The 66,083-nt window shown below is 36.0% G+C and overlaps 4 protein-coding genes across 5 annotated transcripts; 2 read left to right on the top strand and 2 right to left on the bottom strand.

The window, feature by feature from the left end:
• Positions 1-8,341: 8,341 nt before the first annotated feature.
• On the top strand, positions 8,342-10,816 carry LOC109009449 (heat stress transcription factor A-2-like). The gene is made up of 3 exons (XM_018989905.2): positions 8,342-9,118; positions 9,430-10,301; positions 10,387-10,816. The coding sequence occupies exons 1-2, from the start codon at positions 8,540-8,542 to the stop codon at positions 10,291-10,293; spliced, it is 1,443 nt and encodes a 480-aa protein (XP_018845450.2). The 5' UTR covers positions 8,342-8,539; the 3' UTR covers positions 10,294-10,301; positions 10,387-10,816.
• A 714-nt stretch (positions 10,817-11,530) lies between these two features.
• On the bottom strand, positions 11,531-19,208 carry LOC109009438 (BTB/POZ domain and ankyrin repeat-containing protein NPR1). The gene is made up of 4 exons (XM_018989895.2): positions 18,275-19,208; positions 13,937-14,684; positions 12,726-12,926; positions 11,531-12,091 (listed from the first exon to the last, which is right to left on the bottom strand). Exons 1-4 carry the CDS (start codon positions 18,827-18,829, stop codon positions 11,820-11,822), a joined length of 1,776 nt encoding a protein of 591 aa, XP_018845440.1. The 5' UTR covers positions 18,830-19,208; the 3' UTR covers positions 11,531-11,819.
• Positions 19,209-23,651: 4,443 nt separating this feature from the next.
• Positions 23,652-27,495, bottom strand: LOC109009420. Of its 2 annotated transcripts, none has more exons than XM_018989878.1 (6): positions 27,254-27,495; positions 26,609-26,846; positions 26,425-26,477; positions 25,167-25,359; positions 25,013-25,062; positions 23,652-24,258 (listed from the first exon to the last, which is right to left on the bottom strand). In XM_018989878.1, the coding sequence occupies exons 1-6, from the start codon at positions 27,294-27,296 to the stop codon at positions 23,933-23,935; spliced, it is 903 nt and encodes a 300-aa protein (XP_018845423.1). In that variant the 5' UTR covers positions 27,297-27,495; the 3' UTR covers positions 23,652-23,932. The 2 variants fall into 2 exon arrangements, with proteins under 2 accessions (XP_018845423.1, XP_018845430.1); XM_018989885.1 differs by having other exon boundaries at positions 25,170-25,359.
• A 31,972-nt stretch (positions 27,496-59,467) lies between these two features.
• LOC109009409 (IQ domain-containing protein IQM1-like) lies at positions 59,468-63,069 on the top strand. The gene is made up of 9 exons (XM_018989870.2): positions 59,468-59,641; positions 59,803-60,270; positions 60,368-60,482; positions 60,614-60,679; positions 60,990-61,078; positions 61,361-61,448; positions 61,593-61,823; positions 61,947-62,048; positions 62,323-63,069. Exons 2-9 carry the CDS (start codon positions 59,852-59,854, stop codon positions 62,731-62,733), a joined length of 1,521 nt encoding a protein of 506 aa, XP_018845415.2. The 5' UTR covers positions 59,468-59,641; positions 59,803-59,851; the 3' UTR covers positions 62,734-63,069.
• Positions 63,070-66,083: the final 3,014 nt, after the last annotated feature.

The following is a 66,083-nucleotide window of genomic DNA, read 5'->3' as shown; positions in this document are numbered from 1 at the left end:
TTGAAATTAGTAATATCGTGTTGACTCATTTCTAATTAATTATTAAACGGGTGATATTACACGACTCATTATTTAAATTGATTGTGTTAAGATTCGAATGTATGATCCATTTAGCTTAACGAGTCGTATTCAAATTGACCTATATCTATGATTTGACACGACACAAATATGACTTGCAAACAAGGATTGCCACCCTTACCTGTTGCCCTTTTTTGTTCTTCCAATATTGTTTCTATTAATTGTAGTTTCATTATTTTTAGAAGCTTCCAATGAGAATATTTTAGGAAAAGTGGGGTAAAACTAAAAATAAATGGTAGTATGAAATGGAAATTGAGGGTTTTGATACTTTGATGTACACATTGAAAAAAAAACAACAACCTAGTATTTTGAAATGTAAATTGTATACCTTGAAAGTTAGTGTTAGAGACTAAATTGACTTGATCAAGCTCTTTGAAAACTTATCACTAATAATAAGGGAAGAGATAAGGCAAAGAAGAGATAAATCAAAAGAAGTTGGCTCAGACTCCTAAAAGGAAAATGCTTCACAAGACAAGTTGGATTCTATCACTTCAAGGAAGAAAACAAATCTCTATAAAAAGAGAAGATCTTTACAAATTAAGGAGGGACTCTCCACAAGCTCTCTACGTATAAACTCCACCACACTTAACGACTCCACCAGGTCTCTCTCAAGTGAGGCATCGTCTTCAACCTCCTAAAATCCAAGATCTTTCCATTGTATTGAGTGATATGTGAGGCCATGAGAAATTGTAAAATCATCTATCATAATGGATTTCACCCTCAAACAACTCGTGGATGTAGACTTTTATACTAAATCACGTAAACTTATATGTCTCTATTTATTATTATTCACTTGTTATGTATTATTTCATGGATGAATGTAAAGAGCACAACATGAAAGCCTGAAGCACTATTGTGGGCCAGGGATAATTCCTTCTTCCCTTTCGTCCCATTGTGCAATTTTAGGCATTAACAATTAGCGTCGTCTATAGGATCAACGAAATCTTCTGCATCGAAATTGGGAGAAACATATTCATCGTCTTAAAAAAAAAGATAAGATCTCCTCAACTTTTCTATTTCCTACTATTTATTCTAACATTAAAATAGAGGAAGAACACGGGAAGCATACTGCACATGCAACATGTAGCATGCACGTAAGGGATGCACGACGTGCACCCGTTCCTTCAATAGGTAGGACCTGCAGCCACCACCCTTATAGCGCCGACAATGTTTGAAGCCTGCAACCCCACATAGCGGAGATACCTCGACAGTAGAGCCCTCCACTGGCCGCTCACCTCAACAATGCGCTGTGTATGCCTTGCACAGTGTGGGCAAAGATCGACGAGTGGATGAAGCCCCCACACCAGCATTTGTGAGCTGGCAAGGCCACCACCAACCACTACCCACACCGTCGGTGATTTCTATCACCTTTAGGGTGCTTCCTCGATGCCAGAAATCAATCACATCGGCCACATAGCTGTGAACAGAGGTTGCACGTTACTATGCACCTCGAAGGTCCAGCCACCGACCACCACCTAGCTCGCGGACACCATATGTTGCGGGCGAGCTAGGTTCCCAACCTCAATGGAGTTCCTCACCACCGTCCGTCTCCATTCTTACCGTTTGTCGACTGTCGCTCGAATCATTTTTTGTCACCGTCGTGAAGGCCCACGAAACACAAAAGCTCCCCCATTGTAGAGCTCCACACCACCTCCATTACATGCGGCAACACCCTTCCATCATCTCAAAGTCCCCTCTAGCTTTGAAGCTCACCCGACCACCGAACCAGAGACAAAGACTGCCATCTGTAGTTCTTGCCGCAAGGGGGCACCCGTGAAGATGACAAACAGTGTGTAAGTTCACTGCCCGTGCCCACCGCTCCTCGCTATCTCGAGCAATGATCTCGCCAAGCAATGCACTGCCTATGGCAAGCAACAACTCCAAAGAAGGCAACTGATTATGGCGAGCAAAGATGGTGGGCAACTGATCGTGCATGGAGAGGAAAAATCAATAAACGAACAAACAACCACTGCATGACGGGCAGCTAATTGTGGCGAGAAAGGATGGAGAACAACCCCCATTATGCACAAATCACTCAACAGTAAAAAACCTAAGTGAAGGAATGAACACAGCAACCAAATTACTCTGCTTTATTTCTTTTCAAACTTGCTATTTTATTTTTACTAATGAAATTGACTTTTGGAAGATTTTTCCCACAAAGTTCCTCGAGGTTTCAAGGGAAAACTAGTGGTCGTACGCCCTGAGTATATACTTCGCTTGGAATCACCTGCGTGGCACGAAACACTGATTACGAAGACCCTTTCAAGCACCGCTCGAGCATATTAATTTGTTATCATCAAAATAGACTATTCAGTAACACGGGCATCTCGTGTCCTCATTGTTGCTAAAACATAGCTGCCAAAGGGCATCACCCATGTGTCACCAGCCTTTCCCATACTCAAGCAAAATGGCTCAGGTTTGTAAATCTCAAACTTGTGATTTGGATTATTTAATCTGACCTGTTTGTTTTGTTTTTTTTTTTTTTTTGGTGCGATTGAGCTCTATCTCCCACCGTAACAAAGCGGTTGACCTCAACTTTAATGTCAATGCGGTCAAGGCATCCTCCTACTACACTTTCACTACTAGAGTTACACGGTCGCGGCATCATCCCGCTACACTTGCATCGCTAGAGTTACGTGGTCTAGGTATCCTCCTGCTACATTCTCATCGCCAGAGTGACGCGGTTAAGGCATCCTCTCATTACACTCTCATCGCTAGAGTCACGTGGTCTAGTCATCCTCCTGCTACACTCGCACCGCCAAAGTTACGTGGTCAAATATTCCTTCCACTACACTCGCATCGCCAGAGTTACACGGTTGAGGCATCCTCTCGCTACATTCACATCGCCAGAATTACGCAGTCGAGGCATCCTTCTGCTACACTCGCATTACCAGATTTACGCGGTCGAGATATCCTCCCTCTACACTCGCATCGTCAGAGTTACGCGGTCGAAGCATCCTCTCTTTACACTCGCATCGCCATAGTTACACAGTCGAGACATCCTCTTGCTACACTCGCATTGCCAGAGTTACGCAGTCGAGGCATCCTCTCGCCATACTCACATCAACGCGGTTGAGGCACCCTCCCTCCATGTACAAGCTGAGTGTCTACACTCGCTACAATCGCCACCAACGGGTTACCTTCTTGATAGAGCCTTTGAGCTTTACAATCGCCTCGCTTGGTTTTCCTTCAGGAACGAGTCGACGGGCTTAGTAATCACCTAAGTTAGATCCAGGGTGTCGACAGGCTCTTTGACCATTTAAGCAATGGTTACTACAAACAAACTCTTACATCAATATCCAAATAGAAAGATTAAGCGCCAATGAAAAATTGTGGCACAGGGCAAAATCCACTTATGGCACCGAAAAACAAAAATGATCACCAGCCATGGAAATACGTGCACTTTACTAACGATAAACAATCACATGCAATTACCAATACACTCAATTATTACTCAAACGTTCTTACAAACAAACTATACAAAGGCCCATCCTCGAAGGCCCTCACTACAAGTTTCACGAGTTCTTCTTGAGAACCGTTTATGGAGATCGTCATTGCATTGCATAACAGTGACAAACTATGGACTAGTTCCCAGAATCGATTTTTCTATAGTTTTTACATATGACCTCTATCACTATATCATGATTGACTTGAAGATTCTCAAGACCTTATTGATAAACAAGTTGACTTTAAGAATCGCGAATATGTTAGGGACTAAATTGATTGGGTCCAGCCCTTTGCAAACATATCACTAATAATGAAGGAAGAGATAAAGCCAACAGATAAGGCAAGAAAGAGATCAACCAAAATAAGTTGGCTCAAACTTCTAAAAGAAAAAAGGTTTCACGAGCCAAGTTAGATTCTATCACTCCAAGGAAGAAAATAAATCTCTATAAAATGAGAAGATCTCTACATACAAACTCCACCACACATAGCGACTCCACCAGATCTCTCTCAAGGGAGACATCATCTTTCAACCTCTTGAAATCCTAGAATTCTTCATTGTATTGTGTGATTTGTGAGGTCATGAGAAATTGTAAAAGCATCTATCATAATGGATTTTACCCTCAAACAACTCTTGGGCATAGCCTTTTATGCCGAACTACGTACCACGTAAATTTCTATGTCTCTATTTATTTATTTTTATTCGTTTGTTATTTATTATTTCATGGATGAAAGCGAAAGGCTCCGCATGGAAGCCCGAATCACCATCGTGGGTTGGGGATAATTCCTTACTCCCTTCCGGCCCGTTGTGCAATTTTAGGCATTAATAGTTAGGATGCAACTTTTTGAAAAAAAAAATAGTGAAAAATGTGAATGTCAAAAGGAATAATAGATTGCCCAAACAAAGCACCCACAAGGATTTTGATTTTATCATTTTGATAAAAATAAATAAAATGTTGGCCAAGAACAGTGGGGTTATTGAAAATATTTAGATGAATCAGATTTAATTATAATATCTGATTAGGACCTATAAATCTATTTATAATAAAAGAGCGAGTTTAAACTCTACCCATTAGGAATTCATGTGATAACTTGGACTAAAATATCCCTCTAAATGCCATGTTGGACTGAAATGCCCTTACTACAAATGCTAGTTCGACCAAGCTGCCCTAACAAGAGACCCGGGCTAGGCTAAAATGCCCCTGCCATAGATCTGAACTAACTAAACTTCCTCTACATCAAATCAAATTCGGCAAACACATCTCTGATCAAAATCAAACTAACTGATAACAATTAGAAATCTCCAAAACATGTTTCATCTTCTTTTGCACTCCCCACTCTCTATCTACCCTATTCTTGTTCTTCATTATTCTGTTCTTTCTCTTCTCCTTTTGCTTCAAACATCTTCTTCTTTAGAGAAATGTGGAGCCATGTTTATTTGTCAACTATGGCATGAGCCACGGCAAAGATGGATGACCACGTCAACGTGATCGGATCTGACCACGTCGCAACCCACAGTGGAAATAACAATAAATATCTTCACTTTCGCACCAGAGACCCACAGTGGTGCCATTACTGTGGGTCAAAGATGAAAAGATTTCTTATGGGTATTTCTACCATTAACTCAATGGTTATGAGAATGAGGTTTTTCGTGGGTATTCGTGTTGTTGGCTTGATGGTTTTGAGATGGAGATTTCTAATAGAAACTTTTGTTGCGGACTTGATTAGATATTGTTGGTGATTTGTACGATTTACATGTTCAGGAGCCAAGCTCCCATATAATCCAACTGATTTGATCGGAATTCAGATACTTATGGAAATCAAGCACGATATCTAAGCATGTAATGCAAGCAAAGTGCTCACCCAGTGGTGTGAGATGTTGTTGCTCGCTTTGCGCGTCAAACACTTTTGCAAATATCACTACATAATTTTTTCATCTCTGGGAGGAGCACTTATCGAGGCGAGATCTTTTGGTTGTCATTCAAAAGGAGCGTTGTTTACTTGCCCTAGTGGGACACCCTTTTGTCAAAGTACTAGATGTTGTTGCTATCCCCAGTGGTATACCCTTTACTCACCCCAGGGTGCGAGCACTTGTCTTTATGGCACGAATAAAAGTGCCTTGCTCAACCATGAGGGACGAGCATTCCTTTAGTGCTATCACTCACCCTCTTGGATGTGAGGACTTTAGTGCCCACCCAAAGCAAAGTGCTGCTCACTATTGTTGCTTGCCCTTCTTGAAGAGCACTTTGCTCGGAGGTGTGAACATTTTCGCTCAGTTATATGCAACCATTGTTGCTCATCCGAGGTTCAAGATCTCTTTATTCACCCTGTGGGTAAGGAGCTCTCACATTATCCAAGCAAATTGGTCAGGAATCGGATATGTGCTTGGTAGCCAATCTCTCACATAATAAGATCAATTTGATTGGGGTTTGATTACATGCTCAGGAGTCAAGCTCCAACGTGATCCAACCAATTTGCGCTACGCTTTACATGCTCGGGAGCTCCCACATGATTCATTCTATTTGATCGTGGGTCCTATCACATGTTTGGGAGTCGAGCTCCCATGTAACCCGACCCGGGCATGTAATGCTAGCAAAGTGCTCGCCCAACAGGTGCGAGATGTTGTTGCTTATCTATCTCGAGCGGTGAGCAGTTTTGGGTTTTGCGTGCCCCCAGGATGAGCACTTTTGCAAATATGCAAATATCACTATAATGATTTTTTGAATGCTCATCCCTTGGGAGGAGGACTTCTTGGGGTGAGATCTTTTGGCCACCATTCAAGAGGAGCATTGTTTGCTCACCCTCGCAGTATACCCTTTTATCCGAGTGTGAGATGTTGTTACTCGTGCCAACAGGATACCCTTTACTAGCCAGGTCGCAAACACTTGCCAATCTGGGGAACGAACAAAAGTGCCTTGCTTGCCCATGGGGGATGAGCATCCCTTCAATGATGTCACTCACCCTCTTGAATGCGAGGACTTTAGTGCACCTCCCGAGCGAAGTGCTCGTTGTTGTTGCTCACTCTATGCAATGAGCACTTTGCCCGGGGGTGTGAACAGTTTCACTCAATTTAGTGCTCACATTGTTTCCCTCCAAGGGGTGAGCTTTGTTGCTCGCTCGAGGTACTAGACCTGTTTGCTCGCTCAAGGTACTAGACCTCTTTGCTAACCTCGTAGGGAATTTTCTCCCACGTGATCCAATTTATTTCATCGGTAGACGAATCTTGAGCTTAAGAGCCAAGCTCCAACGTGATCCAACTAATTTAATTGGGGATCAGATACTTATGGAGAATGGGTATGCTCTACATGCTTGGGAGCTAAGCTCCCACGCGATCCAAGCAGTTTGATCATTGGTCAGATCACATGCTTGCTAACATGCTCGAAAATTGAGGTCCTACTTGTTCTTACCTATTTGATAGGGGTCATATCACATACTCAAGAGTCGGGCTCCCATGTAATCCAATCAATTTGCAGTTGGATCAATTTGATCGGGACCTGATCACATGCTCAGGAGTCAAGCTTTTACGTGATTTGACCAACTTGCACTATGCTTTACATTCTTGGAAGCCACACATGATTCAACCAATTTTCGCTATCAAAGATTCAAAGCACTTCACCAAACTCCCCCTATAGATTCTATTGGTTGTCGTGGTGGACAAGCAATTATCTCCTATTAAGGTTGTAATCAAGTCAAGCCGAGCCAATCTTTAAATTGCTGAGCTTGGGTCGACTCAAGAAACTTGAGCTTGAGCTCAAGCCGAAGTTCAGGATTTTTATATAATCTTTGTTCAATTGCAACTCAATGAGCTAAGATCACAACTTGAGTTCGAGCGGCTTGGCTCGAGTTGTTTATTTTTTGAATAAAATTTAATAATTAAGGAATTAGATAGATAAAAATATAACTTTAATAGATTTTTCCAACTAAAAAGTAGAACCTCTATTGAATTAAAAAATTATAAAAATTCATAAATAATTAATATATAACTAGTTGATATTTATCCATAATGACAATATGTTATATGCCTACATAACTTACTAATATATAGACATAATATGATAGTATATATCAACATTTCATATATATTTCTCACATACTAGTATATGAAATTATTAAATTTTATCACCTAACCATTGTATAAATTATAAAATATAACTATGAAGTATATTCATTATATAAGAACAAGTGATTAGGCATAAGTAATTAGGTTAAATATTATATATTCAATTATAAATGATGTTATACTTATATTATTAACTAATATACATATGTATCCATGTATGTATATATATAGAGGTGTATATATATATTTATTAATGTATGAATGAGTTTTAATCGAGTCGAGCTAACGAATTGACTCAAGCATAAATAAGCGGACTTTAACAAGACTTAATCGAATCGAGTCAAATCTAGTTGAGTATGTATCATTGAATAATCGAGCGAATACCTACTTTATGAATGAACTTTTTTTTCTTACGAGTCAAGTTTAATTTGATTTTAACTGAATATCAAGAGAACTAAATATCGAGCAAATTATCGATAGACCGATTAATTTACAGTCCCCAAACATTTTTTTTTTTCCTTCAAATTTGAAATAAATTGCCGAAGGGCAACCGGGCACAGGCCTTCGAAGTTCGTCTGCGACTAATATGGGTCAAGACTCAAATTATAAAAAATTATAATAAAAAATAAAGAAGGGGTCCATTAATAAATTTCTACAAAAATGAAAAACTTAAGATTAGGTGGAGTGATGAGGTACAGCCGCATAGTACCTAGAAATGGCAACAACTTCAAAAGGAGTGAAGCGTGGTGACTCACCTTCATTCCCAAAATAGCGCTCTCTCTCTCTCTCTCTCTCTGCGTTTCTTTTCTTTTGGACATTTTCCTGCCTCTACTCTGCTCTGCTCTGTGTAAGGAACAGAACAAAACTCTCTCTCCCCCTCTCGTTAAGCGCCATTTTTGGCAGTACTGTTCTTAAAAATCTTTATATTTCCTAAAGAGGAACAAAAAAAGAAAAAAAATGGTCACTGAAAGTGACGGTGGTCATACTTTCTCATCATTGCCAATGAAAGAACAAGTCGTCGATGAAGAAGAAGAAGAAGAAACAAGAACGACGCCGTCTGATAACAATCCTTCTAATTCCGGCGGTGCACCTCACGGTGGGTCGTCCTCCACCGCAATATGGACACCAGTCCATGATATAAACGACACCGCTCCACCGACTAGAACAAAGGTCTCGGAAGTGGGCGACATCGAGGTGGTCCATATAAAAAAAGAAGAAGAAGAAGACGAAGAGGAGGAAGAGGACCGGGACGTAGCAAATTTTGACAGTGACGGAGGTGGTAATGGGCCTTCGTCGTCGTCTTCGTTGGCGGCGGTGCCAAAGCCGATGGAGGGGCTGCACGAGCCGGGTCCACCGCCGTTTCTGAAGAAGATATTCGAGATGGTGGAAGACCCGGATACCGATACGGTGGTGTCGTGGAGCGAGACCCGGGACAGCTTCACCGTGTGGGACGAGCATGTCTTCGCACAAGACCTGCTCCCAAGGTATTTCAAGCACAGAAACTTCTCCAGCTTCATTCGCCAGCTCAACACCTACGTGAGTACTACATCTCGCTAACAATTGCCAAGTTCTTTGTTCATCCGAGCATGTAATTATAAGTATATTTTTCTGTCTGATTCTGTATGTGCATGATTAATCTGAATGATTAAATTTTGCCATTTCAACCATAATTTTCCGGAGAATAATAAGCAGTAGGAACTGCTAAAAGCTGTGCCTCTTGTGTGGGTTTTATATTTGCATGCATAGGCATGAATTATTATTACAAATTGCAATTGAGTTGATATGATTTAAAAATTCTAATATTGGCTGTGTTTTTTATGGGGTTTTGTGGGGTAAAATGCTTCAAGGGTTTCAAGAAGATTGATACAGATAACTGGAAGTTTGCAAACGAAGGATTTCAAGGAGGGAAGAAGCATTTGCTCAAGAGCATCAAAAGAAGAAGTCGGTTAAACAAACAGCAGCAACAACAACAACAAGGGGCAGTAGGTGTCAATCCGAAGAAACCTGGGTTTGAGGCTGAACTTGAGAGTCTGAGGGAGGATCAAAACGTACTGAAAGTGGAAATTCTGAACCTTAGACAGGAACAGCAGGACTCTCAGAATCATTTAGGTGCTGTCAAAAATCGGATTCGAGGTGCAGAGTGTAGGTTACAACAGACGCTCTTTTTCCTAACCAAAATAACTAAAAGCCCAGGCTTTGCTCAGCAATTAATCCAGAAGACAAAGCAGCAAAAGAGAGAGCTGGACGGAGGTGAATTTGTCAAGAGACGCAGACTGCTAGCATCCCATGGGCGTGAAAAGGCTATTGACAACAGCCATAGCATTAATTGCAGAAACCATGTTCAGGGGGACTTGGTGACAACTCTATCTTTACTCTCTAAAATCCTGGAAGAAGCTGTGGATATAGATACTACCCATCCAATACAAACACCATTTCCAGCTCCCATAGATGATGCATTGTGCAGTCTTGAGGATCAGAATGTCAATGTGATGTATAGAAGTAGCAGCAGCCCAAATATCTCATCTGCTTATGATGTCATGGCAGAGAATTTACCGGAGGATAATTTGAATATTGTAGATGAAGAGTTAGATATGAATGATGACTCTAAATTCTATTCTGAATTGGAGGATTTGATTGTCAAGCAACATGATTTGGGTGGATTTAGAGGAGGATTGGTGGAACAAGCTGGTTGTATTGGGGCGATCCCTTGAGATCAAATGTAATGTCTCTGTGGCTTATTTGCTCAAATTATCCTTCTCTTTAATTCATTAAAACATGATTTGTAATACAATTCTGTGGTATAGGTACATAAGCAGGTTGCCAGAGTATGCAAGATTGAAGCTGAAGGTAAAGAAAGCTAGCTGAAGATAAAGAGGGTCTTTAGGTCTTTCTCATAAGAAGATGGAAGTTGCAGAGGAAGGAAGTAGTTCCTACTCACTCATAATAGAGACACCATAGTTATCACCAATGTTCATACTTTGTATTCACTTATTTTTAGCGTTCCTTTTTTCAAGGTTGTGTGCTTGTCTTTGATGTAAAAAGTCTCATAGCGATCGATGCTAGCATAGCATTGAACAGCTTGGTCATCTTGAAACCTAAATAACTTAAAAGTTTGAGCTGGTGCTGCAGCCTGCCGATCAGTTTGTATCATAGTTGTATTGAAGGATTGACGTTGTTGTGACTTTGTTGTTTGTGTAAAAAACTAGAAAAATTAGGAGCTATTATTTATCACCAGTAAGACGTTTTCCAAGTAGTGCATAGGGGTCTTTAAGTTTTAACGTATAAAATTTGCATATTTTCTTTTTACCCTGGTGTAATGGACTTTATTAAATGAGTAAATCCCTATGCTCCCCGAAGTGTGACAAAGTGGAGGTTCTTAGGTGTCCTAACATAAGCTGTCTTGAGTCATCTTACACTAGAAAGTCCAAACACAACCATACGTGCTCAAAATCCTGTCACATGTTTAACGAACACAAAGTTTAAGATCGACTATTTTGTGTAGTTGGTGGGCGGTCTCTTGGGCAACTGCAAGATGAGACTAAAGTGGGGTTTTAGATAAGGTTTTGTTGCCTAATGAAGCAAAATACCTAAAAGCGAGGATGGAGCTAAGAGAGTAGGGACAAATCTAGTCTCTGCTGGCATGATTTGATCAACAATAAGAATTCAAGCAAACTAAAAAGATCAAAACATCATTATTTCTTACCAGCTTTTTCTGGTTCCTAACTTGTAATTAGGTATTCTCTGTTGTGTATTCTATGTATACTTGGATTATGTCTAGGTTTAATAATTTTTTTTCTATTTTTTTACCTATAAAAAACGATCATCAAAATATCGATCCCGCCTAAAATTCCTCCCAAGTCAAGAACCGATACATTGAAAACCAAATTACATGCGAGCGAGTGAGTAGGTTCATAGAAAAAGGATCGTCAGTAATAATAGCACTCCAAATTAGTACATGAACTGCATTTTCTTTCATCACCTTTTCCATGTTACACAAAAAGTTCGAGAGGGGGGAAAATTAAAGAAAAGACCATCAGAAAGGAAATCACCACTCGAAATCTCTAAAACAATTAGGCAACATTCAAGTTCCCCTCTTCCTATAAACAATTAAATAGAGTCTTATAGTTATGTTACAAACAAAATAAAAATGACATGGATAACAAAGATAAGTATGGAAACGAACTATATGGTACAACAACAAAAACAAGTATTTTGCATCTCTATATTTGACAACTACTCATTTCTTGATGGTAAGCTTACCATTAGACCTCGCCACCCCTAAGGATGTAGAAGACGCTGAAGACGACATGGCAGACTTATCAAACTCCTCCTTATCTTCATTGAACGCCTGCTTTAGAACTTCTTGGAGCTCCATATACCTTTGTTTCTTCAATAGTCGCTCCTCTGGATCGGAGCTCCCCAGGTATGCCAGCTCTGATATGTCATCAGCATCCATTATCTTATTAAGGACCTCTGAGCAACGAGGGAAGAAGCGTTTTCCAAGTTCCACTGCTCGTGATTAAGCAAGAGAGACAATCAGGCATATTAGCAAACCAAAAAACAAAAACAAATCCCAAAGATGATTTTCTCTGACATTGTTCGGAAGTGGTATGTATCTGCCATGTGAAAAAAGTCGGTAAATATAGGGCGCTTTTCTATTGAGTTGGTTTGTTGGGGGAGAGAAGATTAGGAAACCATAACATCTTATGCAGAAAATGATTCTGAAGAGGAGATTTTCATTAACTCAGTTTTTAAGAAACATCAGATTAGTGAGATAATACTTTCTCCCCATTTCATTCAGAAAAGTGTTGGTCTACACACAAATCTCATGCAAGTTTACATGCTGACATGGTTTAATGTAATATAATATAATACGTTATATCTACTTTAGAATAAAAAGAGAGATACAATCTGATGGATCGCATTAAACCATGTCAGTGTGAGAACTTCCTTGTATAAAATTTCTGCATAGACCAAACAGTTACCCTTTCAGAAATTAATATCAAATAATCTGGGAAAAATATTTCTCATGTACAGTTCTTGTAAAGTTCTGATGTGAAAGGGCACATCAGTGTATTCAACTTGGTGTTAGAAGCGGAACAAAAGACATAATCATACAGGTGCATATGGCATACACCATTACCAGTTCTAGAGAGTGCTTTCATCCTAGTTAGATGCTCCTCTTGAATCCTGAAAGGTGCCTCATTTAAGTCTACAGTTGTTCTCTGGGCATTGCCCAAATTCTTAGATTTGATGCCTAAAGGAAACTCAGAAGTGCCATCAACTTGAGCAATATCCATTGCAACTTTTGCTTCCATGGGGAATAGAAGTTTTGCCAGTCCAACTGTCAAGAATTAATCGATCAATTAAAACCATTTCAAACTGTGGATAAAAAAAATCTGACCAAGAGCCTCTTCATGATAATTTGAATACGGTACAGGAATCACAGCAATGTTTCACATTAGTTCAACTACCAGGATTGATCGCTGAGAAATACGGAGGTGATAAATGGAGCATATGCCACTATTAATGCTGAGCAAGCAAAGGAAAGTCAAAGAAGAATGAAGCAAAATTTGAAACAAAGTCAAGAATTGCTAAACAGCATCTACGAGTTCTTCAAAAAAAGCACATCCTTGTATAAGCACTTAAACATCAGTTATTGCATCCGTAAAACATCTTATTCTTAGTCATGCATATGATAGGGCTATGATCGATCGATCGCTCTGCCATCACTTTCCTCTGTATGGCAGAAGTATAATGCCGACTTATACCTGCCATCTTGCAATGCTGTGAAGCATATAAACTAAGCATTTCTTTCACCACAAAGACTTGTTTTCTTCAGGGAAGTTTGAAAAACTGAATTATCACGAAAATGTTACCCCCTGTTTACTGATTTACTTATTTAAAAAACTAAGCTTCATCTTGCTGATTACGAAGCAAGGTTTATTATTTCATGAGAATGGCTGCTAGAATTATTACCATGCATAAATTGTACTTGCATGGTGCTCGCCTATAAAGCTCAAAAAAACAAAGAAAAGAAAGATGACCTTTTTATGCCCATTATTATCATCTAATGGGCACTACAAAAGGAAGTCTTGTAGAGTAAGGATGGATCAGCTAGAACTGCAGCAATAGATTGCTCACATCCGAATCCAAGGGAAGTTGAAATAAAAAAATCTTGAAGATACTCGGAACAACTGGAGGAAGTACAAATTTGAAAGAGGAGATGGAAATATAAAGGAAACTTAGCTGAATCATATAAAAATGTAACCTAGATATGCTTCAAAAAAAAGGACCATGAACAGCTAAGGAACAAAAACAAAAAATATAAATTCGAGCTAATGGAAAGCGACCCTCTATTTTCAAGGTACAACAATTTCATACGGAGATCATCGCCTGCCATAGCAAGAGAAAGAGCAGCCTCTCCTAGCAATGGATCTCTTCGTTCTGCTTGCTCCAGTATCTCTATGCATAACCGATCCTTGGGAGAAGCTTTTCCTTCCTCTGGGGACTTGTTATAAACCATAGCCTTAGTGAGCCGCTTTGATATCTGAAGCGCATTTCTGCCATCCAATGTAAGATCTGATGGTCTGGCTCCCTTCGTTAGGAGGGACACTATGATCTTAGGTTCTTTTCTCATTGCAGAAATGTGCAACACGGTGTAGCCCCTCTGGTTCCTATGGTTCACATCAGCAATTCCAAGATCAAGAAGCTCAGTTGTGGTTTTTGCATCACAGTATGCCACTGCATAATGGAGCGCACATGCATCATCTAGAGTAGTATGCCCCTCTTTCAGTAGCATTCTGACTAACTCAACGTCATCTGAATCCAGGGCCCTATGTATTCTCTTCACATGTTTATCTGGAACACTATTGCTTTCAAGCTTGTCCAAGCCGAGTTCTTTTCTTGAATCCACAATTTGTTTGACAATATCTTGGGGAAGAGATTTATCAAGAGTAATGGTATCAGCATCAGATTTAACAATACTCTCGATACACCTTGCCAGCAATCTTTCACATTCTTTACCACACATGTTTGCAACAGATAGAACCAACAAAATGTCATCTATTGCAGCCTTTTCAAGAATATCTAGCAACTGCCTCTGCAATCAAAGACGAGCTAATAAAATACTTAGAAGAGATATCAGAGAACATCCGAAGGGGAAAAATATAACATAATGGGAAACCGAATAGCTATTATTTTCTATTAGCGGTAGCTAAGCAGGGTATAAACTAATGGGTCATGCTAAATGTGATAAGAACTCAGAACATTTTAATTTATAATTCTAATGGTCCAAGTGTTTAAAAGATGGAGTAAATTTAGTAGATGCATCAATCTCGGGACGAGAGAGCACAAAAGCGACATGCTTCCTGCATTGACAAAAAGATAATTCATCCGAACTAATGATAACTTGTAAGAGAATTCTAGGTATGCATATCAGATACATATCAATTTGAAAGCAGAGATTCGATATCATCTTCATGGTTGTGGCCTAAAAACACCTTCCTAAGAACAGGAGACTCTTCTGTGATCTACCCAAATAAGCACTAGGTAGACTATGCCCTGTTGGGTTGTATGTGAAGCCTGGTTTGTGAGCAGAAAATCGAGAAATAAAAAGTTCGCTCGCCTGTCGCTCGACTGTCACTTGACCTGGCGTTCGAGCGAAGCTCAACTCAACCCATGAGTTTGCTCGAGTTTCGCGCGACAGTGGGCTCAAGCGAGACACAAATCCTAATGTTCACTTGAGTTACGTTCGACACACCACTCAAGCCAATGTTGATGGGTTTTCAGCGCCGTTTACTATAAATATGTAATATTTGACTTATTGTGTATGATTTTTAGCATATTTTTTTAGAGAGAACAATAGTCAAGTGAGTGCATATTGTGTAAGAGAATAAAAGCCCTAGAGAGAGTAAGTTGAGATTGAGTGATTGTAATCTCCTCTGATTAATAAGATTTCTGCAGTTTTGTGAACGTAGACATGTTGCCGAACCACGTAAATTGTATGTTGTGTTTGTTTGATCATCTGCTTGTTTATTTGTTTGTCATCATTGGTGTATGTGTTTTGCACAACAACTAGTATCAAGAGCCAAGGTTGGATCTGAAGGAGAACAATGGTTAGAGACAAAGTGAAAGCACTCGAGATCGAGAAGTTTGACGGTACTATTTTTGGGTATTGGAAGATGTAAATTGAGGACTATCTCTATAGAAAGACGTTTCATCTTCCACTATTGGAAAAGAAGCCGGAGAGCATGGATGATGTTGAGTAGACCCTGTTAGATCGACAGGTTCTGGGGATTGTTTAGTTGACCTTGTCCATAATAGTGGCACACAATGTCAGTAAGGAGAAAATCACGGCAGATCTCATGGTGGCTTTGTCAGGTATGTATAAAAAGCCGTCGGTAAAAAACAAAGTGCATCTGATGAAGAAGTTGTTCAATCTGAGGATGTTAGAAGATATGTTTGTGGCCCAACACTTGAATATTGTCTTTTGTAGAGATTGAGTTTGATTATGAGATCAGAGCGTTGATTCTGTTGGCATTGTTGGCAAATAGTTGGGGAGGCCATAAAGATGGTTGTGTGTAATTCAGTCGGCAAGATAAAACTGAACTACGACGACATATGTGACATGATCCTTGCTGAAGAGGTACATAAAAGAGACTCGGGTGAGTTCTCGGGTCTGAGATTGACCCTGAATGTTGACAATCAGGACAGAGGACATGACAGATTAAGCTCCAAAAGCAAGGGAAAGAGTAAGACGAGATCTGGGCTGCAGATCACGTGCTGGAGTTGTGGCAAGCCGGGCCACATTAAGAAAAATTACAGGAATCAAGAAAGTGCTGAGGATGATGTTGTGAATGTAATGGCTGAAGAAATACATGATGATCTAATAGCACTAGCATTGGATTATGCATCTGCATATGCATCTGAATATTTGCATAATATGACCTTAAATTGGACTGCATTGGATTATGCATATCTAAAAATTTGCATAGTTATGAACAGTATTTCTACAAATTTGAAGATGCATTGTTCACTCCCCAAATCTTATTTTACTACTTTTTTTTCTCTCCCCCTCTCTCTCTCGACACCAATGGAAACAAACCCTATCTCGAAGCATTTTTTTCTCCTTGTTCTCTCTCTCTCTCGACACCAACGGAAAGAAATCCGAAAGAAAAATATAATTTTAGGAAAAAAATAAATAATAGTAATATTTTATTATTTAATTCAAAGATGCATAATCCAATGTGGGAGTTTTTCTTGATATGCAAAATAATCTCCAAAGGATGTGATTTTGCATATGCATATAGAGAAACCAATGATAGTGCTCTAACTCTTGTAGTACACAGTCCGATTGATAATTAGGTGTTGAATTCAAGAGTTTCGTTCCATAGCACCTCACATTGAGAGATCGTGCAAAACTATGTTGCTAGTAATTTGGGAAGATGTACGCGGCTGGTGGAGAGGCATTAGATGTAGTGGGAGTGGGTGATGTGCACATCACACTTCCAAACAGGGGTGTGTGGACTTTATAACAAGTCAGACAAGTTTCAAATCTGAAGAAAAATCTGATCTCTGTGGACAGCTTGATGATAGTGGTTATGCAGTAGCGTTCTCTGGAGGAGCTTGGAAGATCACTAAAGCTGCACTGGTCTTAGCGCATGATAAGAAATCTAACTCTTTGTATTTAACATCAGCGTCTAATGATGTGTAGAGAAATACAAGAGTGCAAAAAGGTAGACTTGATGCGCGAAACATATGATGAAGCCAAAATGAGTCAACTTTATCATTCCTCATGTAAGCCTAGGGAAGTTTGCTGAGGTTGCTAAGATCGGTTCAAGACCAAATACTCCTAGTGCACTTAGAGTTGTGAATCGTTCAGTGAATATGCTAACTAAGGGCGACGTACATAAGAGACTGAAGTCGAGGTCGACTTCAGTGTGTCTTTTGGCTTGAAGACGGGATCTATAAGCTGCAGAGGTGGTAGGGCTTGGGCTGGAAAGAGTGAATTACATGTGGAGAACCAATCTCCAAGTGAGAGATTGTTGAGTTGTATGCAAAGCCTGGTTTGTGAGCAAAAAATCGAGAAGCAGAGAATTCGCTTGACTGTCACTTGACTTGGCGCTCGAGTAAAGTTCAACCCGTGAGTTCGCTTGAGGTGCGCTCGACAGTGGACTCAAGCGAAACACAAACCCTAGTGTTCACTCGAGCTACGCTCGACACACTGCTCAAACCAATGTTAATTGGATGTTCGCTCGAGGCACACTCAACATGCCGCTCGACCGAAGGACCCAGTTTTTGCCAATTAGAGTTTTCAACGCCGTTTACTATAAATATGTAATATTTGATTTGTTGTGTACGATTTTCAGCATATTTTTTAGAGAGAATAATAATCAAGTGAGTGAATATTGTGTGAGAGAGTGAAAGTCTTAGAGAGAGTGAGTTAAGATTAAATGATTATAATCTCTTCTGATTAATAAGATTTATGCAACTCTGTGGACATAGACAAATTACCAAACCACGTAAATTTTTTGTTGTATTTATTTGATTGTGTGCTTGTTTATTTGTTTGTCATCGTGTGTGTTTTGCAGAACATGCCCAGCACCAGCACCAGCACCAGGCCTTGGTAAGCAAGAATTGCATAACTAGAAAAGTCCCCAAGCAAATAAAAAAACGCGCGTTATTCTTTACCTGATAAAGAGCAACAAGTTCAGAAATCTGGAACGTAGAAGAGGCATAGAGCACCTCCACCATGAAATCCACGACTGGCCTACACGCCACGTGCAGGCAATCGGCGTCGACGCAGACGCAAACAGCCTTCGGCAACGGCCTCACCTTCCCGCTGTACAAGTAAGCCAAGACCGCCTCCACCGCATCAACCCCGACCTGATGCTCTTTCGCCAGCTCCTTTAATTCGAACTCGGCGACGCCTTTGATCTCTTTCGCCGAAGTGGCGAACATGTTCTTGAAGAAAGGGCTTCTTGAGGCTAGAATGCACCGGTGGACGAGGATTTCTCGGCCGTTACTGCTGCTACTACCAGTTACTACAATCTTGGCGTCGGCATAGTAATCGGAACCGGGAGAGTCGAAAAGCGATTCGAGGTTCTCAGAGAGGCGGCGAAGGGCGGAGACATCTGGAGGTGCTGAAGGCTCGGAGGAGAGGGTTTCGGCGTTGGTGGTGACGCAGCATATGCTACTGCCATTGCTGATTTCGTTGGAATCGGAAAATCCAATCCTAGCATCCATCAGAGAGACAGAGAGAGATATGCAGAGACAGTGGCTACGTAAAATCGAAAGTTATTGACATTGGGAAGAGGAGAGAGACAGCGAGAGTTATAGAATCGAAGCGAGAAGAGAGAGGAAGCTTTGGATAAACAAACAGTGAGAGATTCGCACAAGAAGAGACAATGAAAAGGCCTATGAGGCCTTTCAATTATTAGGTATGATCGAGAGGGAGCGAACGACTAAGTTTGCCATGAGAGACGAAAGGCCATGAACCTCTGGTTTGAATTTGCAAAGAAAGTTGAAGTCAAAGGAGATAGATGAAGGGAGTTCTCATCAGTTCAGCTCGGAATATGGCCTCCGATTCTGACGAGTGACGACGACTCCACGCGTGAGAGTTAAGTTCGGGAGAAAGAGCAAAAAAGATGGAGACTAACCTTAAACGGCTTGTAGTTTCATTCTATCACTAAGGCTACCGACTTGTCGTTCAACTCCTAAATCCTGAAACGTTTGTTGTTGTCCGTACATCATCTGACCGTGAGATTTAGCTCGGATCGTACGGCTAAGGAGAATGGGACTTTCTTCACTCCTAAAAGGTTGGGATCCTTCTAGTATTGATTTCTCTATATATATCAAGAAAAATCCTTACGTTGAATTATGCATCTATGAATTAAGTAATAATAAATTATTATTATTTTTAATTATTTTTTTTTAAAATTATTATTTTTTATATTTTTTACAATTAATATCATGTGCTCAAAAATATAAATTCTATATATCTAAATATTACCAATATCATATATCAAAATGATCAATTTTATCAATAAATATTAATATGTATTAAAAAATATTTTATATCATCAACTTAATATAAATTTCATATATCAAAATAATCTTAATATAAATTATATAAATTGATTTCAATGGATAGGAGAGAGAAAAAAACATTAAAAATGTTTAGAGAGTGAATAGTCTTGAAGAAGCACTATTTATAACTTATGTAAAAATTTAGAGATATATAAATGAATATAGATAAATTTAAAAATATATTATCTAAATATGAAGATAAAAATACAAATGATTAGGGTGAGTTTGGTTACCAAACTTATCTTAACTCATTTTAATTCATCATTACAACTTTTTCAAATTTCAATACAAAATATAATAAACAATTCAACTTTTTCAAATTTTAAAATAATAATAATATTAAAAAATAATATTCTAACAATATTTTATCATCTCAACTCAACTCAACTCAACTCACTTCAACATCCAAACACAACCTAAGTCATTGCTGGTGCTACTGTTCAGTTTGACCACCCGCCTGACTTAAATACTAATTAAATAAGTTAATAAAATTGGAAAGAAAGTGATTTTATAATTTTGTATGATGGATTTGACACATTCGATATAAAGTTGACTTATGTTAATTTAAAAATAAATAAATAAATCTATACTTTAAATCTAAAAAAGTTATATTTTTGTAGTTAATATTTAAGTGATTGATATATGAAACCACTTAAAATGTATCATATCAATAAATATGGTTAAGGACAATAGTATTTAAGATAACAAGAGCCTCGTTTTGTTACGCAAAGAAATAATCTTGGGAGAAGTTACTGTTTGGGAGCAGTTACTGTACACACTCTATGTGGTATCATCTCAACCATTCATTTGGAGAGAAGAAATTAGTGGACTATAGTGTGTGCATTGTGTGCACTACTACAGTGGATGCTATATAGCACTACTCGTTACGTAAATCATCTTATCTTATTTTATTTTATCATATCTAATCATTATAATTTTTCTAAATTTCTATACAAAATATAATAAACAATTCAACTTTTTCAAATTTCAAAATAAAAATTATATTAAAAAATTATATTCTAATAATATTTTATTTAATTTTTAAATTTCATCTTGTCTCATCTCATCTGTATAACCAAACGAGACAATTTTGCTCAAATTGGTTTAAAGATAGATCTAATTTCACATTTTATCAAGGTGGGGGTTTGCTAGCCATGGAATTTTATTTATATTAATGATAGAGTCGGGCTACTCTATAGCTCAGAGTAGTCCGTTCAAGTTGACCGTTTGTTATTTTTTTGATTTTTTTCTTTTCTTTTTATATTTTTTTAATATATTTAAATATTTTAAAAAAATAAAAAAATATCACAATATACTTAAAATTATTTTCTTAATTACTAAATAAAAAAGAATAAAAATAAAAAGTTGCCAAGCAGTTAAATTGAGTGGTACAACTTAGAAGGCAAAATAGTTTTTTCCTTAATAATAATCCAAGGATGGGCCAGGAAACTCCATTGATCTTATCCTCCTCCTTTATGACCGAAGAATTGGTTGATTTACAGTAGGTATGATCATATAAATATAACCAATTTGAAAGTGACTGTTGGATGCAACTTGCACCCAAACTAACATGCATGTAGAAAGTGCAGCTTTTTCCACCTTTTTCTGTCAACAAATGCGACAAATAGGCTTAGATGTGTATACAAGAAGTGGATGACAAGGCTTAAACTCGAAGTTAGCAAAAGCAACCCAATTCCGAGATTTAGGACCAGAGAGAGAGAGAGAGATGTGGGCAAAAGCTCCGGATTTTTTTATATTAGATAAGAAAAAAGATAGGTTATTGTCTTTTTACTATTTATTTATTATTTATTATTTATTTTGTATTTGATTTTTTTTCATTTTCTATTTTATTTAAAGATTAAGGAAGTGAATATTAATAAAATTATATATTTTTTTAATTTTTTCTTGATGGTTAAGAATGTTAAAAAAATATTTTAAAAAAATGATAAAAAAATAAAAAATTTGAAATGAACTATGAGTAGTAAATGGATAGTAATATAGTAGTAAGCCTATCACTATCCGATAGGGGTGAAAACCAACTCTTTTGTCGCGATTTTTGAGCAAAATCAACGCCGACCGATATGTGAAAAAGGGGTGGAGCAACCGACCGTAACCGGTTGATGGTAGTAAAATCGGCCAGCATAGTTTCAACTGGTTGCCGTCGGTTCATTGGTGTGAATATCGGTTCCAACACTCAATAAATTTCTCAACACTCAACAATACAGATTCAACAATAAACATCAACTATACAGATCCAAACAATAAACATCAAGTTGATTTCATCAACTATCCCATGAGAGAGAGACAGAGAGACAGAGAGAGACGAAAGGGAGATGAGAGACAGAGACCTGAGAGGTTGAGATAGAGGCTCTGAGAGCCCGAGAGGGAGAGGGAGATGGCATCACTGCATCGGAGAGAATATGGCATCACCGCATCGGAGAGGGAGTTGGCATCGCCGCATCTGAGAGGGTGGATGCCTCTAGGGAGAATCTGAGTGAGGGGGAAAAACTTTCAAAATGAAGAATGAGGAATAATGACTTGTAGGGGTCTTTTACCCTAATTCAAAACGACGCTAAACACGGTGCTATTTCATTTTTTTTTTTTTTATAGCCTACATTTCAAAAATTACGTCGTTTCTTATACGTATAATTGGGAAAAAAAAGAAGAAGAAGAAGAAAATAGCTAATGTCGGCTGGTTTAGCATTTTTGCCCTAGGTCGAATTGGAACTGAACCGACCGACGTCAGTTTTGCTTAATTCCTGCCGCCGGCTGACCGATTCTCTGCCGCTTCTGTGCTCCGGTGACCGGTCTGAGTCAGTCCTAGCCGGTTTAATGGTTTCTTGTACATATTGGATAATAAGACTAATTGAAGGAGGCCGAAGTACTTTTGTAATTCACGTGCAAGTTTGTGATTGACAGAAATATGCACATGTTTCTGCACAAATTGGGATAGATATGATGCAGACAACCAAAGAGTCTTCGAAGTGGGAAACTTCCTTAAATTTGAACTATTTGAGAATGAGTTATCAATGACAGAGGTGCTCTACTGATAGAAACACGGAATTCATTTTCAAAAAAGAAAAACCTTCTGCATCTTATGTTGTATAGTCTTAGGCTGCAGTGTTTGGTCCGATTATCCAAAACATAATAAATGGTTACCAATATGATTGAGATAGAAATCTGCACAAATTGAGAGAGATAAGATGCAGACGCATACCAAACAAAGTCAAAGAGTCTTAACTTCCTTAACGTCTGACTATTAGAGAATGAGTTAGATAGAACTATTCTACTAATACAAAAGCAGAATTTATTTAGATTGTGTTTGGATGTTGAGTTAAGTTGAGATGAGTCGAGTTATTTATGATATAGTGAGTTGAGATGATAGAGTGAGTTTTGTTGAGCTTACCTAAGATGAGAGTATGGCCTCGTTTGTATTCGTAACCCATCTCAACTCATCTTATCTCATTATTACAATTTTCTCAAATTTTCACACAAAATATAATAAACAATTCAATTTTTTCAAATTTCAAAACAACTTTCTCAAATTTTTACACAAAATATAATAAATAATTCAATTTTTATTCTACTATTCACAAATCATCTCAACACATCTCAACTCATCTCTGAATCCAAACCACTCCTATGTGTTTAGATGTTAAGATGAGTTTAGATGTATTTATAAAATGTTGAAAAAGATTGTAAATCCTGCGTATAAAGAGGTGTTGAGTTAAAAAATATTGTGAATCTCGCGTATAAAGAGATTTTAAATTGAATGATGTTTAATGATTTGAGAATTGTATAATTGAATGTTGGGCTAGGCTTAAATTTGAACTCAACTCAAATGAGCTTTAGCTGCTAGCCTGCTTCCATGTTCCAAATGTATTAAAGATAATATTTTTCATCTTATTTTATAGACTCCACCAATACGATGTAGCATTGGGTAAAATTATCCAAAACAAAGCAAATGGGCTACCAATACTGAAGTAACAACTTGTCCCAATATACACTTAGCTATAACCAGATCAATCAGAAAACTTAATAAAACATTTGGCAAATAAAACCCGGAAAATATCAACAGATATACATTCTTGGGGCAGCAAATTCAGTAATCAACAGACAAACAATGCATCCATGTGGTCGATTTGGCAGAGTGAGTAGTCAAACAGCTTATAAACAGGTTCCATGTCTATTGTGTGGTTGTATTTGGAAATTGAACAACTAGAAAAACATGCAAGAATTGAAGTTCACCACAATTCACAACTAATCATTCTTACTACCCCGAGGAGAGCAGACTTTTTCCAACATTCTTCCAATAAAGGCCTCAAACCCACCTTCCTTTTGCAAGGACACAGAATTTCCCTGATCTTTCTTGGAATGAATTGTTTCAACAACGGCTTCAATTTCTTCTTTTGCCCTTTCAAAAACATTTGGACCTTTCACATCATTAATTGGGGTTCTCTCATCAAGATCATCCCTTGTTCCGTGAGTTTCTTTATGATGGTAGTGTGATGATTTATGATGGTGTGTGATCGTTTCAATCTTTTCCTTGGCTCTCTCAATAAGATTGGGCCCCTTGACATTGTTCTCTGACAACATAAAAAGCATCAAACCAAGAAGATTGAGTTTAGAATTGAACTCTCTATACAAAAAACAAGAAGCCAACAAGCAACAATGCAGAGAAGAATAAGTTTTATCGACACAAGATGTGGTCAGGGCTAATTAAAAGAATGGTGGAAGTAATCTAATAACTACTATTTGACTCCCTCAAACTGCCTGTAGAGTATAAATAGGACTAGAGACACCTAGAGAGGTTTGTATGAGTTCATAAATAAACTTCTTAAAAAAAAAAAAAAAAAAGAATGAAAGACCATGATACCTGAACACTTTTTCAATAACTCATCATAAAGCATGCACAAAACTTTGACCCCAGTACATGACAAGATACACAACAGAAATACTAAAAAATAACGAAAAGCGAGAGCGAAATAAAACAAAAATTCAACAAATCCAAAAGAAAAGGGGGCAATTTGATGCTGCCCCCAATCATAAAGCAGTCTCAATAACAAATTCATCAAATTTAATCTTGCTGCCCTCAGAAATTCAAGAATTGCAAAGCCTGGATGATAATGGAAAATGTGAAAGAAGGAGAAACTAAGAAATGCCATACAAACATTTTCAGTATAAATCCATAGACTTGCTGAAGCCATAATTTCTTGTCTTCCTTTTAAGTAAAACAAAGACCATCATTTGGTTATTTTGTAAACTGACCTTGTCTCATTAGTTTATACGAACATCCCTACAAATATTATATGACAAGTAATGTTTCACAAAATATTATACCTGATAGAAAATCCACTTCATCCTTTTTGGATTCCGTCTTAGTTTCAGCCCTGCAATTACATTCAAGTAAAACACAATGAGAAAACAATCCAAGCATATCAAAAAGTTAATCTTCAACCCTTGATTTAAATTCAATGGAGAACAAGATTCAGACTGCCTTTCATGAGCTGGAGAATCTTTCTTGGGATGAATCGTTTGGACAAGAGCCTCGAACTCCTCTTTTGCTCTGTCAAACACATTTGGAGCTCTAACATCATCTAATGGGGTGTTCTCGTCTATTTCAATTCTCTTGCCATGAATCTCTTCTTTTTCTCTTCCAAACAAATTTGGTCCTTTTACTTCTTCATCTGATAGCAAACATAGAAATGATATATTCCCACATACATATGTACAATACTTGTTTTGGACTCTATAAATACTTAAATATCACAAGAAGTGTTCCAAAAATAAAAGCCTTCAAGAAAAATAGATTGGTTCAAAATAGTTAATTCTCAGATTGTTAAACAATAATAGTTCATACATACTTCAAAAATGGCAAATCATGATGAGAATGATAGAATAAAGAATGGTTAATTAAGAAACTATCAAGAAATAAGAGATTGAAGAAAACCCATCTCCCAATAAGTTGTGGCTGCTAATATTGTTGTCAGACAATATCAAAGCATAAAAGTAAGAAAATTAAGTTTGGGCTTTGAACTCTTTACACAAAGAAGGAAGCCAATCAGCAGGAATGTGGGGAAGGCATGAAAAGCCTTATCAAGGCATGATATGATCAATGTCAAGTACAAAGAATGGTGAAATCCACAAGGTGCTCATAGAATACAAGCAGGAATAGAGACCACCTAGAGAGGTTTGTATAGTATTCATAAATAAACTTCTTGGACATGAAAATATTCAGAATAAAAGACCATCGGACTTGAACATGTTTTCTATAATTCATTATAAAATAGTGTTTAAAAGTGTGACCTGGGAACATGGCAAGATATACGAGAGAAATTCTTAAAAGAAAAAGGAAAGTGAAACTACGATCTCAAACTTAATAAATCCAATAAAAAAGAAACAAATCCAAGAACGAGGGAAGGGAGGCAATCAGATGCTGCCCGAATCATAACGCAGCCTCAATAACAGAACTCTTAAAATTTCATCATTCAAAACTTTTTGCATTCATAAATTCAAGCACTGTGAAGCGTGGATGATAATGGAAAATGTGAAAAAATGAGAAAGTAAGGAATGCCATACAAACAGTTGCAGTAAAAAACCATAAAATCTTGAGGCCATATTGCCTGCTTTCATTTTATAGTAGAACAAAAACAATCATCTGGCTTTCATGTAAACTGACTTTGACACATTAGGTTATACGAACACTCCCTAAAAACATTATAGGGCAGGTAATTTTTCTCTAAATATTGTACCTGATAGAGAATCTGGTCTATCCTGTTTAGACTCTGCCTTAATAGTTTCATCCCTGCAATAACACATTTAGAAAAAATAAAAAAATAAAAAAAAAACATACTGAGAAGCAATCAAAGCATGTAAAAAAAACTAATCTTTGCTCCTTGATTTAACTTCAACGGAGAATAAGAAAATTCAGATCACCTTTCATGGGTTGGAGAATCTTTCTTGTAATGGATCGTTTGGACGAGAGCCTCAAGCTCCTCTTTTGCTCTGTCAAACACATTTGGAGCTCTAACATCATCTAATGGGGTGTTCTCGTCTATTTCATTTCTCTTGCCATGGGTTTCCTTATGATGGTGAGGCAATTTCTCAGAGTGCAAAATTGCTTGAATCTCTTCCTTCGCTCTTCCAAGCAAATTTGGTGCTTTTACTTCTTCATCTGCTAGCAAACAAAGCCATTATATATTCCTACGTACATAGATATGCATATTTTTGGCCTCTGTCCATACGGCAATAATCAAAGGAATGGTTCCAGAAATGAAAGCACGAGAAAGAGAGATCGGTTCCCTTTATGACACAAAATAAGTTAATTCTCGGACTTTTCAACATCAATAGAACATGCGTACTTCGACGATCATTTGATTCCATCAGAATGTTTTAAACCACCCATTTCTCCTAAGATTCCAGATTTGCATTTTGCAATCAAACCCAGTACTAGAAAACTACGAAAAGAAAAACTGTTCCTTTCCAAACGAAAGAAAATGGACAACTCTAAATCATTTGAAAAATGGCATTTTCTTTTACCATAAGGGTATCAGGAACAATATGGGAATGAGAAAATCGTACCTAACAGAGAGTGTGTCATTGGGTCTGGTCTGGATTCCGCCATCAGAGTTTGTGGGCACAGAGGCTGAGATTTGGAAGGATATGATGGTTTGAAAGTTTTGCTTAGAAGTTAGAACGGCTGTTCGAGTGTACGCTAAACAATGGGGAAGGGATATATTTCGAAAGGTGGGTTGGCGTATGCCAGACTCGACCAAGAAAATATTCGGCCTACCTACCCAAAAGTGCGAGGCCGCTCGGATGCGTAACGGAAAATGCTACTTTGCCCAGTTTGTTCTTCTTTTGATCGTTTATATATTTAATTATTTTTTATTTAATAGTTAAGAAAATCATTTTTAATGTTTTGATATATTTTTTATTTTTAAAAAATATAAAAAGAAAAGAATAAAAAAGTAAAATGCAGAATTTGTACCAGTGGCACACTAGCATCACTCAACAAAGATAGCCATAAACTAAGGAAAATGCTACTTGCCCCGCTGGGGCACCTGCTGGGCCTGTAGTATTTTTTTATTTAGTTTATTTAATTTTTTTTATATAGATATTTTTAATAATTTAAAATATTTTAAAATATAAAATAAAAATTATAATATTATTAAAAAATATTTTTTTAATCATAAAATAGAATAAAAAATAATATTTATTCTACTTCATGATTAAAGAAGTATTTTTTAATGATTTTTTTTTACTTTCTGATTAAGGAAGTATTTTGTAATTATATTTTAAATTTATTTTATTTTTTAAAATATTTTAAATTATTTAAAATGGACATGCTTACGGTCTCATTGGAGGCTCCGATTGGGTTTAACATGTACTTTTTTATGTGTATTTTTTTAATTTATTTTTTATATTAATTTTTTTACACTTTTAAATCTTTTTAAAAAATAAAATAAATTTAAAATATCATTAAAAAACACTTCCTTAATCATAAAGTAAAAAAAAAATCATTAAAAAATACTTCCTTAATCACGAAGTAAAATAAAGATTATTTTTTATTCTATTTTATGATTAAGAAAGTATTTTTTAATAATATTATAATTTTTATTTTATTTTTTAAAATATTTAAAATTATTAAAAATATCTATATAAAAAAATTAAATAAACTAAATAAAAAATGCTACAGGCCCAGCGGGAGCCCCAGCGGGGCAAGTAGCATTGCCCATAAACTAATTTTAGAACTCTATCCCAAGAAACGTTGCCGTTTAAATTACAAAAAATATTTACTTCACATAAATCTTATTCAATAGAGTTTATAGACCACGTGATTTAATGTGATTCACCAAACTGTAAAGTTCTTTTTATTCTAAAATAAATCTAACGTATTACATTAAATCTTATCAATGTGTACATTTTCTTGTCTAAGATTTTTGTGTAAACCTAAAGTTATTATATAAATATATTATTAAATCACCACTTAATTCAAAATTTTAAATTTATAAGAAGTGGTGAAACACCATTTTCAGATTTTTGCAATGATAATGCTTGATTTTATGTGGAGGCAACGAAAGGATATTGTTCACAATCATGCATCTATCTTGATTAGAAAAGTAACAATCCAGCTGGCCAAGATGTACTAAGCTTATAAACAAGCATGTGGGCATAAATAAAAAATCCATAAAAATTAAATTGGCTATCTCCACCTCCGAACCAATGGAGTTTCTCCTTTGATGCCGCAATAAGACTCTTTCTCTACATCATCAGTTATATGTCGAGACTCAACAAGCAATATATTGGAAATATAGACCTCAGAAATTTCAACAACCAATCCAATCCTAGTAGAAGCCTTAACAGCTCTTCTGGCTTCACAATTGGCAAAAACACTCCACAAGAGACCATCGGTTCTGGAAGGAGGTGCGCAACTTATTATAGATGCAATCACGAATGAAGCTCCTCCACCAATATGGCAAATAACTCCAATTATAGATGATATACATCAAAACCTTTACACCTAAGATGATTTGAGAGTAATCAAAATACATCGATCACAAAATCAATGTGAGCGTTCTATGGCGCAAGGAGCAGCGTCCAATTTAGTTCTTGTTCATATAATCCTGGATAGTATTCTTAGATGTTTCTTATATTTTGACAGTGACAAAGACCCTCATTGAGACATTAAGTACCTCTTATTATTATTTCTTAGTATTAAGCATGCTTGATTAGGACAAAAATTGTTCAAATTATGACACATCAATTAATATTTAACGCATTTTAAAGTGATAAATGCTTTTTTTTTTAATTTTTATATTTTCTTTATTCCTAAATATATTCTTTGCTTCATTTTTTTTCTCTATTTTTTACAACCATTTTTATTACGTGTGACGTCATAAAGTTACTTGTTTCCAATCAAGAGGCTGACGAAAACTAAGACAGTCTCGATTTTCTAATAATGAAAAACCCACATATCAAATTTATAAAATAAAAAACGGATATATCATATATCTTGACATCAAAGAGTCGAGAGACACATGTGCATTTCATAATAAATAACTTAATGGTGTCTTTAGATGACTGGATTTATTGGGGAGTTTATATTAGGTTTTTAAATTCCAAATCCATTGTTAATAGATATATTCATTTCATCAAGTGAAAATAGAGATATTCATTTGATCAATTTCTTTTTTAAAATTGTTATATATTAAATCCTCATTCCAATTCTATTTTATTGTAATGATGTGATATTATTCATCAACTATTAAATTTATAAATCTAAAAAATTAAAATTAAAATTAATCTAATGATTGAAATTGAATTTTTTTTTTCTTTATAATGATTTTAATTAGACTCTAATTATACAATTTACTAGTTCTTTTGAAATATGAATCCAAAGATTACTTCTTTCCTTCCTTTCTTTATAATCTTAGTTTATCTTTATTTCTAAATATTTTCTTTACTTCTATTTTTTATTATTATTTTTATACCTACGTTTACAATCCGCGACATAATAAGTTGTTTTCAAAACAAAGGCCCTGCCAAGCTGCGCTACACCCTTTTGAATTTCTACGATGGTCACTTTAGAGAATCACTACTTTGTTTTCACCTCCGGTTCCTCTATCGATATAATATTTCTCGTAATTTCTTCTTTTTGGTATTTTTGATTTATACACTCATCATCATCACAGATTTTTAAAATTTCAATATCAGAGAGTTAAAAAACGCACATGGGTATAATAATAAATTCAAAAATGACAGAACATAGTATGAGGTCAAGAGAAATTAAAATCCTTGTCCATATTTTATAATCAATCCTGCTATAGGTACCCGCCGTTGGGTACTTTTGGAGAATCAGCTAAGGTGGCCAATGCCACATCAGCAGATATTATTGTTAAAAAAAAAATGATTTCAGAAGTAGAAATCAAACCCGCCAAAATCGATCCCCCATCACATAAGAAGCAAGGCATTCTGTGCCGTCAAACCCCTATCGTAGAAGATCATTGACCATTCCTCATATTTTGCATCTACCAGTGTTGGGTGCCGTCGAAGAAATTAGCTCCATTGTGCCGTCAAAGAAATTAGCTCTGGCGTTGTCTCTATTTTTCTCGTTGTGCATTCTGTGTGGAATATGTTTGTTCACTCAATGTTGTTTGGAATTATGGTATTTCAAAGCTAGAATCAGAGGAATGAATGTGCTTCTTTAAGCTAATTGCAACTAGAGTCAGAGGCTCCAAAGATGAGCAAAGTCTCTGCAAACTATCCACCATCATAGCTTCCACAATTACACGGCACATAAAGCTGATCATTAAGAAATGGACTCCCAAAAGAGTAACTCATTCAGTGAAACAATTGTAGATAACAAGCATCGCCAAAGCCGGAAACTTTGGCTTCTTTGACCCAGGAACATGCACTGCAACATCCTCCAATATTCCCCGCTCATAGCCTTTCTTCTCCACTATTTTACTCCTTGAAGTTTCCATCCCATCTGACAACATGTTTATAGTTTTATCGAGAAAATACAATTACTAAAAAAGCTCACAGAAGCAACAAAACTTCAAGTTTCGCCCAAAAAACAAATGTCTGATATTTTGAGAAATTCTAGATCTGGGTAATGCATGATAGATCTGATTGATCAGTCTAGGAAAGATCTAAATTAAAATTTTATGTAATAGCAAAGACGGAGAAAATGAGAAGAAAATGCAAACCAATATATGAGAAGTCCCTATCTTCGTGTTTCATCTGAATCTGTTTCGTGGGTATACGAAAGGGAGAGCTGCGTTGTTTCAGATGAGAAGAAGATGCAAAAAAAAAAAAAAAAAAAAATCAAAACAGAAAATGAGAAGAAGAAGATGAGCTTCGTGGTTCTCTGTAGAGGTACAAGAGAAGAAGATGACATCAGTCTTCGTCAGTTCCCGAAGCTTGCTGCATTTCACCTAGCCGAATTCGACAAAACGTCCCGTTTTATTTTTACACGTGGATGGATGTGTACGAGGGGTTCCCATCCTCTGGTGCAAGTAGAGTTTTTCTTTTATAATTAATTTTAGGTAGAAAATTAATTAATAAAGTATAGGAGGGATCTTACCCTTACCTTTAACTAAGGAGATAAGACATATTTCAAAGACTTTGTAAAGTTTTTCTTTATGAGAAATAAACTTCATTTCATTCAATGAAACAGAAGTTACAGCTGTGACTGATAAATACAAGGAAAAACCCAGATTACAAGCCAAAATACTCATTTGTTTGGGGCTTCCCCACACACAATTGTTTTTGTGACGAGCATTGTCTTAACTTCTATAAGCTCTCTAATGACAAAACCTTCTGAGATATGAGACTTTGTAAGAATAGAGGTTTCAATTCTGGTTTGTCTGAAAATATAACACTCTGTAAAAACAAGATAACCAACAAGGAGACTGTAATGGCGCATGAAGGACACGCGCCACGCCAGGAGTGTGTCAGTGTTAAAACCCCTAGAAAGGTGGCCTCAGGACAAGCCTCGACACTGCCCTTGGAAGGAAAGGGCGGCACCATGGCCAGCCTACACGCATGCCTTGGCCTACGTGTTCACACGAATGGGGCACCCAGCATGCAGGCTAGCAAGGTTAGTAGATGCGCGCTGCACAAAGCGCTGCCTGGTATGCGCATGCCCAAACGTATAGCCCTGCACTACACGCCCATGCGCACGGTACTACGCACACCCCTGCGCGTGCCCCTGCGCACGCGCCTACGTGCACACGACCCTACGCGCAGCCAAGCGTAAGGCCTTGGGCGCGCAGGCCCCTGCATGTACCCCATGCCGCATGCCAGCAAGGTTAGTGGCATGCCTTTGCAAGCATGCCATCCAGCGCACGGCTCCAGCCCGTGCCTTGCAAGCTAGGCCAGTGGCATGCCCATCAGGCATAACATCCCGCGCATGGCTCCAGCCAATGCCTTGCAGCCCAACGCCCAGGCACCAGCCTAGGCCATGCAGCACGCACACTTGGCTCACCATCAGCAGGCCTTGCATGGCACTAGGCCATGCCCATCAGCATGCCCGTGCATGGCACCATGCCATACCCATCAGCAAGCCATGATGTGCCATCTAGCCATGGACCAACCCGAAGACCACCATGCACAATTCTAGCCCACCATGGGCTCGTGCATGCCACGGCCAAGCTTGGTCCATGCCACTATCCTATTTCTTTTTGTTTATTTTATTATTATTTATTTCCAAATGACCTATTGCAGATTTTCAATTTGTAACTCTTATATATAGACCACCCTTAGTCTTTTCTTTTACATCTTTTGACAAATTCTTTTTGGACAACTTTATTCTTGAGATTAACTATTTCGGTGCTTAGCACTTGGATTCTTTAGGGTGCAATTCGTGAATTCCTAAGGAGAGAATCACACTTTGCAATTCATGAATAAGTGTGATTCGGTTCATCAATCTTATGAGTATTATTCATTCATTCTCTTATCTTCCATTTTCTCTTCATTGTTCTTATTAATTTATGTGAGTTGGTCTTGAATTGTTCTTGAGACTACATTGTGTTCATCTTATGTTCATTGTCGTGATCATCCCATTGCATCCTTTGATCCATCCAAACACTTAGTGTCGCCCACTTTAGTGTTTGCCCTAATCCACATTCCATAAATAGCCTTGCTGCCAACTCCATATAACCCTAGCCAAACCCTCCTTTCCATACACGACACTTCCATATTTGCCCTTCTTCCATTCCCTTGTGCCCTAGCCGAAACCCTCAACTCTCCCTAAGGAAACATTTTCCTTTTAGGAGTCTTGACCTTCCCAATTCAAATCCCTTGATTTAAGGAATTGATCATCATCTTCAATCCCTTAAATCCCTCATCCCTTAAATCACTCAAATCAATTTTGACTTTCCCAATTAGCTCCACCGAATCCTCTAAGATTCCTATCACTTAGGAATATTTCCATAATTCCTTCCAAACACCAATTTCGGCAACCCTAGTTGCCTTGTCACCCGAAACCCTAGCCTCCATCTCCCTTGGGCGACAACCCTAATTCTCCTTAGCCAATTTCGGCAACCTCAATTGCACCATACCCGAAACCCTAGCCTCACTACCACTCATTAACCTTAGCTCCACCTGCTTGGCGCCACACTCAAAGAACAAACCCTAGCCGTCCACTTTGAATTGCAAGCCCTAAACACTTAGCCTACCCATTTCCACCATCATTCCACCACCAAATACCTACCCATTATTGAAGGCCAAGCAAATTGGCAAGATCACTCGGTCACCATCATCACCAAGACGAGCTTGTGGGCTTAATGTTTAGGGACAAGACCGAGGCCCCTATCATTAATTGGTGCTTTCATGGAAAGGTCCATCTTGCTTGGTGTTTTTGAGAAGTTCTCACTTCTCCATGAGGTAAACGATGCGTTAACTCAAACTTTGTGAATTGGTTAGGGGAGTCCCTCGTTGGATCCCATTGATTATATTTGTGATTGTGAAATACGAAGTTTGGGGGTTGAGGTAGAGGACATAGTAGTGTTCTTGAAGGGATCGACCACCCTTGAAGGTGGGGGATCCGACGTTGGACATTGTGCAAGAGGGGTCGACCACCCTTGAAGGTGGGGGGACCCAAGGTTGGACTTTTGAGCCGTGATCAAGCTCCACCAACCTTGTGTTGTCCAAGCCGTGGCAAGACTCAGTTGCGAACTCAGTTTGTAAGCCAATTTGTAAGACCAGTTGCAAGACTCAGTTGCAAGTTTGAAGAGCCATGAACCTGGAAGTGCATGAGACCATGGATCAAGGTGTTTCCAATCGGGAATGCATTGAGGCCTTGGAAGAGAACGCCACAAGGCTTACCAACATCCCTAGTGAGGTTAACACTACACTAGCCGAACTAAGGATGGCCTTGAATGCTACCACTCGTGAAATCAAAGAGAATAGAAGGGCGATGGACGCCATGAGATGTGATAACAATGCAAGCCTTGAAAGGCTTAAGAGAAGATTGGTCGAGACCAAGGGCCAAGGGGTACCACCAATTTCGAATGGGCAAAGGGAAGAGGTCTTTGTTGATGGAGCTGAAATGAGTGTCACGAGTTTCATACATGAGCAACCAAGACCCGAGTATAGATGCAACATACCAGTTTTGGTTTTAGGGTATATAAGTAATTTTTCTAGTAAACTTTTTATTTTAGAATTTATATTATTATGATTATAGTTTTATCAGAAATTTATATTTACTTTATCTTTATATTTTCTATTATAGTTAATATTTAAGATTTGTTAGATTTTCGTTTTAATAAGGATTTCTAAAGTGTATCAGATTACATTTACTAGGGTTTTGTTTGAAATTTAAAGTTTTATTTTTCCCTCTAGGCCACCGAACCTCATCTCGATGTTAGCCTCTGTATATTCACTTAAAATCTCCAAAACCCGTAAACTTCATCCTTATTGTTTCAAATTTGAAATCCTAACCTCATACTCATCCTCATCCCTAGTTTGGTAAATCCGAGTCCTAATAGGAGACCAACTCTCATCAAAAAAATCCTATCCATCGTCTTTAAAATCCCACAAAGAATATATGTTTTAAACACACGAAAATACGAAGAAACTCACTTGTGCTTAAGCTTCTTCTCTGTCCAGCAATCACCGTAGCTTCCATCCCAATCACCCAGCGCCGCTATCGCCCTCAACCTTCTCTTGGTGAGTTCCTCTTATCGCAGAACCCCTCTCTCTCTATATTCTTTTGATTTTCAGTTAGTATTACGAAGACTAATTCATTTCTCTTTCTGAACTCCACGTTATTCAGAGCCCATTTTTCAACTTCACCGTCGTTGATATTCACAGATCTTTCGCATCAATTTGCATCAATTTTCCTCTCACGGTGAGTTGGTTTCTCCCTGTCGCGTGATACTTCTTTTCTTCAACGAAAATTCTCATTTCTGCGTTATCAGATATTTGCTTTTCATTAAAGCTTTGCACGTTTGTTTTCATTGAACTTACAAAACTGCCCTTCAATGAAATCTCTAGAAGCCTTGATTAGGTGCAATTCCCATTTCAGCCCTTAAAGTTTTAAAAACATGTTTTAAGTTGACGAAAAGTTTTGTGAAATGGGCTTGAGTTGTGTTATTACGTGGGCTCTACCTTTGTGATAATTTTATCCTAAAGTTTAGTAGTTTTATGAGCTGCACTCTGATGTTGGACTCGATATTTTTAAAGATGAATTTTACTTAAATAAACATATTAGTCATAGACCTATTTTATAAGAAAGTGTTTAAAGAATTGAAAATATATTTTAAAGTATACTTTTAAGTCTAATATTTTAGTTAATATTTCCTTTGTCAATTTAGTAGGATTTTAATAAAATTACTAAGTTAAGAATTTAATGGAATTTATTAAGTTTCTTATAAGATTTAACAATTATGTTGAGAAATGAAACTTAGTTTAAGAATTTAAGTTTTTATGAATTATTTTAAAATAGCTCGAGTATTTCTACTAAATTATAAATTAGTATTTTTAAGTAATTTAAATACTAGGAATTATTGACGTTAGTGTTAAACAAAATATTTGTTTGATTATCTTTTAGAATTCCAAATTTAGTTAAGTAAGATATTAGTATTTATTTATTTCCAAACAATTTAGTGATAGTTATTTATTGTATATAGATCTCAAGTTACGAAGTATTATTCAAGAAGAAACGCAGCAAGGTAAGTAATTTGATCATAAATTAGGATCATCACAGTTAGCTTATATGTATGTATATTTTAAGCCAGTTTATTGACAACCATTATTTATGAACCGCTTATGTCATGTGCAAGCATGTCATCCAGCATATCATACAATCATGTCATTCTGCATCATTTTTAAATTCAGAAATTATGATTTATGTATGTAATATGTCATGCATCTCATGTGTATAAGACACGTAAGCCATCTTAAATTCAAGTGTAAGATAAGATCAGATCAATTAATAAGATGACTATTCAGATGCATGGTACCAATGCAGTTCAGTTTCAGGGTGGTGTGCAAGTTACGAACTCAGTCGTGGTCCACCATAGTATGCTAGAATACTATCAGCGGTTCCCCTTGCTGCAGTGGGATGTGGGGCCAATGCACAACCTTGCACACAAGGTTAAGTGTGTTGGCCAGTCAGATAAATCAGTCAGTTAGTTCAGATAAATCAGTCATACATAACATAAGCATTAGCATGAACCATCATAAATTTTAAGCTCAGCATGAAAGTTCTTACGAAAATCTTATGTTTATTACGTTTACGTTGTGATAGATTTCTTACTGAGTCATCGACTCATTTTAGTTTATTTTCATGTTTTTAACCACCCAGGTGAAGATGATGATTACGAGCAGGCAGGCCAGGAGTAGAAGGAGCATTTTATTTTTAATTCAGACTTTCTAAAATAAAACATGTCTTTTATGACATGAATTTATTCAGTTTATTCATTTAATGTTTTTAGAAGAAAATTTTATTAGACCTTTTATTTCATAATAAATTTCAGTTTATTTTTTCAATTATGAAATTAGAGAATCTCTTGCCGGGTTTATTTTCATGAAAAATACGTGACACACCTAGCCTACGGGAAGGGAGTGTTACAATAGAAGAGGTGGGCGGATTGAGAATGAGCAAGTAGCCGTGGAAAGGTGGATACGTGATGATGTCCATCATTCTAGAAGCCCTAGTGTTTTGAGGAAATCTCAAGATGTGAGGTTTGACGTTCCAAGATATGAAGATCATAATGAGATCGAGTATGACTTTGGCCATGGAGGACCGAATGGTTATGATGGCCATGCCAATAGAAGACACTTCAATCATGGGAGAGAAAGAGACCATAGAAACCAAAGAGATGAGGAAGACCACTATGAGGATAGAGTTGGAAACCGGGCACATGACAAGGGACCAAGGAGGCCAAATGTGGATTTTCCTAAGTTCAATAGACAAGGAGGACCATTACTTGCACGTTTATGAAGTTCCAAGATAAGAGAGAGTTTTTACGGCATGTTTTTACCTTGAAGGAAGAGCAAGTAAATGGTGGCGTTGGCTTCGTGATCAATATGATAAGGAGAGAAAACGCCTAGGGTGGACGGCCTTTGAAAAAAAAAAAAGAATTCTTGATGCAATTTGGGCCCTCACCAGTTGTCAACTATCATGGGTAATTGGCCAAGTTGAAACAAGAAGGAAAAGTACACTATTTTATTCATGAATTTCGGCAACTCCAAACCTTTGTGAGGGGTTGGTCCGAAGAGGCATTAATTGGCACCTTTGTGGATGGGTTGAAACCTTGGCTTGCCAAGAATTAAAGTTAAAACAACCCACAAGATTGCAAGAAGTTATGAGGATGGCCGAGATATTGCAGGAGAGCACTCACATTGAGAAGTGTCATTCCAAGGACATGGTAAACCTTTGCAAACCAAAGTCCCTTGGAAAGGCAAGGAGGTAGAAGGGAGTGCATCAAAACCAAACCATATGAAGTGAAAAAGTTATCTAGAGAAGAGGTGCAAGAGAGAATCAAGAAAGGGCTTTCCTTCAAATGTGGTGACAAGTGAAGCAAAGAGCACAAGTGTAGGGCCGGTCAAGCATATGTGTTACTTGAAGATGAAACAAGTGAAGTTGAAGAAGATGGCCATGTTGAGACAACGAGTGAAGATTCGGAACAAAAGGAGGCCGAATCTAATGAGCCCCTTAGAGGAGGTTGAACTATCCTTGAATGCCATCTCGGGTGTACCTAGACCTACGTCCATGAGAGTGATGGCATGGGTGGAAAAATTTTAGTTGACTCTTTTGGTGGATAGTGGATCCACACACAATTTTATTAATGCCAATATTGTGACCAAGATTGGGTTGAAGCCATGTGCCGTTGAACTATTTGAAGTGAAGGTCGCCAATGGGAACAAGCTTAGATGTGAAGCACTTGTCAAAGAAGTGAAGATGAATGTGCAAGGTGTGAGGATTGTGGCTGACCTCCATGTGTTGCACTAGTGGGTCTTAATGTGGTGATTGGCAATGCTTGGCTCAAGGGCTTCGGAAGAGTCATTCATGATTACCACAATATGACTATGGAGTTTAAATTTGGCTTGAAGAAAAGAATGTGGAAAGCCTTGACATCAAAAGAAGTGAAAGCTTGTGAGGCCATCATGTTTGAAAAGTTGTGCAAAGGAGAGGCCTATTGTTTTGCCTTTATGGTGGCCAATGAAGTCTACTTGTGTAATGTGGAAAAGAGTGAAAAAGAAGGTAACAAAGATGAATGGAAGGGCTGCCCGTGGAGGTAAAAGAGGTTTTAGAAGACCATCGAGGAGTTCTAGAGGTGCCTTCTACTTTGCCACCATCTAGACTCTTTGATCACCGGATTGTGTTTGTTGATGAAAAGAAGCCGGTGAATGTTCCACGTTAGCGTTATGCCCATTTTCAAAAATGGGAGATAGAAAGACAAGTGGATGACATGTTGAAGAATGGCTTGATAAGGCCAAGTACTAGTTCATTTTCTTCCCCCGTGCTACTAGTGAGGACGAAAGATGAGACATAGAAATTTTGTACCGATTATAGAGCTTTTAATGAGGCCACGGTGAAGGATAGGTTCCCTATCCCAACCGTGGATGAGATGCTTGAAGAGCTTCATGGTGCAAGAATTTTTTCCAAGTTAGATTTGAGGGCGGGTTACCATCAAATAAAAATGAAGAGTGAAGATATACACAAGACGACTTTTAGAACACATTCCGGGCTTTTTTAGTATCTTGTGGTGCCGTTTGAATTGTATAATGCTCCATCCACATTCCAAGCCGCCATGAACACTATTTTCAAACCATTTTTTAGGAAGTTTGTCATAGTATTTTTTTATGATATTTTAGTCTATTCCAAGACTATTGAAGAGCACAAGAACCACTTGAGAATTGTGATGAAGATTTTGGAAGAGCAACACTTCTTCATTAAGGCTTCCAAATGTGCCTTTATGGAGAAGGAACTTGAGTACCTTGGTCACTTCATCTCGGGTGAGAGGGTGAAAGTGGATCAAAGAAGATTGAGGCCATGGTCGATTGGCCATTACCTAGTGATATTTCGGCATTGAGGGGCTTCTTGGAGTTGACCGGCTACTATAGGCGGTTTGTGAAGAATTATGGGCTTATTGCTAAGCCACTTACATCCTTGTTGAAGAATGACAATTTTGCATGGACCCAAGAGGCAAGAGAGGCATTTGATGAGTTGAAGAGGGTTATGACTACCACTCCCGTGCTTGCATTGTCAAACTTTGAGAAACCTTTTGAGGTATACACCGATACTAGTGGTGAGGGAATAGGGGCTATTTTGGTTCAAGAAAAAAGACCAATAGCCTTTATTTCCAAAGCACTTGGACCAATGAAAAAGGCTTGGAGTACTTATGTTAGAGAGATGATTGCGGTTATGCATGCCGTGAAGGTTAGGGGTGTTCATCCGGGTTCCAACCCGGGTCTACCCGAACCTGGAACAGGGTTTCAAACCCAGGCCGAAACCCAGACTAAGTTAGTCAAGGTCAGACTCGGGCCGGAACCCGGGTGAATCCAGTTTTTTCAAAACCCGGATTGAACCTGGTTTTTTTTTTTTTTTTTTTTTACAAAAGCTTTTTTATTATTAATTGGACTTCAAATATTTTGTCTCCATTTAGAATTTCAAATCATATTCTCAATACAACATATGCCTATAATATAACATGAGCCTATAAACAATTAATTAAACTTTTTAACTAAATGCATGTAAAAATAAAAAAAAATATTACAAAACACATACAAGATGCAATCAACAACATATTACACTGTTTGAACTAATTTGCTAAGAATATTACAAAATACATACATTGCTTTAATTAAACTCTAATACACAACAAATTATTTGCAAAAAATAAAAAAAATTTCCAGCAATTAGCTATTCTTCCAACAATCACATGATAGTGGTTTTGACAAGCTCTCTTGACTGAATCAGAAACTAGTATTTGATGTTGTTGCACGCCATATGGGAAAGGAGCATTTGTTACAACCTGTACATACTAGAAGCTTTAATGCAAGTTCCCAATCAATGAGCTTAAAGTTAATTAACCAGAAACAACTTCCATAACACATCATATTATTTGAACTGCCAATTAAGAAAATGGAACAAAAAAACTGAAAAAGGTAGAAAATGTGAATGAATGATGCACCTATTGATGCAACTTCTTCTGCATTAACCTTTTAGAAAATCAGTAAAATTGGCAGCTAAATTTGAAAATAAAAGCAAATAAACTTGTTCTTTAGATCATTCTTTGCTAAAAAAATACTGTTCATTAAAGACTTTCCAGCATGCATGGCCTACCAATGAATGGTATCAGGGATTTTCTCTTGAGCTTTCCCACTCAGATCCTGAGAAAAAGTTGCATTCATGGATATGGTCCTACCACCCCCCCCCCCCAATTAAATTTCTTGAAAGAGGAAAAATCATCTACAAGAATCTTTCAAAATTATTGGTACTTTTCAATCACAACTTGATTGAGAGAGAGCTGTTGACCAAAACTGGTCTAAAGATAGATTGTCTTATAATTTTACCAAATGCAGTTGATGATTTGATTTCTTTCATGCAATTGTTCAAACAAGACTTTGTTGCTAAGATAATCTACCCAATAAAAAAAATAAAGCATGCCCTCAACTTTTTCTCTCTAACAAAACTGAGAAAAACTCGAAAAAAAAAATTCATCGAAATCAAAATCGAAACGTAAACGAAACAAATGTAACCAAAATCAATGAATATGTAGTGTTTTCTCCAACTTTGCAACATCATCCAACATGCAGCAAAGTCAGAATGATAGGTACTTAAACAAGTAACTTTTGAAAAATTCCAAACCTACAGTAATAGCTAATAAGGCATTTGATTTCAAACAAAAAGACAATACACCATTACAAAGAATTGTGAACTCACCCACCACCACATAATAATGGAAGGATGAAGACGCAACTTGGTCTAAAGGTTATTTGATCAACCCAATATTAAAGATGACCCAGCTATAAACCTCACTGAATCATGCATATTAAGAAGGATTCAAATGAGTCATTTAGGAAGGTCATCACAAAAAGGGTATATTATAATAAAAGGTCTAAGCTCATCACAAAACTAAAAAAAAAGAAATCGATATAACAATTATAAACTTGACTAATCATCCCAACAAGCCTCAATTACTCTTGTTAAAACTTGATATGTATATTGTAATAAAGGGTCTAAGCTCTTGGCTGGGGCAATCAGCAGCAATCAATATGGCATCAGATGATCACTTTGTATTCTCTCCTATGAATTTTGACTTATATTTAGCTATTTTTTTCATTGGAGATATGCAAGTCATTTTGTACAATATTGACCATTCACCTCTGTCTGAACATTACATTTGGGATCGAATCCAAACTCAAATAAAACTCTCTCTTTTCCTATATATACACAATGTCCCGAATCTCTTGATCTTTTGTTGTAATATGCTCTATCTTAACATCTTATTACTTTTCAAAAAGGGGGGAAAAAAATTTGACACGTAAGTTGAATGATTGGTGGGAGAGAAAATTAAAGGAGCAAGCTATAGAGGGGTGGGTTCACAGGCAAAATTGTGGTAGGAAATGAGTTGTTGAAAGTGGGGTTCACAGATCAGCTGGGCTCTTATTATTGACCACAGAGATGAGAGGGCGCTACGTAAATCACATAAAAAAATAACTAATTTGGAACCCAAAGGCCCCAATTTTTTTTCCAAACTTCACCCAGAAACACAACTAATTTTTAAAAAATAATCTAGAAAAATCAAAGATACAACATCCTAAAAACCATTTCTTCCAAATCATAACAAATCTTCATTTTATATATATATATATATATATATATATGTTTTTGGATATAACATATCTAAATAAATCTAAACAAATATAAACAAATCTTCCAAATAATAATAACCCACAGCTCTAACATTTTGCAGCTAAACAGATCTAACCCATAAAAATACTCCTCTAACATTCAAACATTCTCATAAAAAAAAAATCCAAAATCAACAAAGAGAGAACAAAACAAAGGGAAGAAAGAAAACATACCCAAACGGAAATACGTTCTAATCTCTTAGATCCCAAGCTCAAGCACTTCCACCGTTCAGCATCGTAGATGGCAGAGAAAGAGATAGAGCTGATGAGAGAGTGATTTCGGGAGGGGCTAGGGTATCGCAAACGCAGAGCAGAGAGTGAGAGATAGAGCAGATGAGAGAGTGACAGAGCATATGAGAGACTGATTTCGGGAGGCATAGGGCATCGACTTCGTAGAGGAGAGAGAGAGAGAGAGAGAGAGAGTAGATGAGAGACTGATTCGAGGCGTGGGGGGTTAGGGCATCTCCGGGACTCGGGTAAGCTGGTAACGAGGCCTTTTATAGCTAAACCCGAGAACCGGGTTTGAAATGGGTACCAAGTGTAAAAACCCGCATTGGGGCCGGATAGGCCCGGGTTTTAAAAAGCGGGTACCAGCCCGGGATTATTCCAAGCCGAAACCCATAACTGGAACCCGGATAACGGGAACCGGACCTAGCCAGGAAAAAACCTGGCCCGGATGAACAGTCTTAGTGAAGGTGTGGAGACCTTACTTGTTGGGAAGAAAGTTTACCATTGTCACGGATTAACAAGCATTAAGGCATTTGCTTCAACAAAAAATAGTGACACTCGAGCAACAAGTTCTTAGTGAAGTTGCTTGGATTTGAATATGACATCATCTACCAACCAGGCAAGGAAAACAAAGTAGTGGATGCCTTGAGTAGAAAAGAGGGAAGCTCAATTTTGTGGTTAGTGCATGAGGAGGAGAAGTCTTCTATGTTGGCCTTGAGTGGGGCCGAATGAAGGATTTGTGACAAAATCCGTGAAGCTACAAAGATTGATGTTAGAGCCATTGAGATAGTGGAACTACTAGAGGCCGAAAAAACATTAAAAGAAAATTTTTACAAGACCAAAAGGAATAAAAGTCTAAAATATCTGCGACCAACAACAAGAACGTAAATTCCAACTGATCAAATGGTAATAGAAGAAAAATGATAAATCTACAACTATTTTAAAATGAAGAGTAATTATGTAAAATTAAAAATATTTTTTTAATGAAGTGACATAATTACATTAGTTGATTTGAATTGAGTAGTAAAAGAGTTGTAGTTGTATCATCATCCATAATAGAATGTGAGTGGTAGAGGGAGGGAGAGAGATGGTCGGAGAGGCTTAGCCGCATGGGCTTGTGGTTGAGCAGCCAAGAAAAAATAGGACATGGACGATAGTGTAACACCCAACAAAAAGTCCTAATCACATGTCATATAATCTAAAATAACTAGTTAATGATACAATTGGAGTACCATTGAAACATTATAAAGAGCAAGAATTTCTCATTCCCAAGTAACGGGGGATCTCATACACCACCTACTCTTATCTTTATCATATAGGGTATCACAATCTCCTCCTTTTAAATTTCCGACATCCTCGTCGGACCCATCATTCGTAGGTGGCACTACTTAAGTCTCACATTTCTAGTCGGGATAGACTCTGATACTATTTGTAATACTCAAATGGAAAGCCTTAACCATATAGCCTATACTCCAAAATGACTAGTCAATGATACAATTGGAGTCCCGTTGGAACATTATAAAGAGCAAGAACTTGTCCTTTCCAAGCAATGTGAGATCCAATACACCACATACTCTTATCCTTATCATATAGGGTATCACATCATATGTTATCCATTAACGACCATAAATTCATACTGCAACATGATCAACCCATCATAATTTGTTCATGAGATTTACTCTAAACCATCATAGTAATGGGTATCATGTTTCTATTGCTCACTCTGATAACTTCAACATGCCTAACGTTAAGATTTCTTAAATGTATCACCATTGCGTCTAATCCTTTTTAGCACCTACCAAAGCAACTATTACCAAAGTTGGATAAAAATAGGCTCATTTTCTTCCAAATCCATACAAACTCACAAATCTTCCTAGATATTCTCTTTCATCCTTAACTACAATCAATAACCTTTGAGTACACATCCATGATTGATGACCCCATACTAATACCAATCAACATAAACCCACCAAACGACATATCGCCATATCTATGGGATAAAATTTGACGGGAAAAAGGGGTGATCAAGAAGTGTCTATTGATCATGATAACTCGTTCACATGCATTTATTAAGAAAATGACCAAATATATACATGAGGCGGTTATGTTTGGATAGTGAGTTGAAATAAGATAGATTGAGATGAAAGTTAAAAGTTGAATAAAATATTGTTGGAATATTATTTTTTAATATTATTATTGTTTTAAATTTTGAAAAAGTTAAATTGTTTATTATATTTTATATGAGAATTTGTAAAAATTATTATGATGAAATGATATGGGTTAAGAGTATTTCTCAATCTAAACTGAGCACTAAGCCCACTACTATTAAAATCTCAAATGCTATTTGATTAATACAAAGAAAAAGAAAAACGATGGCATCCAGTGATAATATATATGTTCATTTCAATTTTTATTTTTTATTTTTGAAAATTTTTATATATTACATCCCCATTCAAATTTTAAGTATTTTCTTTGACTTCTTTTTTTCATTAATTTTACAATACGTGACATCGATCATAAGTCGTTTTCATCCAAAAAAACAATTTAAAAAAAAAATTATAATAATGCAAAATTCGGGTCTCAAATTTAAGGTTTTTGTTTTTGTTTTTCAATCACAGAACATACTATGGGGTTGAGAAAAATTAAAATCCTCATCCATATTTTATAATTAATTTCAGGTAGAAAATTAAATAATAAAGTACAGGAGGGATCTTACCCTTACCTTTAAATTTTAATTAAGGAGATCAATGGACAGATTTCAAAGACTTTTGTAAAGTTGCAATTTATATAAACGACACTGATACTGAACCGAGAGTTTCAACTAATCCATCACTATAATTGCAGTTTTTTTTTAACATTTTTTTTTAAATAATTACATAAATTTAATAATAATTACTTCCTTAATCATTATAAATAAATTTTAAAAAAAAAAAAAGGGTACAAATCATCCTCCAATTCATCCATTCAAAATACATTTGATCTCTTGTATAAAATATTAATAAATATCGGTCTCTATCCTATCCAACTTGTAACTTACTTCAGGGACTTGACATTGCAGCCCCTTGAGCTTAGTTTTGTCGGCCTGAATTTGTCAAACTTTGAAATTCCTACAATACAAATATCCGACCAAGAAAAAACATTAAAAAAATTCTATAAGATTAAAAGGAATAAAAGTCTAAAGTATCTACGACCAACGACAAGAAAATATAAATATTTCGTGTCAAACAGATAATGATCAAATAGTAACAGAATGTTCCATTGAATTTCCTCTTTCACAAGTGATGAGACATATAACAATACTTTTTTTTCTCTGGAGAGAGACATATAAAATAGAGTAATTCTATATATAATCATGAAGTATATAAATATCACGTAATCGTTTTGAAAAAGAGTTAAATCTATAATTAAAAAAAAAAATTCATGTGAGTCATATATTTTATTCACTTTTTTCAAAATGATTACACAATAATTACACAATTTATAATTATAAATATCTTTTCTCAATAATAATATTTGAGCGTTTGAAAATATGCTAAGAACATGATCTAATCCTTAATTACACCGACAATTATTGTTGGCTGTAAAAAAAAAAAAAAAAAACGTGTTTTTTTAGAGGGAGGGGTAAACGACATATATTATCTTTTGTGTTTTTATTTTTATTTTTTATGAAATCTGTCACGGCATATATTAATCAAATTCAAGGTAAAATTCAAAGGCATATTAGAACTCATGTTAAACGAATTATATTAGGGGTTATAAAAATAAATAGGGTATTTTTCTTTTTATTAAAAAAATATTGAGCATGAATGTTTGAGGCGGCTAATTAGATTTGCCGGCAATTACCAGCTGTACTGCCTGATAATATTTTCTAGGTAGCAAAGATTAAAAAGATGCATGCATATGGATTGGTGCATTTAGGTTAGGTTTTTATAGTGAGTTGAGATGAGATGAAATGAATTAAAGTAAAAATTAATAATTAAATAAAATATTATTAAAATATTATTTTTTAATATTATTATTATTTTGATATCTGAAAAAGTTAAATTATTTATTATATTTTATGTAAAAATTTGTATAAATTATAATGATGAGATGAAATAAAATGGATTGAGAGTGTTTCTCAATCCAAACCGAGCTATAGGGTAGCTACATTAATATGGTTGAAACATTATGAATGAGTGTGTGAAAGCCACACGCACTCATTTTAAATGAGTGTAAATTTGATCACTTTTTCAAATAGAATGTTTGGGACTTACATATCTTAAAATTTACAAAACATTTTCTTTTAAGTATTATTATTATTCTAAGTGCTCTGCACCATATATTGGTTATATAAAATAATTTGATACGAAAGATAAATTTTAAAATTTGAATTTAATAATCAATTGGATACATGCTTCTCACATGGTATCGCATCTCCAAAGTTCCCATGGCTATAGAACTGCCCACTTCATCTTCAATATGGCACATTAGATCTTCTAGTTCTGAACATCAACAACTCTATTGCATGAGTTATGGAGCCGTACTCCATTCTCAAGTCTTGGGTTAGAGTCGCCAAGCTCGAAAATCCACAATGAAGTATGTGTTGATTTACAGCTGAAAGCACCTACAACAATCTATATATAGAAGGGTGGTGCTACTCCCACTGCCGCTGGGGGCTCCCATTAATTGTTTTCTGGTTTTTTTTTTTAGCTTTTTTTTGGCTTTTTTTTTTTTCATGTATTTTTTAACGCTTTTAAATATTTAAAAAAATTAAAAAAATACATAATATTATTAAAAAATACTTACTTAATCATTGAGTAAAAAATAATAAATAAAAAAAGTTTCAGTAGTGACTTCTAGCGAGAAGACTAGCATTTTCCATCTATAGAAACACATTGTCCTGCTGTGAAAATGATATAAGGAAATAAAAAACAAAACAAGAAATCAATTACACGGCAAAAAAATTTATATAGTTCGACAATATGCTTACGTCTACAGAATTGCAGATGACTTTATTCTCTTGAAAAATATCCAAGTACACTGTGTGAAATACACTGTTTTAGAACTGACCATACTATTCATAATAAGTATATATATAATGTTGTATGGCGGAAACCCTAATTTCACAATTTTTGGGTTATTAGCTTAAGCGAGATGTCGAACGAACTCTCTATCTGATATTCATTCAAGCGAGCATCAAGCGAACTCTTGAGTCATCGAGTCAAACTTCACAATAATGTATCAGACTCTACAAACCCAACACATTTTGGTTGCAGCAGTACCTCACCATACCTAGATCAAAGTGATACATAACAATCTAAATAGCTAAATCAACCTCCTCAATGACAACTCTATTTTGAGCATTTAGGCCCTATTTGGTTTCACAGATAGTCTCAACTCATCTCATCTCAATATTCAAACACCATTTAAAAATAAACACATTTCAATTTCAAATTTTCAATTTTTACATCTAATCATTACAACTTTTCCAAACTTCCAAACAAAACACAAAAAATAATTCAATTTTTTTTCAAATCCCAAAATAAAAATAAAATTAAAAAAATAATATTCTAACGTTATTTTAACTTTATAATATGTTTATTCAACTATTTCTCTCTCATTTTCTAAAATCTTATAAAGCGTCTTAACTCAAATTATTTCACTATTATCAATATTCATAAACTATCTTACTATTATTAACAAATTTCTTGTCTTATCTCATCTCATATGTATAATCAAATGAGACCTTAGTCTATTAATAAAAAATTTATTTTGAGCCGTGCTTTCTAATTGCTTATTTTTTTTTCCAATGAGTTCTTCTCTTTAAGGCAAGTTCGCACACGACACTGCATACGAGCCTGATGTGGCTGAACGCATAAGCAGTACTTGTTAATTACAAAAAAGGGAAAAACACGAAGAAGAGAATATGCTCTTATGAGAAACCCGTATCCCCCCTGTCTTCGGTGATTTCAGTGTGCAACAGATCCAATCGTCCAGTTCTAAGTTTCCTTTTTCCAATCATAAAGCTTCTTTATTTTCGAGGAGCATCAAGAAGACAAGGTTCCTTCTCCTAGAAGACGAGGCAGGCAATGTTGCTATCTATTCACTCTTATTTTTGCCTAAAGAACTAGCAGCTCTGTATTCTAGGTCTTTTGCAAAAATATTAGGTTCCCATGGTGTCTTTTTTTTTTTATATAAAGATTGAGATACCAAATGATCCTACAAGATATGTAACATGTAATTTCCAAGATTGAAATATCCATGAAAAACTCTTGTAAGTTTTTGTTACACACTTGCTGTTTGATTTTTTTGGCAAATGAAGTCCTATGATTTGATTTCATGAAATTTGGTCATTTTCTGGGTATTGAAGGAAGTCCTATGTAGAAGGAAGTCTTCTGGGGATCAAAGGAAGTCTTTTTCTGGGCAAATGAAGTCGTATGGAGAAAGACATCGAAACGCACCGCATCATACAAGCTTCTCTCACGACACTATGCACCATTTCATTTGGTCTTCTTTTCTCTCTCGCCCATATTAATACGGTCCGTTTTATTTATGCTAGCTTGGGGTTCGTTTGCAAAACTGCACAAACTTTTTGTTATGGAAAATGACACAGTCCCATTTTTTTGCTCTTTCAAAATTATTGATAGGGTTTTTTTTTTTTTTTCTTTAATAGTTAAGGATGCTTAAAAAATGTTTGAAAGAAAATGATAAAAAAAAAAATGCAATTTGCACTAATGGTAATTCTGAGGAGAAAAATATTTTTCACACATTGTCATTTTTGGTTCGTGTTGAACTAAGAACTTATTAGTGTACAAAAATTTCCGCAAAAGAAATTACATTACAAGATAGAATAATTTTTTGTTTAATCTTAATATGAAACAAAAAAAATACAAAGATCTCTATTTAACATAAATAATAACTTAAATAGAAAAGTGGTAGCCCTTCTTGCTAGCCTGAAATCAGCTACAATTTCAGCTTGAATACCAATATAAATCCAACAAATACTCAAAATCTGATTTTTGATGAAGGATGAGGACTTCTCTCTCTCCTTCCTTCCTTTCTCAGTCTACCCACTTTTTCTATAAGGTAGGTTTATTTTCTTAGTTTATTTTGTTTCCTTCAAGGTCGAAAAAGACAGATCTACAATTTTTCGACAATTCTCAAGAGACACGTGCAACACAAGAAGAATCACAGGCCGCAAATCATTCTGAGAATAGTGGCGGTTTTACGAAATTCGCCGTGCGTGGTCCTCACGCGCCACTCATTCCAGCAACTTTTCTCACCACCCATGCCAGATCACCAGAATCGCCACAATCAAATATTTTAGATCTGACTTTTGTGGCTAAAAAAAGATAAGTGTGTTGTCTTCATGTGCCGTCATAGATTCTAAAATCCACCGGAGTTGGTCCAAATTGTAATCTGTCATTTTTCGCATCTATCTTACTGTTTTTCTTATTGTTTAGTAAAAATTTAAAAAAAAAAAATGAGTTCGTTTTTTGGACGTTTGTTTGTAGAGGTTGAGTCTATTTAGACAGAATGTTGTCTCTTATACATTTTTCTGTAAAGAGAATCAAAAGTAGTGAAGATCAGACCTGTCACAAAAGGAAATAGTGCATACTGGTAGAGCTCCAAATGCACTAATTAGTTTATGAGATAATGATTGATATGGGGATATCCCTGCATGTATCCGGTCATGGATTAGAGCATTGGCATTGGCTTCATCAAAGTTATCTTTAAAATTTGATGAAAAGTACATGATTTTTATAAATCTAAAACCTCCTTAGTCATAACCTCACAATGAATTAGCCATTAAATTCATCAAAATAATAATATAATATTATTTTTTTAATAAAAATATTTTTATTTTTTTTCATATTTTACAATTACAATAATCATATGTTAATTAATAATTTAATTTGATTATTACATTATTATTATAAGACGGTTGGAGATTAAAAGTGAAGAAAAAATACCTTTGGAGATTAAAAGTGAATAAAAAATAAATTTGATGAGTGAATAGTAGCCCTTAAAATTTGAAGAAATCCATCCATTTACTGTAGCTCAAAGCTTCATACTTATCTCTTTGGCTAATCCAATACAGCTCTATTTTGATAAAATTCATCATATTTTGCATTTGGCTAGGCTTTTGATGAAGCCAATGCCAATGCTCTAAGTTTCTCTTATGAATGATTGATGACAATTTCCATTCAAAAAATCAAGAATAACTTAAATAACTAAATATCAGTTAATATCTTTATTTTTTTGTAATGATACATGCACAATCTTTTTTACAATATTTTTATAATTATGTTTTATAAGCAGGATATTTATACAAAGTAATATTATTTTTATAAATTATACCCTATATTTAAAAAAGGCCTGCACATTGCCCGCCTAATAGATTTTTGGCCCGATCCATCTTGGCCCGCAGCAATACCTAGGAACATATAATACCAAAGAAGAAGAGATTTTTTTTTTCCCCTTTCTTTCTTTCTTCCTTCCTTCTTCTTCTTCCTCTAGTTTCCTGTTTTTCCCTTTCCCTGCAACCGACCCACTTGTGCTCCCCTTTGGCTACTTAGGAACCTTGTTTTTATAAATCAAAAAGAACACAAATTTGATTTAAAAAAAAAAAAAATTGAGCCAAAAAATAAATATATGAGATTTCACGTTTACAACGAGTTTGTATATTTCTCTGAACACAACATTTTCTTAGAAAAAACAGAGCCTTCATAAGTTCCAGCTCTTCCGAGTTTTGTTTCCCTAATATTTTCTTAGCAGCCAGTAGAAGATCTGAAATCACTGCTTGAAGATTAGGAGAATCATTCCAGTAAAGATCCTAGTGAAGACTAGGAAATGAAGTCTGCTATACCTGCATTAAACCGTAGATAACACAGCAATTATCTCCACGAAATTCTTGCTGATATTTAAAAATAATTGTATAGTTGTATAGACGTGTTGCAAATATTTAGGAAATGAGTTACATTTGTTTTTATATATACTGATGTAAACTGGAAGCCTAATTGTGTCAATGAAATATAATTCATTCAAACATTTCCTATCTTGTATTTCTTTACATGGTATCAGATTAGCCATCAAAAGACTAATGTCTACAAGTCATGTCTTCCTCTTCTTCTGATTTCTCTACCACCATTAATACTCAACGCTCTCAATCTCCCTATGTTCTTACTATGTCCAACATAGTAACTGTCAAACTTAGCTCTGATAATTATATTCTTTGGAAGGCACAAATGGTGCCATATTTTCTTCGCCAAGACCTCTTTGGATATCTTGATGGTACCATTCCCCAACCTCCTAAATTTGCCTCTGTTTCCAATCCAGAAACCCATGTCATCTCCAAAACACCCAATCCTACCTACTTTTGTTGGTTGTGCCAAGATAATCTTATTCTAAGTACCCTCATGTCTTCTCTTACTAAATGAGTGCTTGCTCAAGTAGTAAACCATACTACTTCATATGCTGTGTGGCATGCTTTAAGTGAAGATTTTTCATCCCAATCTCATGCACGAACTATGCAGATTCGAACCCAACAAGCAACAGCAACAAAAGGCAGCAAGACTGCCACTAAATATTCTATCTTTATTAAGAAACTCACTTATGAATTATCTGTTGCAAGACAACCTATGAGTTGTGAAGATGTCATCACCTATGTTCTTGCAGGACTAAGCCACGAATATGACAGCTTTGTTGCCTCAATCTCGGCTCACACTGACAAGGTCACAATGGAGGAAATTTACTCGCTTTTGCTCACCACTGAAGCCAGACTTTCTCGACACCAGATGTCATCTCCCGCTCAACCTACCTCTGTCAACGTTGCACAACGACAATACAATCCATCCCAAAATCGTGGTAGAGGCGACTCTAGGGGACGAGGTCGTTCCAATCGTACTGGTTACAACAATACCACACGTAATACTGATTACAATTCAGTAATCTATCAGGTTTGTAATAAACCAGGACACTTAGCTCGAAAATGCTATTTTCAGTTTGATTTGTCTTACCAGGATCCAAAACCAGAAAATAAACAAGCTATGATTGCTATTGGCACTTGGGACACCAAATGGCATGCTGACACTGGTGCCACACATCACGTCACTAATGATCTCAACAATCTGAACCTTCAGAATGATGACTATTGAGGTACAGATCAGGTTCAAGTAGGCAATGGCCAAGGTTTGCAAATCTCAAAAAATGGTTCCTCTAAAATTTCTACATCCAATTCTACCTTTGTTCTTAATCAAGTGCTTCTAGTTCCTAAAATTCATAAGAACTTGTTATCTGTCCAAAAGTTTTGTATTAATAATCATGTCTATTTCGAGTCTCATGAAAAATTATTTCTTGTAAAGGATTACTCGGGGAAGGTCCATCATCAAGGTCATCTCATTAATGGACTCTACCAATTCACATATCAATCTCGCCATCTGCAAGCTTGCTCTATCGTTCGTGTTTCTCATCATGATTGGCATCGTCGTCTTGGACATGCATCCACACTAGTTGTCAATAAAGTCATCCATTCATCAATGTTCCAGTTGAGTCCAATAAAAAGCACTCAGTGTGCCCCAAATGTCAAATGGCAAAAAGTCATGACCTGCCATTTACATCCTCTTATAATGTTTCTTCATATCCTCTTGATTTAATTTTTACTGATGTATAGGGACCTACATCCGTTGTTTCTACTAATGGTGCTAAATATTATGTGAGCTTTCTTGATGATTATTCCAAGTTTGTGTGGTTATTTCCAATGAAACTAAAATCCGATGTTGAATCTATATTTCTTCAATTTCAAGCTTATGTTGAAAAACACTTTGAACGCAAGATTAAATCTATCCAATCTGATTGGAGAGGTGAGTTTCGACATCTCCACAATTATTTTCAACAAACCAGAATAAATCATAGGCTAGCATATCCTTACACTCATCAGCAAAATGGTTCTATCGATCGCAAACATCGTCATCTTGTCGAGGTTGGCCTCAACATGTTAGCTCACTCACATTTCCCATGTTTTACTAGGAAGAAGCTTTCCAAACCGCATCCTTCATCATAAATAGGCTACCAACACCCGTTTTAAAGCAAAAATCCCCATTTGAAATTCTTTATAATCGCATGCCAGATTTTTCCTTTATGTATGCTTTTGGTTGCGCGTGTTGACCTAATCTACGCCCATACAATTCAAACAAGCTGAACTTGTCTACGCTCCAAAACATGTCTCTTCGTTGGCTATAGTCTTGGTCATCAAGGTTACAAATGCCTTGATTTATCTAGTTGTAAAATCTATCTCTCAAGGCATGTAATTTTTTATGAGAATCTCTTCCCTTACTCCAAAGAAAACGTTTCTCCACTTTCTCTCCACATCATTCTGTTTCAATGCCTCATAGCATAAATATATCCCCTTCTCTCAATTCAAGTGATTTGCAATTTGACCATTGTCCTATTAGAAATGTTTTTGCACCTTGTTTGTCTCTTCCTACAGGTCCAGCTGAGGCTATCACAAATCAGGATGCCACGGCTCCATCGCAACATACTAACTTGGTCTCAGATTAGCCACAAAACAAAACATCTTCACCTTCCGATGTGCCTGCTATCTCCAATCAACATCCGAAGGCAACAAGATTGAAGAACAATATTCACAAACCTCGCAAGCAATCTAATGACTATATTCGACATCCTCTACCTCGAGCATTGCTAACCGAAAGCTCTATAGCCACAAAACCAACCTGCTTTACAGAAGCATCCAAATCAAATTATTGGAGAAGCCATGAACAAAGAATTCAATGTATTGCTTCAAAATGGAACTTGGTCATTGGTTCTAAAATCACCAAATGCAAATATTGTTGGTTATCTGTGGGTAAACCGAATCAAAATGAAAGCTGATGGGACTATAGAGCGTCACAAAACTCGACTAGTCGCCAAAGGTTTTCATCAACAAGAAGATATTGATTTTTCAGAAACCTTTAGTCCAGTTATAAAGCATGCTACAATTAGATTGGTTCTTTCAATTGCGGTCACTCAGGACTGGCCTATACAAAAAATTGATGTGCAAAATGCATTTTTGCACGGTGATCTACACGAGGAAGTCTTCATGACACAACCACAAGGTTTTATTCATCCTCAATTTCCAAATCATGTCTGTAAGTTGCATAAATCATTGTATAGATTGCGGCAAGCTCCAAGAGCTTGGTTTTCTAAAATCTTAGACAAGCTCAAATCACTACATTTTCATGAAAGCAAAGTTGATACATCATTGTTCATTTTTAAAACAAAAACATCCACTGTTTATGTTTTAATTTATGTCGATGATATAATAATAACCGGATCGAGTTCAATCATCATCAATCGAGTCATTCAAAGATTGAAGACAGACTTTGCTGTCAAATAATTGAAGCCGCTTAATTACTTTCTTGGTGTCGAAACTCTCAGATGCGAAGAATGTATCTATCTCACACAAAGGAAATACATAGTTGATTTGCTAAAAAAGAGCAACATGGATCAAGCAAAACCATGCTCTAGTCCGATGGCTTCAACTTGCACTCTTATTGCCTTAAATGGCAAACCATGTGCTGATGCAAATCTTTACAAAAACATGGTTGGAAGTATGCAATATCTTGCTTTTACAAGGCCTGACCTAACCTTTGCAATCCATAAAGTTAGCAAGTTTATGCATAATCCTCTTGAAACACAATGGCAAGCCGTCAAGCGAATACTTCGCTATCTCAAACATATTGTTTCAACAGGCTTGTTAATCTCAAAAGTTATAAATCTTGATCTTCAAGCTTTCTCCGACTCGGACTGGGCAGCAGACCGCGATGACAGAAGATCAGTAAAAGCTCATTTCATTTTTCAAGGACCAAACTTGATCTCATGGAGCTGTAAGCAACAACCAACAGTGGCACGTAGCAGCGCTGAGGCTGAATACAAAACTCTAACAAACACGGCAGCTGAGCTAATGTGGATAAAATCAATTTTACATGAGCTAGAAATTCCACTTCGGCAACCACCTACTCTTTGGTGCGACAACATCGGTGCTACATATCTTACATCAAATCCGGTATTCCATGCAAGAACAAAACACTTAAAGATCGACTTCCACTTTGTTCAAGATCAAGTTACTCAGAAACAATTGAAAGTTCAGTTCATTTCAAGTCATGACCAGCTTGCAGATGCACTAACAAAGCCCCTCTCACCAAAGAAATTTGCAGCTGTCAAGAACAATCTGAATGTCTGTGATCTCTCCTTCAGATTGAGGAGGCGTGTAGAAGATCCAGTGATTTCATCTGAAATCACTGCTGAAGATCAGGAGAATCATTTCAATAAAGATCCTACCGAAGACTAGGAAATCAAGTCTGCTATACTTACATGAAAGCGTAGATAACACAACAATTATCTCCACGAGATTCTTGCTGATATTTAAAGATAATTGTATAGCTGTATAGACGTGTTGCAAATATACAACCCAACAAAACTTGAGATAAGCCTTGTGGTCAAACAAATTGGAACCCTAGGAAGTTTCTTATACGTAATTTTTCCAACAACTTAAGCAAGAATAAAAACTCTAAGAGAGAGAACAAGTCAGTTGGAAGGAATTGGAGAGCACGGACCCAGAAGAGAGAAAAACTAGTCTTAGAGAGCATGGACCCAGAAGAGAGAGGTGGCAAAAAACAACAAAAAACAATATGGGAATACTGCCAAGAAGCTAAAGAGAATTGAACCTTCCTCAATCTCTCTCTTTATTGTCTTCGTTTCTTTTCAAAGATTCAGATTTCTCGAGAAGAGGAAGCTTGGGTGCATATATACCGATCGTATGGACCATGCCTTGTAACGGAGGCCTGGAAGCTCGAAGTCGAGAGTCAATCGAGTTCTTTGTCAGTGGGGTGGAATCAAAAGTCGGGGGCAAATGATTAGGGTTTCCACATTGGGGAGAAGAGAGTCCTTGAGATGTTTTTTGATTTTTACGAGTTTGACCAAATGGCTCTGTTCAAAATCCGGTAATAATTTTTTATCCGATGAATCCGTCTTTGACCAGTTGGGTAAGTCGGTATTTCGGTCTGATCGGACCTAGGTCTTTTATGCACATGCCTAATTTAAAATATAATTGCATAAATAATTGAATACTATCTTTTTCTTTATTTCTTGTGATGACGTGTTTTACTTTTACCAACAATTTTGACTTTGATCATACTAATCAACATCACCGTCATTAGCAACAAGCCTTAAATCGCCGCCGAAGATCATCAATGACGCCCTTTTTTGTTTTTCTTTTCCTTCCTTTTGTCTCATATAATATCCTTTGACTAACAAATTTCTAAATGTCGATTAATCCACAATGCTTTTACAGTTTAACTTCTTTTAGATGCTCTCACGTTTCGCCACAAACTTTGTCCACCAATACACACATTTCCTATTAACTCCTTCGTTCAAGTTTAAAAATCTAAACATTATATACATCTACATTGTCTACTTCCTCCTTTTATAAGGTCCAAATAAATGTTTATTTTATTTTCATCTTTAAGGTAAATGGTCATTTAACTCAAAAAAAATATATTAAAATGTAAAATTATATCTTAAAAGAAGAAAGGAGAATAAAAATAAAGAAGATGAGGATCGATATAAGCGGACCGAGAGGGAGATAAATGTGCTTATTAGATTTAGGGTTATATATATAAGTATTACGAGTTGTGTAATTATCGTATATATTTTTTTTTAAATGAGTGAGTTTATTATTAAAAAAATTAATTTTTTTATATAAATTTTTTATTTTTTATTTTATTTTTTTAAAATACACAGCGCTTACTCATTACAAAAAAAATATTATTTCTATTACAAATAAGACTATCAAGTGGATCTCCCCTGTTCAAATAATTGAAGTGATAATAAAAATAATTAGGCACGGTCCATTGCAATTGTCCAGCAATTGTACGTTGCTCCCAAAAATTGACACGTCATTACTGCCGACAGGGTCAAACCACCATGACAGCTGTGGCGGGAATTGGGGACAACTGAAGATAAATGGACATAGAGCAGAATTTACTTGAATGCCCTCCCTCCTTTTTTTTCCTAGAAATTCTGCGAAGTCCATCTCGTTTCCCCAAGATGACAAACAGATCCCTATCAGTGATCACCTTGACTCTTTCCACAAACAGTAATGTTCTAAGCTAGATTGCTCCCTCCATGCACGCGTCAAGCTAAGTTGTTCATATGGGCTTTTCGTCAATCACGTGGACGACTCCCACGATATTTATAGACTGCAATATCTGTTGAAACACGTAAATTGAATGTCCTTCTTCAACAACGTTGTTAGCCTCGTTTTCAGCAAACACCCATAAATGCTCAGACAAAATACTCCTCAATTGAAAGGTTGAGTTTTTTTTTTTTTTTTTTGTAATTTCAAATCTTTCCAAAATGTAACTTTTTTTTTATAAAGAATCAACCATGCATTTCAGTCTAATCTGAAATGGCCTATCAAATCAAACACGCATGATGTAGTGGTCTTCATTTTTGACAAAAACTAAAATTGATTTTGACCCACATATCATGCAGCAGCATGGGACATCCTTAGGCTTCGTTTGGAACCATAATTACTCTCAATTCATCTCAACTCATCATTACAACTTTTTCAAATCTCAACATAAAATATAATAAACAATTCAACTTTTTCAAATCTCAAAATAATAATAATAATAATAAATAATATTCTAATAATATTTTATTATCTCAACTCAACTCAATTCAACTCACTTCAACATCCAAACGCAATCTTAATTTCCCTCACCACAAGTTACCATTGATGCTGTCCTAATCATGGATTTTTCTACTAATTACCAAAACACCAATATTGATCTCTTAATTATTGAGATAAATATTATAATTTTTATAAAAATAAATTTATAAATTGACGTTATTTCATATGATATATTAAATCTATTTTATTATAAAAATAATTTAAAAAATTAATGTACCATGTTATATTACGTCAGTCTACAAAATTTATTTTTATGAAATTACTCTTTTGGCTAAAACATTTCTCGATTACTAATGATTTACTGTGCAAAAGGGGAAATGGGCATTGTAGTAACTGCGTGCGTTTCTGCAGATTGGAAAAGTCCACAAAGGAGACGAGAAAACACCCGCAGAAACGGCAACAGTATATGCAACAAAAGCTGCATTAAAATAAGTTCAGAGAGGCCAGCGCGTTCATGACAGAAGCCATTACGCCAAAGTTTGTTGGCTGTTGAGATACACACACGGAAATCGGGTCTCGGAGATTTTAAAGCAAATCAGTGTTTTTTCATGGAAAGACTGCGAAGGCTTTCTTTGAACCGTCTCGACATTTCGTTTATATTCATAGTCTATTTCAATTCATCTTATTATTATTTATTATTATTCAATAATTTTAACTTATAAACCTTATTATTATTCACAACTCATTCACTATTATTTTCGATCCATTTCAATTTATCTTTTAAATGTAAACGACATTTCAAGTCCGTACAAGTGGGCCAGAGAGATGGGAACGCGATCTTTTTGTTCTTTATAAAGGGTTCCACTTATCCGTCCCCCAAGGCGGGGGCGGATACCCAGAATATCGATCTTTGAATTCATCAAATCACTCGTGGTGTTGAACAAAGAAAAAAAAACGCGTGATTCGTTGAATCGCACACCCAAATCCACAAGTATACATCTTTTTCTAGTTGTTGACGCGTATTTGAAGGTCAAGTGGAAATTTTGTTTCCTTGCAAGGTATATATATAAGCCAGGCAAAGTGAGAACTAGTCAGTCATACTCATCTTGCTTTGTACTTTTGGTGGAGGATTGCTTTTAGAACTTGGTAGGAACGAACAGAAAAAGGACTATCTTTGATACCTAATATAGCAGGTAGGTTTATAATTAATCTTTCTAGTTTCGTTAATCATTCATGGTGGATTTTCATCCCTGTTTTCGTTTTGGTACAAGAGCAGCAGTTTTGCCTCTCTTTTTTTTCTCTGTTTTTTATCTGGACTTCTTGCATGTCTTGAATTTATTGATAATTTGAGCAGGTTCTCACTTGCTTTCCCACAAATTGAGTTTCTTGGTGTCTGAAAACCGATGGGTTTGGCCTACAATATCAGTGCGACTTCCAAAGGTGGAGGGGTGACATTGAGAACAGACAGCTTTAAGAAAACCGATTCAGAAACCAGGACCCGATCAAATGGCTGTAACAAGAAGAAAACTAATAATTTAAGCCGCTTGAGCGATTGCAAACCGGAAAATGTTGTGCTTGAAAAGGTTCTTTCATTCAAGGATCTAGTTCAACACCAGGACAACATAGATTCAAATGGTCTTAATTTCAATGTATTGAAACACAAACCAATTCCCACACTTTCTCTGCCTCAAACAACGGTGTTTTCCTCGCCTAGACCCGTAAGTGAGCTTGATGCTGCTGCGGTTAAGCTCCAAAAGGTCTACAAGAGTTACCGGACCCGAAGAAACCTTGCAGATTGTGCAGTGGTGGTGGAGGAGTTATGGTTAGTCTCTTAGAATTTATCTAAGCATTTGATTTATTTTTATTTACCAGAATTTTGAGGGAGTGGTTAGATGAATCGGTCATTTGACATAATGTAGGTGGAAAGCATTGGACTTTGCGGTTCTGAAGCGGAGTTCTGTGTCATTCTTCAATGTTGAGAAACAAGAAACTGCTGTTTCAAGGTGGGCAAGGGCAGGAACTAGAGCAGCCAAGGTACTACATAACAGTACAAACCATGAGAATTTCAAGCTTCAGCATAGCCTGCCTGCCTTTTTTTTTTTTTTTTTTTTTTTTGCATTCTTCTTTCCCTATATTAATTAGAATTAATGATTGTATGTATATAGGTGGGAAAGGGATTGTCCAAGGATGAGAAGGCTCAAAAACTAGCCCAGCAACACTGGCTTGAAGCTGTGAGTTCTCTAACCTTTTTAGATGCTTTTTACCAAAATTCATAATGCAATTCTGTGGTCATGATATTAGTTTTTGCTTGATGATATATCAAGCAAATAAAAATTGAAAAGTTTCATTGAAACTTAGGTACATTATTGTTGTCAAAATTGACTTTGAACTCGCCCCATGACATTGCTTATCTGTTTGAGAATCAATTCAAAGAAGGGGTGCAGTAAACATTATACGGCTATGGCCTTGTATCTTAGGAACTTTGGCTGGAGAGCCACTGGTCTAAATCTAATCAGTCTTTCCATATTATTTTTTCCACAGATTGACCCACGCCATCGGTATGGACACAATCTCCAGTTGTACTATGATATCTGGTATGCAAGCGAGAGCACTCAGCCTTTCTTCTTTTGGTATGTATTTCTTTCAGAATTTCTTCTTTCTTTTTGCTCTGTTTGGTTGAAAGTGGTGCCTGTAGGGAAAAAAAAATAATAGATAGATTGGCATCTCATGTTTTGTTTAGCATGCTCAACTTGTTTTGTGATTTCAACATATTTCAGTTGCTTGCATACAATCCCATGGAAAAGAAACCTATAGAATAACAAAATTTTCATCATTTTGCTGTCGTTTTCTCGGCCTCCAAAAGAAGCACATGGGATCAATCTATCTATTAACTTTTGCTTTCTGAAATGAAGGTTGGATGTTGGAGATGGCAAAGAAATAAATATCAACAAATGTGCCAGGAATGTTATGCAACGCCAATGCATCAAGTATCTTGGACCTGTAAGTAAAATTTCTGTCGAACAATCCTGTAATCTTATTCTCTAAGATATATACAAATGCCTGTTGCATACATAGACATGTCAGATCAAACAAAACATGTATCTGATGTATGCTTGCAATTTGTTTTTGATGTTGGCATATCAGAAAGAAAGGGAAGCATATGAAGTAATAGTTGAAAATGGGAAGCTTCTATATAGACAGAGTGGACTTCTTCTGGAAACCGTGGAAGGCTCCAAGTGGATATTCGTTCTCAGCACAACAAGAGCTTTGTATGTGGGTCAGAAGAAGAAAGGCACGTTTCAACATTCAAGCTTCCTCGCCGGGGGTGCCACAACAGCAGCCGGAAGATTAGTCGCCCACGATGGGGTACTTGAGGTACATTTTCATGCATGCATATTGCATATAGAGGAATGTTGTTATTCATCGTGAAATTTCATTATCTTCAATGGTTGTTATGTTATATTCTAATCGCTTGACTTATGAAAACTATTATTTTAGGCTATTTGGCCATATAGTGGTCACTATCTCCCTACAGAAGAGAACTTCAGAGAATTCATTAGCTTCCTTGAAGAGAACCATGTTGACCTTACAAATGTGAAGGTACTACATATACACACACATATATAGAAATGATAGTTGCAGTCGTAAGTGTGCAAGTGCCATGCAAATCTTTTAAAAAAAGTGAATAAATACGGAATCCACATAAAATAATAATAATTTTTTAATAGTAGACCCCAATATTTTTCAAAGCGGCTGCACGGCGCTTGTTCACTCCACGACTGCATGTAGAATTACTCTATATATATTCATGTATTTTTATCCTTATCAAACACATAATTGATACAAAATAACTGATTATGATCTTCATTTGCAGAGGTGTGCCATTGATGATGACAGACTCTCATATACGGTCACTGGTGTAGAGTCAAACCCAGAACCAATTATGGGTTATGCTAAATCGGAGATCACAATCACAACTGCTCATCGACCAGAAAATAAGAACGCTAATGATGCTAATGCATTAGGCTCACAGCCAGTGTTTTGCTCGCCCAAGCCCTCACCTAGCAAGTGGGCTACAGGGGCTGGACCTCGCATTGGGTGCGTCCGGGATTACCCTACAGATCTACAATTCAAAGCATTGGAACAAGTTAACCTATCGCCAAAGGTGCCTTCTGGGCCGTTTTGTAACTACGGCCCAATTCCCTCTCCACGGCCCAGCCCAAAGATGAGGTTGTCCCCTATTGCATGCATGAGTCCCAGGACCCGTATTCATGCAGCCAACTAAGCCAATTCACCAAAGGTGAATAAAAGGACAAGAGTAAGGTTAGATTCAGTTGTAGGGCGTATAACTTTCACGCACTCCTTTTGAAAAAATAAAAAAAAATTGAGACTCATGAAAAAAATTTGATTTTTAATGGCGGATCTCACTTTTTTTAAAAAAGTGTGCATAACTTATACGTCTATGACTATATCTAAAATTACTCAAAGATAATCAAGCAGGGATATTAACATTTGTGGCTCCCAAAGAGAACTTCTAGTGCTAACAATTCAAGCAAATGAGGATACTAAGCGGCCACCTCTTTTTTTTTTTTTTTGTCTCTTGATTCTTAATGTATAATTTTATTTATCTATTCATGTAATTCATTGTTTCATTTTTTTTTTTTTTCTTACATGGCTCAAGTGGGCCAAATAGGTATTTATCCTCCCAATCTTGGCTCCTGTATACTGGGTTGGTGTTTCATTGATATTTCTTGTAAAAACACAAATTGGAGGAAATAAAAGTACATATTTTTATTATTAAAGAAGAAATTCATACCTTAAATGCCCAGTTTGGCTAATCTGTCAGCAATGTGGTTCGTTTCCCTAAATGAATGGTAAAGCCTCACCACCCTCTAGCAAGCCATCAATCTCGCCTTGTTCCATCTTTGACTCTACCAAGGAATTTGCTCATCTTTCTCCCACCAATTAACCACAAGCATTGAATCAGATTCAACCTCGATATGAGTTATATTCATCTGAGCACAATATCTAAGACCATCTAAATGGGCTCTAATCTCTACAACATTATTGGAGTGTATACCATAAAATCTAACAAATGCAAAAATCATTTAACTATCCACATCTTGAAGAATACTACCACCTCCGCTTTTGCCTAGATTACCAAGACTGCTTCCATCAACATTAAGTTTAGCAAAATCCTATGTCGGGCGCATCCACTTTAAAATATGAATATTCTTTAACGTACAGTCATCTTCATAGGTCCTAGTTGCTGTAAAATCACACCATCTAAGCATTTGATGAAGGGCTTATGCATTTTGGTGTGGATAATTTGAGCTAACATATTCTTGACTTTATTAACCACTTGCTCTCTTGTTTCAATAATCCCTTCCATGCGAGCTTTACATTTATATAACCATAAGAACCAGCTTATTAAAGAGGGATGAATACCAATCACTACATTAATATGTGATACCGACTAAGCCTTGGATATCCATTGTTGGATTTTACCACCCCATGTACGAGTTGACCCAAATTTTAGACCCAACACTGCCTAAAAAAAGCTCTAAACAAAAGCTGGAATCTCCCTCCAAAGAAACGAGTGATTAAAGACTCACAACCAGCTATTTTACAACATTCACATTTAGAGATCATAGATATATGCAGCTTCATAATATTCTCGTCAAAAAGTAAACCATTATACATACCTTTTCACATAAGATAAATGAAAAATATCAGCCTACATCCTCAACACACCGTGTTGAGTTGAAAAAAAAAAAAAAGATTCTTAAGGGTGTGCTGCGACTTCCGGCTGATGCCCAGCATTTCTCTTCACATAAATATAGATATTCTAGTCAAAAGTAATCTATACCAAATCCATTTAGGCTGCAGTGGTTTGTACTTAAGTTCATGATTATAATGCCAAGTTGAAGATGCAAAGAAATTATCTATAAATTAATGTTGTTTGATTACAAAAAATAAATCTATAAATTGATGTATTTTTATAAGATTCGTTAGATTTACTTTACAATAAAAATAACTATACAATCTGATATACTACATCAATCCACGTCAATTTATTGATAAATTCAGATTATTTTTTTTATTTTCTTTAGGACAATGTTAGGGTAACTATCAAATGTGCCCACCAAATGTGCATACAAGTATAAATAATTTTTTTTATTTTTTTAATATTTTTTATACATTCTTAACCATAAAAAAAATAAAAATTATAAATTCATTAATAATCACTTTATTAATTATTAATATATATATATATATATATATATATATATATGAGCACATTTAATAAACCTATTTAGGATTGGTTTGATCAAATCATCTTTATCTCATATAATCATTATAATTTTTTTAAACTTTTACATAAAATATAATAAATAATTTAATTTTTTAAAATTTTAAAATAAAAATAATATTAAAATTTTATATTATATCATCTTGTAAGAGCACTCTTATTAGATTAGCCAAAATTAAATGACATTTTTTATGAATGTAAGATAAATTTAACTTTTGACTATTCTATTCACATAAATCTCCACATTGAAATAGTTATTTTTTTATTATATAACAATAAAATAATATAAGATAAATTTAGTTTTGGTTATTCACATCAAATCTACACATTATATTATACATTTATTTATTATATAGTAATGAATAACTAATAATTTTTTTAATTTTATCATATTTTACTATTCTACCTATTATATATTAATTAATATATCACTAACTCAAATCAATATATCAATTGTGATAAAATATGTGATAGAAAGAAATTGAGAGATAAATAATTAATAAAATATGTATTTATATATGTACAGTAACCTTAAAATTTGAAAAAAATTTTAAAAGTTACTGTAGTTAAATCCTAAATATTTAGAATTTAGCTAATCTATTATGAACATATTTTACTTTCTAATAACTAAATATTCAATAAATTTAACTTTTAACTAATGGGTGTGGTAATTATGCCGTCCTATCTTGATTGATGTACTTACTGCCCAGCATAAAAGGTTTTTTTTTTTTTCTTTTCACATTTTTGTAATACATTTAAATATTTAAAAAAATAAAAATATATACTAATACATGTAAAATTATTTTTTTAATTATTAAGTAAAAAAAAAAAATTGATCAAGATCAAATAGAAGGAATAAAATAGAAAAGGAAAATAACTTTTTCCTTCCACTAATTCAATGAGAGTAAACAAACAGAACTTAATAATTATACTATCATTTCCTTTGTCAAGTTCGATGATATCAATTACTTAGGTGGAGATAAAGCTGAATCCTGACCGCCACCATCAATCACGCAGATGCAGTGAATAATCAAATCACTCAATCAAACATCATCATAAAAAAACACACCCGGAAAAGGAAAAAACAAACCCTAGAGTTCATTAGTACAACTTGCAACAAATGAATCACTTTTTAAACCTTAATTTGGGTTAATAAGCTGTTTTTAGAGGGACACACTGCCTGACAGTCCGACCTCTTCCAAATCAGGTTGACAAAACAAAAGAAGTGCAGATATCCTCTGTACAGCATTAATATAGTCCAACCACTCTAGGGACAGAAATCCCATATCCCAACGAGTCAGACAGTTTTGAATGCCTACTTT

This window comes from Juglans regia, chromosome 1 (genome assembly GCF_001411555.2).
Source record: "Juglans regia cultivar Chandler chromosome 1, Walnut 2.0, whole genome shotgun sequence".
NCBI lineage: Eukaryota > Viridiplantae > Streptophyta > Magnoliopsida > Fagales > Juglandaceae > Juglans > Juglans regia.
Note: the sequence above shows the minus strand (reverse complement) of the source record. Positions and strands in the feature narration are given on the sequence as shown.

Coding starts and splice junctions, on each gene's coding strand:
- LOC109009449 (XM_018989905.2), top strand. CDS start 8,540: ATGGTCACTGAAAGTGACGGTGGTCATACTTTCTCATCATTGCCAATG. Junction 9,119..9,429: donor TTCGCCAGCTCAACACCTAC/GTGAGTACTACA, acceptor AAATGCTTCAAG/GGTTTCAAGAAGATTGATAC.
- LOC109009409 (XM_018989870.2), top strand. CDS start 59,852: ATGGGTTTGGCCTACAATATCAGTGCGACTTCCAAAGGTGGAGGGGTG. Junction 61,449..61,592: donor GCATCAAGTATCTTGGACCT/GTAAGTAAAATT, acceptor TTGGCATATCAG/AAAGAAAGGGAAGCATATGA. Junction 62,049..62,322: donor TTGACCTTACAAATGTGAAG/GTACTACATATA, acceptor CTTCATTTGCAG/AGGTGTGCCATTGATGATGA.
- LOC109009438 (XM_018989895.2), bottom strand. CDS start 18,829: ATGGATGCTAGGATTGGATTTTCCGATTCCAACGAAATCAGCAATGGC. Junction 14,685..18,274: donor AACTTGTTGCTCTTTATCAG/GTAAAGAATAAC, acceptor CTTTGATTGCAG/AGGCAGTTGCTAGATATTCT. Junction 12,927..13,936: donor GTTGTACCTTGAAAATAGAG/GGTCGCTTTCCA, acceptor AATTCTTGACAG/TTGGACTGGCAAAACTTCTA.
- LOC109009420 (XM_018989878.1), bottom strand. CDS start 27,296: ATGGCGGAATCCAGACCAGACCCAATGACACACTCTCTGTTAG. Junction 26,847..27,253: donor AATGACACACTCTCTGTTAG/GTACGATTTTCT, acceptor GTTTGCTAGCAG/ATGAAGAAGTAAAAGCACCA. Junction 25,063..25,166: donor TCTCCAGCTCATGAAAGGCA/GTCTGAATCTTG, acceptor ATGTAATTGCAG/GGCTGAAACTAAGACGGAAT.